Source organism: Balaenoptera physalus (genome assembly GCF_965194825.1).
Source record: "Balaenoptera physalus genome assembly, chromosome: 3".
Taxonomy (NCBI): domain Eukaryota; kingdom Metazoa; phylum Chordata; class Mammalia; order Artiodactyla; family Balaenopteridae; genus Balaenoptera; species Balaenoptera physalus.
The window spans coordinates 154,559,624-154,631,712 of NC_138890.1; positions in this window are offsets into that span (position 1 = coordinate 154,559,624).

Sequence of the window (72,089 nt, forward strand, 5' to 3'; positions counted from 1 at the left end):
CCAGATTGGGCTTCTGGTCATAAAATTCAATAGTTTTGCTATATTCCTAATCAGGCTAAAGCAGCTGGCCTGGAGGAATGGTGGAACGGTCTTTAACGATTCCATTATAGCATCAGAATGAGGGTAATGTTTTATCCTACTGAGAAAAATCCTTTTTCAATGTGTTATGTGCTCAGAATCAGCGACCAACATAGAGTGTTGTCTCTACCAAAGCCAGGATTCACAGGACACCAGAAATCAAAGGGTGGAAATGGGATGATTCCTGTCACTATTACCCTTTATGATACACCAGTGAAATGTCTGCTTGGCTACTTGGCCACTTTGAACTCCTTATGCCAGTCAACAAACAGGCAAAGAAGGGTGTTATTACACTGGCCAAGGGAAATGTCTGACTACCAAGGGGAAATTATATTCCTACTACCCATCAGGGATAAGAAAAAAATTTTGTTTGGAATGCAGGGTGTATCTATTATTTGTATTCACAGGTTATAATACTTAATGGAAAACTACTGTTGTAAGCAGTCTTGCCAATGACCAAGACCCATCAGGAAGGAATATTTAGGTCACCCAATTAGGCAACAAAACAGGACAAACTAGGTTCACAGTTCAGGACAAAGGGTATAAGAATGAGCAGTTATGATCATAAATATCATAAATAAGTGGTAACCATGTGACCAGTTACAGAAATTGGGACTTTATTAGTTTTAAGTATTTCTGCATTAATATGGATTTAATTATAAATATATTAACCAGTTCTTTCCTTTTTTATTTCTCCTCACCCATACATTTACCATCTAAAATAAAAATAATTCATAGTAGTTAACTTATATTTGTTTCAATAATCCAAAGATAAGGGTGTCTCGTCTACAAGCAAAATAAGCATCACTGTAAGAATAAATTGACCTTTGGGACATTGTTTCATCTTTTGGCGAAATGATTAGTATATTTGTGATTTTATTAAAGATAATTGCATCATGAAGAGATTCATTTAGATTAGGACGGTGATGACAAGTTTTGAAGAATTGAGAATATGGGTTTCACATTGTATGAAGATACATTTATAAGAATAAATTGTCCACCTTATACATTTATGATATTGAAAATTATTCTATTTGGATGCAATTATTTTTCCGTTTATTATAATTTACTGATATTCAATGAAATAGTTTCATTATTATGGCGATAGATTTCCTCAAATTTAGAATTTTTCTCTTTCTTGGACTTTCTTTAAAAAAATGGTCAAGCTCTATGGTGCCTACTTGTATAGATAGGGATTTATGCCAGTTTGTCATATTTTGTTGATTTTTCTGAATTCATTTGTATTACTACATCTGCTTTTGGCTGATGCATTTTATAAGGAACACAATTACTATATAATTTAATGTGTTTGCTGGTTAGTATCGATTAGTCACTACATTGTAGTATGAACCTTGATTTACAGGGAAACTCGTTTGGTTTTGCTTCTTATTATATAACTTTATAAATTAATACCAGTAAATGTCTCTTTAACTAAACTGTCATATAAAGTTGGTTCAATATTTCAGTATATCCAAACTTACAGTATTGAAATATCTTTCAAAATTTGCATAATGAAAACTACTTAGTGTTTTTTATTGCTGGGATGCATGTTAAACAACAGCATAGCTTACACAGAAATCGTATTTTATGTATATAGTTTAGTAACAGGTAAAACTAAACTCTATTATTTATACATATCATAAACCAATAAAGAAATAAACATGATAATTTGTACAAATCAAGATTCTAATTAATTCTAAGGGTGAAGGACTAGCACAGTGGAGCTTTTGTGGATGATGGAATTTTTTTTATTATTGAACTAGGGAGTGATGACATGGGTGATAGCACCATACTTATTCATCAAAGTGCTTTTTATGAATTTCTTTGCATCTATGTCATATTGCACAATACATCTAAGAAGAAAAATTATACATAAGAAAGCACACAATTACCTCAAGAATATTTAACACCAAGAGTTATTTCTATTACTATTAAAGATAGGTTGCAATTTTACATTTTAAACTTATTTGTATTTGGATTATATAACTTATATCTCTGAGAATGTGTCATCATATCAATATTTTCTTCTTGAATTTAAAAAAACTAATTTAAAATATAATACAAATACATAATTTATATTGAATTTATAACTGTTCTCACATGTATACTAATGTTATAAATATAGAATGCTATTTTATATTGCTTGATATATATTTTATACATAATACTCCACATTTTATACCCATTGAGTTATTTTCTCTAACTTATTAATAAATTAACAATTAAAATCAGGAAATTCTTGTGCAGAATGAGCTTATCTTAGAATGGATCGTTTCCTTCTTTTAATATTTTAATTTATTTTAAATTTCTTAATAAAGCTTTCTAAGGCTATAGCTATCTAATCATCTAACACGACATACTGAGTCATTTTCCCATAACACATTTGAAAGGATTTCTTTGCTGTTTCAGCACTTCAATAAGGCAGCTTAGAAAACTTGAAAACTCTACTTAAGAAAAACATGGGGATCATTATTTTAGAGCAGATTTATAGTCTTTTTATTTAAATTAATGCTTAGAGATAGTTCATTTTAAGAGCTAGAAGTAGAATATCGGACTCTTTCTTTTATAAAGTCATAGATATTACAGCTAGAACCTGTTTTAGAGATTGTCTCAATCAGTGCCCTCAGTTTAATGATGAGGAAAGGAAGACCCAAAGAGAGGAAGTGATTTTCATAAAGTCAAGTGAAGAGACCTGATCCTAATGAATAAAATTTTCTTAAAATGATGTCTTGTTAAGTGACCCTTGATGTTTCCTGATTCTACAGTAACATTCAATTCCTTGAATTCAATGTTTTAAAATAAATTCTCTAAGAAGTAACAGAAATACGATTTTGATGTTCATTAACCTCTCAGACCCAGTCTTATCTAACTTCTAATTATTAGGCTAAATGCAAGAAAATCGTATTTTAGGTTGGTAATAATTTTTATGCATTAGATATCATCTAGCAGATGAGAATTTTGGAACACTTTTTATTCTTCTTTGATTAAGCCTCAAGCGTTCTCAAATAGTAGAGAGCAGTGTTCCCTCAGACATCCCAATGCACACCTCACCTAAAAGTTACCAGTTTAATGAGCTGTCAGCAGTAAACCTATTTCACACCTTCTCCGGGACACTATTTTAATGGAAAAAAAGGTTGGTGAATCCATAGGGAGGTTGCCGTGACAATACCTTCAAAACATAGCCAATGGAATAGAACACTAACAGTTAACCTAGGAAAACTATTAGCCAACTTCCTTAAGTCACTGAGAAACAAGATTAAGACTAAAGGATTCAGAAACATAAGCAAATTAAATATTTTCTTTCAATTTTTGTATAGATATATGTTGTTCATTACATTTCATTTGCCTAGATTTCAAACTATGCCTAAAATCTAGCAGTTTTATGAAAACAGGGTTTTTTTGGGGGGGGGGGTTAATTCTTCAATGCCTCTTGTTTTCTCTGTCAATTGACATTTTTAAAAGAGATAAATTATGTACCTGGCTAAATCTGAATAATCTAATTATGTAATAAATGTTAAAGAAATGAAACACGAAATACTTATTTTCAGTTAGGAATAGTAAAAGATATTTAAATGATTGAAATAGTAGATTATGCCAATTTATATCACTTTGAGTTATATATAGAAACACTCTTAAGTAGGCATTCAAATAGATTTTGAAAGTCTTGATACCAGTAGATACTGGAAGGAAGCTTCAATTTTTACTGTGTCAGAGAGAAAAATTAACCACAAAGTGAATACTCTCTCCATTTCAAAAAATTCTACTTAGAATTCAAATATATCTCCTTCTTGATATTACTAATTTTTGATTGATAGATGCACAGTATATTGATAAGAAATATCTCTGCTTAGATTCTCATTTAATAAATACATTTATTTTACCTTACTTAACAAATAGCAGTTGAAATCTATCAAATTATGTGTCATCAATTTTAAAAATTAAGTGAAATACTGAAACATGATCTAAAATTATATGAAAATTATACTAGGTAATGAACTTTTGATTTAGCCTCTAAATGTCCATTTTTACAATTAGAACATATATAGTCAACATGTTCTCTGTCATAAGACATAGCATTTACTCCATGTTAAAATTTTAAATCTTGAGGAATAAAGACTCCACTGCAATGAATATTTTAATTAGTGATTGAAGTAAATATGGATAATGTTATATATATTTTTCTGTGTTTTGGCTCATGATATTTTTCAAAATGTCCCCTTGGTTTGTGTCACAATTTTCATATCTTAGAATAATTATATATATATATATATATATATATATATATATATATAAAGGGTTGGCTTTATATATAAAGGGTTGGCTGCAATTATTTGACTGTGTTCTTGAAGACTGTGTGATTTAGGGAGAGAAGTCTGCCCTATTCATTTTTAAATCCTTGATAGTGTGGTAGAATTCTGGTCACAGTGATGATTTATTAAACGTGATAATGGATTTCATTGTTTAAACACAAATTAACCTGGGAAATATGAAATAAAAGAAAGCATGCTCTACATTCTGACAACTAGGTATTGAGGCAAACATATCTAGATTCTAGATTATATATGGCACATAGATTATAATATGAAATAAAGATTGAATTTTTTATTAGAGTTCTTTTACCCCTTTAAGATGTTGAACTCCTTTATGGAAGTAAGGTATGGCATTTATCTATTCAGTTGATTGATTCACTCATCTATCTATCTATCTATCATCTATTCTCTCTCTCCATCCTTTCCTCCCTCCCATCCATCCTTCCATCTATCCAAACATCCAACCATCCAACCATCCATCTCCAGGCATATTTCCTGGCCTGAGTTCTATGCTAAATAAATATTTTATGGAATGAAAAACCAATGAATAAATAAATTATGAATGAATACATGAAGTATCAAATTAAATTAATATATTTTTAATATTCTTAAGATTTTTCTTAAAAAAAAAAAACTGAAATCCTAAACATTTACCACCACAACTTTAAGTTTGAAATATAAAATTTTGTAATGACAAAAGCTTTCTTTAGACTGTAAAGACTGAACAAAATTAGTAGAGAAAAGAGCTTGTAAATATGTGTGTGTGTAAAAGAGTGGAGAGAAGGAGAGAGAGAATAAAAAGGGAAAATCTGCACAGACATATGTTTGGCATTTCCTATATAAAATTAACTGAATTGAACTGTGGATATTTGTCACAAAGAATCTCCTATGGTAATTAAATTATCTTTTAAAAGTTGTTTTACTAGACTTCTTTTCTACATTCTTTTATATATAAGGGTTGCCCTGCATTGTAGGCAGTTATTAAACTTTTCTCCTTAAAAAAATAAACTCTTTCCTGCTTTATGGTACTAAATTTTTATATTTTCTTATATTTTCAGATAAATCTCTTACTTTATTTCAACATATTTCTAGATGGTTATGATACTAAGTTTTCTAAATTTTAAAGTGAACAGAAGGATTTCAAGCAATCCTGAAGCATATCCAACATCTTGAGAACAAGGGATAATACCATTTTCAACGTGATATCATAAATACCTACCATAGTGCTGGAAATCAGTAACTATTCAATGTATGATTTCTGAATGGATTAATATTAATCTATTTTCTTTTCCTACACCTGAATATCTTCCCTAGGAGTTAGTAATGTAGTAGACATGGAAGTGCTTTGAGCTTCTAAAACGTAATGTAATGTATTTCTTTTTCAGAGATCATTGTGGGTGGAATCTAAATATTAAAGTAGCTCAGCAGTAACTGTTTCTCACCTTAAAAAAAAAAGTATTGAAATTGTGAAATGGGGGATGAAGGGGTCCCATTATTTACATATCCTGTAAATAATCAAAACAGATTGCAATATTCTATAGGTGAAAAAAAAAGACCAATTAGTTACAGCACCCCAAATGTTTACCTTCCTTATTTAATGTGATAAAAGAAGCTTAGAAAATACGCACTATGTGGGCCTGCCTTACTAGTTGTACTTTTGTATAATGTTCTTAGGGAATTGATAGTTTTAGATATAATCATGAATTGATCAGTGTTGATGGAAATATAACTATCCATTGCTTAGGCAAACCTTCACATGCACTGTTGGGGTAATATATCCAAGTGCCCTTTTATAAGACAAATGGAATTAGGATAAAAACTTAATTTAGTTTTATAGATATAATTTCTCTGGAAAAAAAAAAAAGTGTTTCCACTAGTAAAGATTAAAGAGCGTTTAAAATATCACCAATTTGGGGATTCACTTCTTAGAGATCTTTACCTGGATTTAACAAACTGACTTCCTCTGTTTTGGAAGAGTTCCGATTCCAAGGCAAGAGGTTATCTAATTCCTACAGATATAGTAGTTTAGTCTTTGTTTCCTTCCACAAGCCGGGGAAAACAAAGCGCACGTCAACACTATAGATCCCATTCTACCATATCACTTATATTTGTATGAAATAAAAATTAAATTAAATTAAATTCTTCCAACTCTTACTCAGGATTAAGCTTAAGGGAAAAAGGGAGGATAGAAAAAAGGAATAGGAGTCAGTTATATGATAGCAGTGTGTCAAAAAAAGAAGTGTACTTCTTTCTGCTTGCTTAAAGTGCCTAGATGTTAAAAAAAGAATAATTTTACTGAGCTTATGCTTTGAACAGGCTAAGAATAAAATAAAGGTTGCAAGTTTTAAATTTTCTTCAAATTAATAAAATTATCAAATGTGGGGGGTTTTTTCTGTAATTACATTTCTGTCACTTTACTTTTGTCCACATTGGAAAAAGGAAAACTCAGATTCATGAAAAAAAACTTAAAACTTGGTAAGTTCTTTGGCTCTGTTTTTTTCTTTTCAGAGAAGTCTAAAACAATTCAGACAATAAATTATTCCCTTTACTTTTGAAGGCACTAAGACATCAAAGTTCACAAGTTCCCCTGATTACATATTTCATGATTACACCATTGATATCATGAAGAAAGCCATTTGTGCAGCCAAAAAAAAAAAATCCTGTTTCAATAAAGCATATTTTAGCCCTTTTCTACTCACACAAACTAGTCAATATTCTCCTCTAAATTATTAAATATGCACTAAGTCAAAAATAATTCTATTTTCAAAATTAAATATACGGTTTTGCCAATATTTTTAGTTCACGGGACTTCCTGGGAAAAGATAGATAGTATTGTAGGGGCAAATGATTCAATCCTAAAATTATCATTTCTTAACTGAACAATGACAATTCACTTAACGTCTCTGAGTAAAGTTTATTTAATATCTATTTCTATTTTACAGGGCTATTGTAATAATTAAATGAAATCACACCTCCACATCTACAGTCTGACATTTCACATGTGTTCAATACATTATTTCTCTATGTTCACTTTACTCAAGCTTGTCTGTTAATGTCTAATTGAATCAGCATACTAAAAACTGTAGTCAAAAATTGTTTACTTAATTACTTGAATATCTCAAAGATTTATTTTTAAATAATTAAATAATGATGAGTAATCTTCTCATTGTCTTTTATGTGGTAGCTGACACCTAACTTACTGTCTCATCACATTTTGGATCCCTTTATTTTCATCAGCTATGGAACTTATTCTACAAAATCCCATTATCAGATCTAAAGGGAAAACTCAGGATATCTGATATACTTCTCTTAACATTTAAACTTTGATGTTTGTTCTACCCAAAAATGATAGTTAGGAGGCATGATATTTAAGGTAGTACAGTTCAATGTAGTGATTCTTCCTACCTAAATGTAATGGTATTATTTTATATATTTATTTTAAGTTGTGTTCAGTTTGACAATATCCCATGTACAAATGTTGCCTCTCCAAGTTAATATTTAAGCATGCTTTGAGCCACTCCTGTGCAAATGATGATTGCTAAGCGCCATTGTATATTAGGAATGCAGTAGGCTAGATAATTTAATTACAGTGTTTCAAATGAAGAGACCCTCTATAACTATTCTAACATTTACCAAGCTTTTGGGGAGGGAAAGGATAAGATCTGAAGGAATGTGATTTTAAACTTGAGGAAAATTATTTTAGAAAAAATGTGTTTGAAACTGTAGTCCCATAGTGACTCTGGGTAGAGTTTCAAGTAACTGGACATTCTTTTCATGCTAAACTCCCCTTATGCCTGTTGTTATTTCTTTGTTTTAGGAATAAATATTGGATATACTAGACTTGAGAGTTTGAAGGCATTCAATTATAATTAACTGAATGAGTGTATGAATTATTGAACTAAGATTAAATCCTTATAAGCACTACATCTATATACCTCTTGGTCAGGTTTTTCCTTTCTCAACTTCACTGTCATCTCTATATTAGGATAATGTCAACTCACAGGTTTGTGGATATTGAATGATACTATATAGGAAAAAGGACAATGTCATACACTCACTCTTACGTTCACTCATTAAACAAAAATTTATTGATTAATTACTGCATGCAAATCATTGTTCTATGTGCTTGGAATATATTAGTGAACAAAGTGAGTTTACAAGCTTTTGTGATGAGGGTGACGATGATAATGATGATGATTATAAAAACAGGTAACAATTTCATAATAATATATGCTAAGTAATGTTATAAGTTTTTTATATATAACAGTGTTTTCACAAAAACTATGAGATAGATAGGTATTTTCATTTATCCCTACTCTATAAATGAGGATTGAAATATAGTGAGATTAAGGAACTTGCTCAAGGTCATGGAATTAGTAAGTGACAGAACTGAGATCAAAGCCTGGGAATGTGGCTCCAGGACCTGTTCTTAACCATACACCATTCTACCACCTAATTATACTAAGTGACTAGTAGCTGATTCTCCCAGGCCATTATCTGAGAACTTTCCATACTACCACCTAATTATACTAAGTGACTAGTAGCTGATTCTCCCAGGCCATTATCTGAGAACTTTAACACCAGACAAATGCAAGTAAGTGGGAACACAATGCTTTACTTGTACCCAGGGGAAGGATAGAAAAATTTAGACAAAAAAAGTAAGGTTCACTTTTGGCATGAATATTAAATCTTTTAGGACTAATAAATATGGAATGCATTTTATCTAAGGGATCTGTATAATGTAAACTTGTAGAAGCGAAATCTGACCACTCTAGAGCCTAATTAATCTTCTACAATACCAGGGATATATAGTGTAAGGCTTGGGCTAGGATGCCTGGTGACAAAAGCTGTGTGTTTCAGCATTGTTCTGCCTCTATTATTATTTTTATTCAACTATAATTTACAAATGGATAGTTTATTTAAATTAATGAACACAAACATATACACAATAAGGAATATCCATTATTGCAACTGAGGTATAAAGCAAATCCAGAGTTCACAATTAACAATTCAAGCATTTGCCTTTGATGCTAATTAAATAGTGTCCTTCTTGGAAGTATTAATAACTCTATAAATATTATTATATGCAAACTATACACAGTGTCTATTCTAAAATCTGGTGGTAGATAGCAAATAAGTTGGAAAAATAATTATTGAACCAACTATACCCATGTTTAGATTGCTTTAACCACACAGTCAAAACTGTAATAAACCTAACAATATCATATATTAACAGCATAATTCTTTTGAAAAAAACTGAAACAGAATATATATATGTATAACTGAATTACTATGCTGTACACCTAAACTAACACAATACTGTAAATCAACAGTACTTCAATAAAAAGAAAAAAAAAGAAAAAAACATATGTCCCTTTTAGACTATTATATTATTATTAATTAGCTTTCTCTATACTTACAGATTATTTGCTTATTAAATATATAAATATATAATCTGATTCATCATTATGTATTAGTTATCTCTAGTACACAAAAATACATATGCCTAAAGTGGATTCTTGTTCAATTAAAACCTGATGCACGAGATGAACGTTATTTTCAAGTAAAGTTTAAATGGATGTAAAATACACATTTTTATTGCTAATCAGGTATACATTTTCCCTCAGAATGAGAATTATATTTTAATACATTATGCTAAAGAAAAATGAGTAAAACATGTTTCTTTTCAAGATAATTTATAATGTCAAGTCATGCATGAGAGTAATGAGATTAATAATAGAAAGTATATATTTATTCATTCTCTGGATGATAAATCATGACAAGTCATTAAAGTCATTTAATTCTGATTCAGTAAAACCATGTGATGGCAGAGAGAATGGATGATACTATTTAGAACAGTTTGTGTCTAGTTGATGAGTTAAAATTAAGTCACAGTTGTTAGTAGTGTTCTAAAATTGTTTTACATTAATAGAAGTCTGGTAATTTTGAATGGAATGTAAATCATGTAAGAACTGAATGCTCCCTCTGATGATTCCAATACCACACATGAAAAGAACATTCCGAGCTAGTATCTCTTACAATTTATTACTTATATTGATTGAGCTCTTTCTTATATGAAACACATGACTTGCCCCAACAATTAAGTTAAAATATAATTATAAACATAAAGGATGTGAACTTAAATTGTGTTTAAACATACAAACAACTGTTTGTATATTTATTATCCCTGGGTAAACTATTATTTTGATTATATTTTATAATTTTATTTTTATTATTATTGTTTTAAAGTTAATAAACACCTGGCTCACAGCTCAAAAATTACGAAGGGATTTCTCTTGCTTGCCTCTGTCTTTCACACATCTAATTCTTCTGAAATTGCTCAGTGTTATGAGTTTATTGGGTGGTCTTTAAGAGATACTTTACTTAAAGTATATATATTTGCTTATATATTCATTTCCCCACTGTTCTTTTCACACAGATTTTAGCATAATATGCATATTGTTCTAAAACTTTTCATTTTGTTTTATTCAGTGTTTATTTAGCAAATCTTGGAGACCATTTCATACAGCATATAAAGACCCCCTTGTTAAATGAAAAAATTATCTATTTTATATACGAAAACATTTTTCAAAATTTTTAAAAGTGAGATATAAGTAATATGTATGCTGTTCAATTAATACATTAAAATTGAGATTTAGAAATAGGTCTAATTATTACCATGATTTTGAAGTGAATTATTTTAAGTAATACTTTGTGCTAGGTATGAAAGTGTAAAGCAATAGGAAATACCAAAGACTTCTACTGTGAATTTTATTCATGACTACTGCTAATGTACTGTGCTTTGTGGACTGTGAACGTAATTTAAATAAATGCTCAATATTGCAGCTTAATGTGAATAAAGCTTTTGTTTGTCTGCTTTGATTTGTTTATAATTCAAGATCTTAGACAACTGAATGTTTTCCATGGGTCTGCAAACTCATGTTAATGCTCGCATTTACAGGAATGCTGAGTCTCTACTGTATTTTATTTTTAAGTCTGTCGTTTTAGAAAGTATACATATTGGCATTAACACTTTGAAAAAATACCAATTATTAATTTTTACAATTGCTCAAAAAATAAAACTCTTAAGGCAAATTGAAAAAAAACATATACAGGACTTGTATGCTGAAAAACCACAAAATACTGATTGAAAAAAAATAAAGGTCTAAATAAATGGAGGGACATACCTATCTGTCCTACCAGATAGGACAACTTAATATAATGTGTCAGTTTTTCCCAAATTGATACACAGATTTAACCCAATTCCTATCAAAATCCCAACAAAGTTTTTGTAGATATAAACAAGATTATTATAAAATTTATAAGTAAAGGCAAAGGAACTGGAGTAGCTAAAATGAAAGTTTGTTGTGTTTATGTTAATTAGCTTGTTTTATTATTTTAAAGAGTTGGAATTTTATGGTGTCAAATATCAATATTTTTCCTCGTGTGTCTTACTTTGATGTCATGCTCTATGGGTTGTTGTTTTTTTTTTCTATTGAAGTATAGTTGATTTACAATATTGTGTTAGTTTCAGGTATACAGCAAAGTGATTCAGTTATCCATATATTTTTTTCAGATTACTTTGAAAGACCTGTATGCAGAAAGCTATAAAACATTGATAAAAGAAACTGAAGATAATTTCAGTTAGAAATGGAAAGATATCTCATGCTCTTGGATTGGAAGAATTACTAATGTTAAAATAGCCAAAATACCCAAAGCAATCTACAGACTTAATGTGATCCCTATCAAAATACCCATGATACTTTTCACAGAACTAGAATAAAATTTCTAAGGTATTTTTTTACATTGTAAATATATATCTATAAATAAATATATATATATGTGTGTGTGTTATATATGTGTGTATATATATAAATAATATATAAAACGTGTATGTTATATATATATGTATACATGCAATATTTTATTAGGATGATGATATTTAAGTCCTAAATCCACATGGGACTTATTTTGGTGTTTTGTATGCTATACAGATTTAACTCATTTTTTTCTATTAACCTTCTTTTAGAAAACATTTTTTACCTACCTATTTTGGAATCATTCTTAATCATATAAAGGTTATTTAGATTCCTTTTTTAACTTATAAAACATTATTTCAGTTCTCAGAATAACAAGGTTGTTTAGAAAAGTAAGATTAAGTAATTAATAATAAACCCTCTACATATGAAATTATTTCCTATTCAAGCATTCCTTATTCATATTTAATTCTACTAATCCAATCAAATCTTTAAAGGACACATAGTGATATGTGGATGTAATACAAAGACAACAGAAAAGTAAAATACGTAGGATTTACAAAAAAGTGTGCCTATAAATGATTGAATTTAGAAGTCAAATACAAAGATCAAAAGGAAAAGATAGAGTTCAGCTTGTGCTCATAATCAGTTAACTATGTCACCTCCGCTAAGGAAGCTCAAACAACACGCATAAATTATGTTATAGATTAGTAGGAAACAACTTGAATTAATTTATCCCTCTATGGAATTATATAGAGTATATAGAATTTTCCCCAGGAATTTTATGTCCATAAATATTAGTACTTTAGTTGTGAATATGTAAAATCAGTCATACTTTATTTATTTAATGTGCTTGCTTTCTGATTAGCAAGTGGCATCAGTTGCCTATTAGGAACAGAAGATGAGCACTTCTGCCCACTGCATCTTGGTATCTGAGTCATCAAGGAAAACGTCAACGCTGGAGGGAACAACGCTTTACTCGCAAGGAGAAGAGAGGAACAAGATCAGCCTCAATAGTGGGCTTCAGTCTCCCACAGCTAGCGGGTTCCTACACGTAGCCAACCCCGAGCAGCTGACCTGTACTCACCACCTCTTGTGCTGCAGCAGAAGGACCTTATCCCCTCCCTGCAGGGGACAGATACAGCAGTGGGCTGGCCAAGTGCCATATGACACACTGTCTTAAGTGGAACAAAAGAGTACACACTGAGTCTGAAACAGGGAAAGACTTACCCACACAAGGTGATAAGTCAGGCACAAGCTATGAGGACTCTTTCTCTCTTGGTAAGGAAGTGTTCCAGACCCAATGCCCATTCTTACGTGGCTAAGAGAAAGTTAAAAGACTCGATGATGAGACTGCGTGTCCCAGTTTCATGGGAAATTTTGCCTGTTTCACAGTTTTACCTTAGCACTAAATATAGAATATAACGCCCAAGGACAACTCCACAGACAAGCCGTCAGAAAATGAAAGGATGATTCATTTATAGCCATTTAAAATGCAGCTAAAAGGCCGGAAAACAAAACAGAGCAGAACAAAACAAAAACCTAAAACAGCAGAGAGAAGTCAACTCATTTCAATTTGTTTTATACTGAATACATTCTTGTTACGAAATACTTTGTAACCAGATTTACATATCTTGTTTTTGCTCTTCACAAAAACCCTGAATGTCAGAAATCAGGTATTTTTGTTAGCACTTTATTGGAATGAAAATTGGACTTTAGATCTATTCATACAATGTGTCAGAAACATTTTAATCATAAATTGCCTCTCATAGTTACTTGCTTTCAATTTCTAACATTTTTGTATTCTACTTTCCTAGTATATAGTCTTTAAAAAGTAAGGATGGCTTCTTAAAGTCAAGTACACTGTTTAGTAAAGAGAAGAACATCAGGATGACAAAAATTAGAAATTTGTGTGACCCAATCTGGAATGTATAACAGGAGAATTTCATTACTCAAAAAAAGTTCAGGAGGGGGAGAGAAGATGGCAGAAGAGTAAGACGCGGAGATCACCTTCCTTCCCACAGATACAGTAGAAATACATCCACACGTGGAACTGCTCCTACAGAACACCCACTGAACACTGGCAGAAAACGTCCGACCTCCAAAAAGGCAAGAAACTCCCCCCGTACTTGGGTAGGGCAAAAGAAAAAAGAAATAACAGAGACAAAAGAATAGGGACGGGACCTGCACCAGGGGGAGGGAGCCGTGAAGGAGGAAAGTTGTCCACACACTAGGAGCCCCTTCGCGGACAGAGACTGTGGGTGGCAGAGGGGGAAGCTTCGGAGCCACGGAGGAGAGCGCAGCCACAGGGGTGCGGAGGGCAAAGCGGAGAGGTTCCCGCACGGAGGCTCGGCGCCGAGCAGCACTCACCAGCCCGAGAGGCTTGTCTGCTCCCCCGCCGGGGCGGGTGGGGCTGGGAGCTGAGGCTCGGGCTTCCGTCGGATCGCAGGGAGAGGACTGGGGTTGGCGGCGTGAACACAGCCTGAAGGGGTTAGTGCACCACAGCTGGCTGGTAGGGAGTCCGGGAAAAAGTCTGCAGCTGCCGAAGAGGCAAGATACTTTTTCTTGCCTCTGTTTCACGGCGCGCAGGGAGAGGGGATTCAGAGCGCCGCCTAAACAAGCTTCACAGACTGGCGCGAGCCGCAGCGATCAGCGCGGGCCCCAGAGACGGGCGTGAGACGCTGCGGCTGCTGCTGCCGCCTCCAAAAAGCCTGTGTGTGAGCACAGGTCACTCTCCACAACGCCCCTCCCAGTAGCCTGTGCAGCCCGCCACCGCCAGGGTCCTGTGATCCGGGGACAACTTCCCCGGCAGAACGCACTGCACGCCTCAGGCTGGTGCAACGTCACGCCGGCCTCGGCCGCCTCAGGCTCGCCCCGCCTCCTCTGTACTCCTCCCTCCCAGCAGCCTGGGTGAGCCAGAGCCCCCGAAGCAGCTACTCCTTTAACCCCGTCCTGTCTGGGCAGGGAATAGACGCCCTCAGGCGACCTACACGCAGAGGCGGGTCCAAATCCAAAGCTGAACCCCAGGATCTGTGCGAACAGAGAAGAGAAGGGGAAATCTCTCCCAGCAGCCTCAGAAGCAGCGGATTAAAACTCCACAAACAACTTGATGTGCCTGCATCTGCTGAATACCTGAATAGACAACAAATCATCCCAAATTCAGGAGGTGGACTTTGGGAGCAGGATATATTAATTTTTCCCCTTTTCCTTTTTTTTGTGAGTGTATATGTATATGCTTCTGGGTAAGATTTTGTCTGTATAGCTTTGCTTTATAATAGCTTTATTTTACTTCACTATATTATAGCCTCTTTCTTTCTTTCTATTTTTTCTCCCTTTTACTCTGAGCCGTGTGGAAAAAGGCTCTTGGTGCTCCAGCCAGGCATCAGGGTCGTGCCTCTGAGGTGGGAGAGCCAACTTCAGGACACTGGACCACAAGAGACCTCCCAGCTCCACGTAATACCAAACGGCAAAAATCTCTAAGAGATCTCCATCTCAACATCAAGACCCAGCTTCACTCAACGACCAGCAAGCTACAGTGCTGGACACCCTATGCCAAACAACTAGCAAGACAGGAACACAGCCCAATGCATTAGCAGAGAGGCTGCCTAAAATAATAATAAGGCCACAGACACCCCAAAATACACCACCAGACATGGACGTGCCCACCAGAAAGACAAGATCCAGCCTCATCCACCAGAACTCAGGCGCTAGTTCCCTCCACCAGGAAGCCTACACAACCCACTGAACCAACCTTAGCCACTGGGGACAGATACCAAAAACAACGGGAACTACGAACCTGCAGCCTGTGAAAAGGAGACCCCAAACACAGTAAGAGAAGCAAAATGAGATGACAGAAAAACACACAGCAGATGAAGGAGCAGGGTCAAAACACACCAGACTTAACAAATGAAGAGGAAATAGGTAGTCTACCTGAAAAAGAATTCAGAATAATGATAGTAAGGATGATCCAAAATCTGGGAAACAGAATAGACAAAATGCAAGAAACATTTAACAAGGACGTAGAAGAACTAAAGAGGAACCAAGCAATGATGAAAACCACAATAAATGAAATTAAAAATACTCTAGAAGGGATCAATAGCAGAATAACTGAGGCAGAAGAAAGGATAAGTGACCTGGAAGATAAAATGGTGGAAATAACTACTGCAGAGCAGGATAAAGAAAAACGAATGAAAAGAACTGAGGACAGTCTCAGAGACCTCTGGGACAACATTAAACGCACCAACATTCGAATTATAGGGGTCCCAGAAGAAGAAGAGAAAAAGAAAGGGACTGAGAAAATATTTGAAGAGATTATAGTTGAAAACTTCCCTAATATGGGAAAGGAAATAGTTAATCAAGTCCTGGAAGCACAGAGAGTCCCATACAGGATAAACCCAAGGAGAAACACACCAAGACACATATTAATCAAACTGTCAAAAATTAAATATAAGGAAAACATATTAAAAGCAGCAAGGGAAAAACAACAAATAACACACAAGGGAATCCCCATAAGGTTAACATCTGATCTTTCAGCAGAAACTCTGCAAGCCAGAAGGGAGTGGCAGGATATACTTAAAGTGATGAAGGAGAAAAACCTACAACCAAGATTACTCTACCCAGCAAGGATCTCATTCAGATGTGATGGAGAAATTAAAACCTTTACAGACAAGCAAAAGCTGAGAGAGTTCAGCACCACCAAACCAGCTTTACAACAAATGCTAAAGGAACTTCTCTAGGCAAGAAACACAAGAGAAGGAAAACACCTACAATAACAAACCCAAAACATTTAAGAAAATGGGAATAGGAACATACATATTGATAATTACCTTGAATGTAAATGGATTAAATGCTCCCACCAAAAGACACAGGCTGGCTGAATGGATACAAAAACAAGACCCATATATATGCTGTCTACAAGAGACCCACTTCAGACCTAGAGACACATACAGACTGAAAGTGAGGGGATGGAAAAAGATATTCCATGCAAATGGAAATCAAAAGAAAGCTGGAGTAGCAATTCTCATATCAGACAAAATAGACTTTAAAATAAAGACTATTACAAGAGACAAAGAAGGACATTATATAATGATCAAGGGATCGATCCAAGAGGAAGGTATAACAATTGTAAATATTTATGCACCTAACATAGGAGCACCTCAATACATAAGGCAAATACTAACAGCCATAAAAGGGGAAATCGACAGCAACACAATCATAGTAGGGGACTTTAACACCCCACTTTCACCAATGGACAGATCATCCAAAATGAAAATAAATAAGGAAACACAAGCTTTAAATGATACATTAATCAAGATGGACTTAATTGATATTTATAGGACATTCCACCCAAAAACAACAGAATACACATTTTTCTCAAGTGCTCATGGAACATTCTCCAGGATAGATCATATCTTGGGTCACAAATCAAGCCTTGGTAAATTTAAGAAAATTGAAATCATATCAAGTATCTTTTCCGACCACAACGCTATGAGACTAGATATCAATTACAGGAAAAGATCTGTAAAAAATACAAACACATGGAGGCTACACAATACACTACTTAATAACGAAGAGATCACTGAAGAAATCAAAGGGGAAATCAAAAAATACCTAGAAACAAATGACAATGGAGATACGACGACCCAAAACCTATGGGACGCAGCAAAAGCAGTGCTAAGAGGGAAGTATATAGCAATACAAGCCTACCTCAAGAAACAGGAAACATCTCGAATAAACAACCTAACCTTGCACCTAAAGCAATTAGAGAAAGAAGAACAAAAAAACCCCAAAGCCAGCAGAAGGAAAGAAATTATAAAGATCAGGTCGGAAATAAATGAAAAAGAAATGAAGGAAACAATAGCAAAAATCAATGAAACTGAAAGCTGGTTCTTTGAGAAGATAAACAAAATTGATAAACCATTAGCCAGACTCATCAAGAGAAAAAGGGAGAAGACTCAAATCAATAGAATTAGAAATGAAAAAGGAGAAGTAACCACTGACACTGCAGAAATACAAAAGATCATGAGAGATTACTACAAGCAACTCTATGCCAATAAAATGGACAACCTGGAAGAAATGGACAGATTCTTAGAAATGCACAAACTGCTGAGACTGAACCAGGAAGAAATAGAAAATATGAACAGACCAATCACAAGCACTGAAATTGAAACTGTGATTAAAAACCTTCCAACAAACAAAAGCCCAGGACCAGATGGCTTCACAGGTGAATTCTATCAAACATTTAGAGAAGAGCTAACACCTATCCTTCTCAAACTCTTCCAAAATATTGCAGAGGGAGGAACACTCCCCAACTCATTCTACGAGGCCACCATCACCCTGATACCAAAACCAGACAAAGATGTCACAGAGAAAGAAAACTACAGGCCAATATCACTAATGAACATAGATGCAAAAATCCTCAACAAAATACTAGCAAACAGAATCCAACAGCACATTAAAAGGATCATACACCATGATCAAGTGGGGTTTATCCCAGGAATGCAAGGATTCTTCAATATATGCAAATCAATCAATGTGATACACCATATTAACAAATTGAAGGAGGAAAAACCATATGATCATCTCAATAGATGCAGAGAAAGCTTTAGACAAAATTCAACACCCATTTATGATAAAAGCCCTGCAGCAAGTAGGCATAGAGGGAACTTTCCTCAACATAATAAAGGCCATATATGACAAACCCACAGCCAACATTGTCCTCAATGGTGAAAAACTGAAACCATTTCCACTAAGATCAGGAACAAGACAAGGTTGCCCACTCTCACCACTATTATTCAACATAGTTTTGGAAGTGTTAGCCACAGCAATCAGAGAAGACAAAGAAATAAAATGAATCCAAATCGGAAAAGAAGAAGTAAAGCTGTCACTATTTGCAGATGACATGATACTGTACATAGAGAATCCTAAAGATGCTACCAGAAAACTCCTAGAGCTAATCAATGAATTTGGTAAAGTAGCAGGATACAAAATTAATGCACAGAAATCTCTTGCATTTCTATACACTAATGACGAAAAATCTGAAAGTGAAATTAAGAAAACACTCCCGTTTACCATTGCAACAAAAAGAATAAAATATCTAGGAATAAACCTACCTAAGGAGACAAAAGACCTGTATGCAGAAAATTATAAGACACTGATGAAAGAAATTAAAGATGATACAAATAGATGGAGAGATATACCATGTTCCTGGATTGGAAGAATCAACATTGTGAAAATGACTCTACTACCCAAAGCAATCTACAGATTCAATGCAATCCCTATCAAACTACCACTGGCATTTTTCACAGAACTAGAACAAAGAATTTCACAATTTGTATGGAAACACAAAAGACCCCGAATAGCCAAAGCAATCTTGAGAACGAAAAATGGAGCTGGGGGAATCAGGCTCCCTGACTTCAGACTATATTACAAAGCTACAGTCATCAAGACAGTTTGGTACTGGCACAAAAACAGAAATATAGATCAATGGAACAGGATAGAAAGCCCAGAGATAAACCCACACACATATGGTCACCTTATCTTTGATAAAGGAGGCAAGCATATACAGTGGAGAAAAGACAGCCTCTTCAACAAGTGGTGCTGGGAAAATTGGACAGATACATGTAAAAGTATGAAATTAGAACACTCCCTGACACCATGCACAAAAATAAACTCAAAATGGATTAAAGACCTAAGTGTAAGGCCAGACACTATCAAACTCTTAGAGGAAAACATAGGCAGAACACTCTATGACATACATCACAGCAAGATTCTTTTTGACCCAGCTCCCAGAGAAATGGAAATAAGAACACAAATAAACAAATGGGACCTAATGAAACTTAAAAGCTTTTGCACAGCAAAGGAAACCATAAACAAGACCAAAAGACAACCATCAGAATGGGAGAAAATATTTGCAAATGAAGCAACTGACAAAGGATTAATCTCCAAGATCTACAAGCAGCTCATGCAGCTCAATAACAAAAAAACGAACAACCCAATCCAAAAATGGGCAGAAGACCTAAATAGACATTTCTCCAAAGAAGATATACAGATTGCCAACAGACACATGAAAGAATGCTCAACATCATTAATCATTAGATAAGTGCAAATCAAAACTACAATGAGATATCATCTCACACCGATCAGAATGGCCATCATCAAAAAATCCAGAAACAATAAATGCTGGAGAGGGTGTGGAGGAAAGGGAACACTCTTGCACTGTTGGTGGGAATGTAAATTGATACAGCCACTATGGAGAACAGTATGGAGGTTCCTTAGAAAACTACAAATAGAACTACCATACGACCCAGCAATCCCACTACTGGGCATATACCCTGAGAAAACCATAGTTCAAAAAGAGTCATGTACCAAAATGTTCATTGCAGCTCTATTTACAATAGCCAGGACATGGAAGCAACCTAAATGTTCATCGACAGATGAATGGATAAAGAAGATGTGGCACATATATACAATGGAATATTACTCAGCCATAAAAAGAAAGGAAATGGAGGTATTTGTAATGAGGTGGATGGAGTTAGAGTCTGTCATACAGAGTGAAGTAAGTCAGAAAGAGAAAAACAAATACAGTATGCTAACACGTATATACGGAATCTAAGGAAAAAAAAAAAAAAGGCCATGAAGAACCTAGTGGCAAGACAGGAATAAAGACACAGACCTACTAGAGAATGGACTTGAGGATATGGGGAGGAGGTGGGGTGAGATGTGACAGGGTAAGAGAGTGTCATGGACATATATACACTACCAAATGTAAAATAGATAGCTAGTGGGAAGCAGCCACATAGCACAGGGAGATCAGCTCGGTGCTTTGTGACCACCTAGAGGGGTGGGATGGGGAGGGTGGGAGGGAGGGAGATGCAAAAGGGAAGAGATATGGGAACATATTGTATGTGTATAACTGATTCACTTTGTTATAAAGCAGAGGCTAACACACCATTGTAAGGCAATTATACTTCAATAAAGATTTAAAAAAAAAAAGTTCAAACAGATGAGGACCTACTTAATATATTCAATTTAATATTTCCTAAAATTAACATTGTATTATGGCAGACTAAGTTAATAATATATTGTGATGGAAAATGGATTATATTCAATAATGTTAAGTGATAACGAAAATTGTTAAAAATTTTATCTGATATTCACGTAAAAAACGTTGGCCTTCATAGAACAAGCTACGGTTTTACAATAATTCCACTTAAATAGAAGTGACAAATATTTATATCTCTATCTCCAAGTGACAAATACTTATATCAAACATTTATTTCACGCAAAAATGTAAAACTAAATGTGTGCATATCTGTATGCAGACTACAACTTGTCTATAGTTTGGATTTTAAAATCTACTAGTAAATTTGTTGATTAAAACTTGAAACAGAGTTTCCCTGAGGATGAAAATCAAATAAGAGTTCACTGTAAGTGTATAAGCGTTTGCTCTTGTACAAGAAAATAATTTAGACTCTTTTACAAGAAATAGCTTTATTTCTTTCCTAAATAATGTTTAATATTGTAATCTGCTATCTTTATTTCAAGAATGTTCTGTGTATCATTATATCTATAATTTCAAATTCACTCTCTCACAATTAATACAAACCATTGTACATGTTATACTAACCCTAGTAACTACCATTTTATTGGGAGATGTGAAAATTTGTTTTCTTGAACAAAATTTATTATTCCTTGCTATATACTAGGAAAGAAACCTTAATATTTACAAATTTAAAATGTACTTCTCTTACCCATTGATATGTAAATTATATGCAAAAAACTACTGCCTAAGGTTTAATACAAATACATAAATGTATTAACTGTTGCCTCATTGATTAGTAGAATTTCTTCGTCATTAATTGCATAGCAATTATTTTTCTTAATATTTTCATTCAGGTCTATATGAATATTTACACAGACATCTGCAATAAAGGTGCAAAATACTGTCTATTTATCTGGTATTTTGAAACAATGAGAAATAATGTCAATGGCTTAAAAGTTCATCTTTTCTGCAGCAAAAATGTATTAATATTTTTGCTAGGAACACAGCAGTTAATAAGCATTATAATGAGTTACCCTCATGAGTTTAAATAAGGAATAAATAGATTAGCAGCCTAAATAAATGGGCAGGGTTTTGTTGCTTAGCAATGGACTAATATGTACCAATGAACACAATTAACATGTTAAATATGTTGTAGGGTAAACTTAAAATAGAATGAAATTCATCCTTTTTAAATGTGTTTCTCTTGAGGATAGACAAGCTTTTTTCCCTTTCCTTGGAAGCAGATGTTAATTTCATCACTCCTCTGTCCCCTTGTCATTTACCCACTGACAATTTCCACTAGCCCAACATACAAGGCTAGTACGCACTTTTTAACTACGCTAAAAAGTCTATATAGTTGTTAATCATCTAGAGAAATAAATGTACTTCCCCCCCAGATACCATTTAACAATTATTCGAGCAAGGATAAGCTATGACCCTGGAGACTGTAATCTTGCTCACCATCTGCTTTTCCTTTGAATGGTGTAAGAGATAATCACAGAACAGATCGTCTAAAGAAACATACCTACTTTTTTGGAATTTTTCACATATAGTTTAAATAAGAATTGACTAATATAATTCTTAGGTACAAATTATGTTGGTCATTCATTCATTCATTCATTCATTTAATAAATATAACTGTAACACTCATCTAGGTTCTCGTCGTGCAAAGAAAAAACGTGACATGGTTCCTGTGAATGCCAATTTTTGTTTTAAAAAATTTAAATTATTTTAAATACTGTATTTTCATGATGTTTTAAACTATAATTTAAATATGAAACACTTCGTTCATTTATTCATTCATGCATTCATCCAAAAAATGCTTAGAAAACCTATTTGCCAGGAACTGTGACAAACACTGGTGATACAGAAATGCATTAAAGCAAAACCAAAAACAAACCAAAAAAACCCTTTGCTCTGAGAACTTAGGATACAGTATAGACAGAGGTATACGATAAATAAATTAAAATTTCATATAAATGTAGGAAAGCTATGAATTCCACTGAGAAAAATAATGCATATTAATGAAAATACCTTGACCTGAAATCCAACTCTAGATCCCCTCTAAGAGTTCTGTCCCTCCACAGGCACCATTTTAAAGCTCCTGATTCATTTTTTTTTTTGGCGTTATACTTTTAGTGAAATGGTTTTCCTTAGAGAAAAACTTAGATGTTTCTCCTACACAATTAATATGCCTTGCCCACAGCATACCTTCTCTTTATTCCTATTAATTGAAGAATATGTCAGGATATGGAAGACAGTAAAAAGCTCTGTTTTGTTTATTTTTACTCATCATACCTTCTTGAGATTAGTTTTGTAAATCAATATATCCATGCCAGAAAATGTATCTGTTTTTATTGTAAATCAATACAATGAACAAATGTATGTTGTTTAAATGCTGATATCATATGCCTCAATACATCTGCCTATTTTGAAATATTAGGATATTATGAGTATGATAAAAATTAATGCATTAATGTAAAGTGAAACCAAGAGGAAATATTGATTTTTTTTTAAGTTTAGGTTTATTAAATAGCCTTGGGGAAATATGAGATCCAATAATACAATCATTTAATGAATTAAAGTATAATGAAAATACACTTTTACTAAATTTTGATATTGTGGTTATATCCATTTTATAATGTAAGTGTTTACAACATGGTCAATAAAACAAAGACAATGACTGCATGGAAAAGTCAGAATTACTTATATACATGAGGGACTCAATTGTCCTTGGTCATTATATTTTCTTTCACTGAGAATATTGGGAAAGAAAAAAAAATACGTATTTTTAATTCTTTAAATGTAAGCATTCACATTACATTTGTTCTTGTCGTTAAAAACAAGGGGATTCAGGGCTTCCCTGGTGGCACAGTGGTTAAGAAGCCGTCTGACAAAGCTGGGGACACGGGTTCGAGCCCGGGTCCGGGAAGATCCCACATGCCGCGGAGCAACTAAGCCCATGCGCCACAACTACTGAGCCTGCGCTCTAGCGCCCGCAAGCCACAACTACTGAGCCCATGTGCCACAACTACTGAAGCCCACATGCCTAGAGCCCGTGCTCAGCAACAAGAGAAGCCACCGCAACGAGAAGCCCACGCACCGCAACGAAGAGTAGCCCCCGCTCACCACAGCTAGAGAAAGCCCGTGCACAGCAATGAAGACCTAACACAGCCAAAAATAAATAAATAAAGTAACTTAAAAAAAAACAAAAACAAGGGGATTCAGCCAAACATTTCACAACATTGAAAAACATTATGCCCCCCAAAATAACATGCAGTTGTTACATAAATATATATATATATATACATATATATATATATACACACACACACACATATATATATATAGACACAACTCACTCACAGCTTTTGGCTGATAATACTTGAAACCTTTTTAAAAGACCAAAGAAAATGGAAACACACACACACTTTTGTGTGTGTGTGTGTGCTTGTACTCAGATTTCTATGAATATCTATCAACTTTACAGGCAAGATTTTTAAGTTTGCATCATGACTTTGAAAAATTACCAGATGAACCCCTTCATGGAGCTGATTTTCGATGATCTCACAAGGACAAAGTTTAGTCATTTGAAATTCATCAGAAGCACTTTCTTGAAGATACATCAATAATGCAGTGAAGCACTGAATTCATTTAGAATGGACTAAGTCATACCATGAGGAAATGCATGTTACAAAAGGCATAGCCACGCTTATTTTAAACCAAACTTGGTCAACTAGAGTCACTAAAGATGTTTAGTTTCTGAAATAAAAATCAGATTTAAATCTAAACATCCTTATTTACACCAATGATTTGAATATAATGATAATAACATTAATTGATAAATAATTACACATTTTAAAGTCAAATAAAAAGCTAAGAAAAAGAAGTTTGAGAATATTAAAAAGAATAAGGCAAGGAAATTTTCCTACAAGATAGCAACAATTATGATGAAACTATGGTAGGATGTTGGTAAAATAGTAGATAAAGAGTCAAAGGGAATAGAAAAAAATAAGAGACCAAGTCATTTTAACCTGTAAATTTGCTATTACTAGAGAAGCATTACAAATCCATGAGGAAATTCACTCAGTAAATGTTACTAGAAAGTTGGCTATCCATAGGGAAAAAAATAAAGTTTGATCCAATCATACCTCATGAAGTATAATTCCCAGACACATTAATGACATAAACGTCTAAACAAAAATTCCCAAGTGATATCTAGAAAATAGGATACTACCTTTATGATATCAAGTAGAATAGAATTTGTTTTAAAAAATAAAAGCAAAAGGATTAAAATAAATTAGATATTTGGTTGTATTTTAAATATTTTTTTCCCAAACAACAAAAGATAAAATTAATAACATTAAAGTATAGGCCACAAACTGAGGGAAGATATTTCAAAATATGTAACTAACCAAAGATCATTATCCAAAATATATACAGAATTTCTGCAAAGCAATAATAATTTTAAAAATCTAATTAAAAATATACAGAGGATACAATAAAACACAAAGGTGAAGAATTCTGAATTCTCAATAACTACGTGAAAAGAGGTTGAATCTTACACATAATCTAGACAGTAGATAATGAAACAACAACGAGACATCATTTCACTGACATCAGATTGATAAATATAAAATGCCTGACAATTACAAGAATTTCATTGATGTAAACATCAACATAACATTTATGCACTAACTAGCAAAACTAGCAAAAGTATGAATTACTACAATCACTTTGGAGACCAACTGTTAATAAAGTTGAATGCTGTATACTCAGAAATTCTACTTCTAATCACATACACACAAAAACACAAACCACATCTAAACATAAACACAGTATTCCAGAGGAAAGGGCAAAGAGGAGATTATACCCAACTCATACCCTTATGCTTATAACCTTGATACCAAAAAATAAGAAGCACAATATAAGAATAAACAGCTGTAGGTCAGGCTCTTCATGAAGAACATGGAAAAATCTTATTCTTAGCAAAACAATATCAGCAAAGTATAAAATGGGTAACAGAATTACCATGTGAGTTACTCCAAGAATGCAAGGCTGCTTAAACATTAGAAAACTTCATTAATGCAATCTGCCATATAAACAGAATAAATAGAAAAACATATGTTCACTAGATATTTAAAAAATGAGCACAGCAAATTTGCCGTATATAAAATCAACATAAAAGTTCCATTTCTATATACAATGAAACGTATTTTAAAAATTAGCTTAAAAGGATGCCATTTTACAACAGCATCCACAATAGGAAGTACATGTGAATAAAAAAACAACAATAAAAACATAAACAAGACCTCTAGGAGACATAAAATCCCTCCTAAACAAATGAAAACATCTTCCAAGTTCTTAGCTGGAAATACTTAATACTGGAAAGATGTCAATTCTCTGCCAACTGAACTATGGATTCAACAAAATTCAAATCAACATTGAAACATGCTTTTTAAGGACCTTGGTATAAGGGGTCTCAAAAACTTATATGCCCTGGCAAAGGGCCAGGACACACAAGAACCTATGTATAAGAATTACAAAGTGAAAGAATCTGCCGTACCCAGTACCGCCTCACTTAAAATCTATAGTAATTAAAAGGGTATGTTTTTGACATTCTGATAGACACAATCAATTTAACATAGAGACCTCAGAAGCAAATACACAAATCTATTAAAAGCTTGATGTATTACACAGATGAATTGCTGATGGGATGAAAATGACTGATTTATAAGCAAACTTTATTTTTTAGAACAGTTTTAAATTTATGAAAAAATTACAAATATAGTTGTTTCCTTGCAGCCCACACCCAGTTTCCCCTGTTACTAATACCTTACATTAGAAAGGTACATTTTTCACAATGAATGAATCAATATTTATACATTATTTTTACATAACATCCATCTATTATTTCGATTTCTATAGTTAACCTAATTTTCTTTTTCTAATCCAGGATCCACCTCTCTCCCCAAGAAATCTCATGACCTTTAGTCAGTAGGTCTCCTTATTCTCCTCTTGGTTTTGAGAATTCCTTAAACTTTTCTTGTTTTAACGACCTTGACAATTTTGAGAAGTAATGATCATGTGTTTATAGAAGGTCCCTCAAATTAGATTTGTTTGTTATTTTTCTCATGGTTATACTTCTGGTTTTAGGGAGGAGGATCACAGACGTAAAGTGAATTTCTATTACAACATATCAAGGATACACGCTATCAACATGGCGTCACTGTTGATGTTGACCTCTTGAACAAGTAGTATTTGTCAGGTTTCTCCATTCTAAAGGTAATATTATGCCCTTTCCATACTGTCCTCATTTGGAGAAACTCAATATGCACAGCTGACACAAGTAGTGTGGAGTTAAGCCCTATTTCTTTTAGGATAGAGTATCCACATAAATTATTTGGAATTCTTCTGCATCTAATATATTTTTTTAAATCATTTTTTTATATCAGTATGGACCAAGGAATATTTATTTTATGCTCTGGGTTAAATCCAATTATACACTATGTGGTTTTTTGCACAAATTGTTCTAGAATTAGCCATTAGGAGCTCTTTCATTTGGTTCCTGAGTTCCTTTGGCACACCTTATCATCGTTGTTTTTTGTTTTTGTTTTTAATAAATCCTTACTCTCTGGCACTACAAATTACTGCAGGATCATCTTGTCTATTTCCTGCCCTGGTCCCAGAATCAGCCACTTCTCCAAGGGCCCTTGATCTCCTTTTTTTATTTTTCCAGAATGGTTTGTCAACATTTTTTGTAAAGTTCAAAATTGGAAAAATCTCCAAGATTTATTAATATTGGAATGAGTAACTATATTGTGGATTATTCATACAATGGGAAATCATACAGTAATGAATATGAATAATCTGTAGCCTCAAGCACTATTGATGCCTGATGGTTGAATCTCACAAAATTGTTGAGCTTAAGTTTCAAATCATAGTAGAATGGATATAATGCGATTCTATTTATAGTAAGCATGCACATTTCATTATAATTGATCATTTGATTAGATTTCTATTGCTATTGTAACAAATTACCATAAACTTTGTTTCTTAGTACAAATTTATCTTACAGTTTTGAAGGTGAAGTTCTAAATGGGTCTCAGTGGGCTAAAACTAAAATGTCGGCAGGGCTGCATTCCTCCTAGAGGCTCTAGAGGAGAATTCCTTTCTTTGACATTTCCATTTTCTTAAGGTCACCCACATTCCTTAGCTCATGGGCCCCTTCTTCCATCCTAGTGCTAGCTATGTCAAGCTGCATTCTTCTTATGCTGCCATCTCTAATTTTCCCTCTTCTGCCTCCAACTTCCACTTTTATGGCACTTATGATTTCAGGGGTTCCACCTTGATAATCCAGGTTGAAATCCTGCTGTAAGGTTGGTTGATTAGCAAACTTAACTCCATCTGCAACTTTATTTCCGCTCTGCCATGTAATACAACATGTTCACAGGTTCCAGGGATTCGGATGTGGATATCTTTTAGGGGGCCATCTTTCTGCCTACTAGAATTATCATTCAAAAATTAACTACATTTTGAGTGCATATATCACTATAAAACAATAAAGAAAGTGGGGCAATGATTCTCACTAAAGATAGAAGAATGGTACAAGAGGAGATAAGGAGATATAAACAGAGAGGAGGAAAATGGTACAAGCTTCTCATTTGGCAATGACTGATTTCTTAAACCAAAATTTCAAGTGGACTCATGTTATCATTGTTCTTTATCCTGCATCAGCGGGTACAATGTTGAGGTACTATGTGTTCTACAATTTACAATTATTTGGATTTTTTCCCTTATAATTTTAAAGGTCATTAAGTGTTTTTCAAAACCTATTTAAGATGACTCCAAATAAGAAAGCATACGAACACACAAACAGAAGTTATATATTATTTATGTATACAAAGGTATATACTTCAATTAAAATGAAAATCTTTGAGGCAAAAACACTGAATTAATTCCATTTTGTCATCATGCTTCGACCTGGTCTGTGCCATAGGAGCCTGGCTTGTATCAACTTGGTTCCTTTGCCATCAGGCTTCAGGTAAGGTTTAGTGAACGGGACGCAATGAACAGGAGATTGGGAATTCAGTAATTAGAGAGAGAAAAGCATATTTATAATATTTTTACAAAATATTTGAAAACAACATAGAGTTATAATCCATTTTGTTACATGTGAAAAGCTCAGTGAATGTCTGATTAAACATAAAAAATCATTTTTGTTGTTATTGTTATTGACACTCCTCCTTTCTCCTCCTATTCCTTCTTTTTCTTCCTTTCCTTTTCCCTCTTGTTTCTTCTCCTCCCCCTCCTTTTTCTCCTTCTCCTCCTCCTCTTCCCTCTTCTCCTTCTCCTTCTGCTTCTCCTTCTTCTTCATCTTCTTTAGTTTGTTTCCTTCCTAGTGTTGTTGTCTCTGTCTTTCAGGGGGATTTGATTACCTTATTGATCTTCCTTTGAGTCAAGAATAAAAGACTAGATGACAACACAATTACGTAAAATAATCTTACCATTGCTTATACAAAAATATTATACAAAGAAGTGGTTTCTAGAAGCCACTATGACTACAAATATTTTCCATTGTTACCTCCTCTGCATCCTTTGCTTTAGTAATGTCAAGACAATTATCTAATGTATAAAATAAAATAATAGGGAAAAAAAGCAACCATAGCTTGAAACTGAACAGTTAATGGTTTTCTTTTTCATTCTGGCATAAGCAAAAATAAATTCACTACCAGCATGTGAATTTTTAGGTAAAGTTTTATGAAAATGCAAAGGAAGAAAGGACTTAAAAGAGTATTTGATTGTGATATAGCATCATATATAAATATCTGATTGTGATACAGCATCATATATAAATATCTGATTGTGATACAGCATCATATATGAATACAACATCATATCTTGAATCTGAATTGAGCTATTGAGTACTTTCTCTTTTCTCCTCATTATTATTTAAAAAGAATTACCTTTTATCCTAATCATCTGTCAGAATTGAGGGAGAAAGTAAGAGAAGCTAAGTTTACAGATTGCATGCAGTTATTAGATTCTGACAAAAGTATTTTGCCTTTCTCACATAGGTACAATACAGAAATCTAGAAACAGATTACTAAATAAACAAGTATGTATGTGCATGTGAGTGTATGTTAATGTAACAATTATTACTGTACTATTTCCATGAAAGACTATACATATGGGAAGCTTTATAGTATAAAGCATGCTGTCTCTGAGGTCAAACTTCCTGATTTCAGAAAGTAAATAAATTAGTGACCATGTGATCATTTATAAGTAACCAAACCTCTATCATCTTAGGCCAGTCATCCATAAATTTGGAATAATAATAATGAGTTCAAATATTTTTATAAACCTTAAATTATATACATAGACAATCTTTTAAAAATATCTAGAATATATTAGGTATTTATACATAATAGTTATTACTTTATGACAGAAGCTTACTCTATGAAATTTCAATGTATATAATACATACCTACAGTTATTTATCTTAATATCAAACAAATGTGTATTTGTATTTGATTTACTCATTTACTCTTTAGCTTTTCTAAAAATAATAGGAGTCTGATAATAATGAAAGACACATGAAACATTTAAAATCAAGATAAAAGTCTATGGTTCTTTAGTGTCACCGTAGGTACTACTGAAGTTATTGAAATAATTGGAGATAATGGATTGTTAATGGTCATAATCACATGATCATGATCATAGAAACCAATCAGAATTTAATTTTTAAATGTAGCTTAGAAAGTTTCTAATGATTTTAATATAATTTCACTCTTTTGAGTCTATTGTACAGCAATATTTGTGTGTGTGTTTTATATTTGCATTGACATGGCCAGTAGGTATTTGGATATATGGAATGGAATTTCATGAGCGAGGTTGACGAGAGAAATTTTTCAAGTTCTGTCCTTAACTCTTTACTTTTCTCTTTCTATAAACTTTCTGTTGAAAACCTCATGGACTGCTGTCATTTTAACATTCCCAGTTATGAGGCTGTCCCAGTTCTGTATCTGGCACTCTGACTTCTCTAATTAGATTCTGCATTTTCAACAGTTGCTGGTTATTTCTACATGTGAAATCCTTCCATTCACAACATTTTCTGGAAAAGGAGAACCAACTAATAGATGTATATCACTGACATTTTATAGATAAGAAAACGGGGTCTCTTAGAATTTATCTGATATACTTTAAACCACAGATTTAGTAACTAGAAAAGTAGAGGCTAAAATAGATCACTGGAGTTCAAATCTATCACTCTTTCTATATGGCACCCTTAAATGTAAATATATTCTAATGCATAACAATGTTACGATAATTCAGTTTTATTATATCACTGTACTTATATCATCCATCATAATCTGTGGTCAGCTCCAGGTTAATTTATTTCAATTGCTTTATCCAGCATTGTATATATAGAAAAGGCCCCTTACATTAAGTTATCTGAATGAACTGCTCCACATTATGCTTTGATGATACCATTATTGCTTTGTGTCTCTTCCGGGTACTGCAGATTCAAAAATATAAAGCTCATTAACATGAAACAGCTCCCTGAGGAGATGTGTTATGTGGAATCCAATGTTTACAAACATTTATAGCTTTATTCATCTAAAAGTTGTCCATTAGTTGGCAGTAAATCAGCGGGATTTGCATTGAAATACACTATTTACCTTTAGTAGCTATGCAGCTACAATTATGCAATATCATTTTTTAAGTTAAAGAAATCCATCAACAAATCTAAAGGAAGATACGTTGTTTATTTTCATGCACAAACCATTGACAATTTATGAGTTTTATTTTCAATAGTGGTTCATAGCTCAGATTTCTTCAAACTTAACTTTATAGGTATTACTTTGAATTCTGAGAAAGACTTAAAATAACATAATCATTTTAATCCTGAATGGTAATATTTCCTATACTGAATTGCAATGAATTGGTCTCAGCTATAACATAGGAAGATAAGTCAGGATTTTATACTAATGTATTCATTACATGTATGTAAATATATACAATGTGGTCTGGTTTTACTACGTTATTCACTTATTTAATAAATATTCATTGAGCTCTTAAAATGTGTCAGGATCTTTGTAGTAGACACAGATGTGAAGGAAAGAAATGTCTTTATTTTTATTATATACATTAAAAGGCACAAAAATAAAACCTAAGTCAGAAATTAGAGGACAGATAGGGTATCTTTTGAAAAGAGAAGACTAAAACCACACAAGAACCACAACAGGTAAGGGCATAAGTTATTATCTCAGTAACTTTCCTGTATACCAAAATAAAGAGGCACTGCATTTAGAAAATACTACTCACCAAAGTGGAGAGAAATGTAGTATAAAGAAAAGGGAATTCCAGGGCTTCCCTGGTGGCGCAGTGGTTGAGAATCTGCCTGCTAATGCAGGGGACGTGGGTTCGAGCCGTGGTCTGGAAATATCCCACATGCCGCGGAGCAACTAGGCCCGTGAGCCACAATTACTGAGCCTGCGCGTCTGGAGCCTGTGCTCCGCAACAAGAGAGGCCACGATGGTGAGAGGCCCGCACACCGCGACGAAGAGTGGCCCCCACTTGCCGCAACTAGAGAAAGCCCTCGCACAGAAACGAAGACCCAACACAGCCAAAAATAAATAAATAAATAAATAAAATTTAAAAAAAAAAGAAAAGGGAATTCCAGACTGCTGATGGTGCCTGGTTGAGGCAGAAAGCCCTACAGCAACAACTGTGACCTAACAAATGTGATCATGTTTAGGAAAAACAAGAGTGAACGTGTTGCATATTTTATACATGGATAATGACAAGTGTATCAGAATCAACTTGACTACATGAAGAAGCTGCAATGTTCTTTGATTAGAAGATTTTCCAATGTAAATGAATGATTCTTCTCAAATGATTTTATAAATGTAATCATATTTAAATTAAAATCTCAATAAAATTACCAACCAAGGTCAACCTTATTCCAAAGCACATGGTCTGGGGGGTTATATGAATTTAGGTTAAAATATCACATCACTTGTTGATAAGCTATGTGCCCTTGGGCTTTTGACTAACTTCTCTGGTCCAATTTCCTACATGAGGAAAATAATATTATCTCTTATAGTAATTAAGGAGAGTAAATAAGATCACATATAAAATATTTTGTATAGTTTCTGACACTTAGAAAGTGCTTCCTGAATGTCAACTTCTCCTTTCTCCTTTATACGGTCTGTGACTGCAAAACCTATTTGACCACCAAAATCTGCACTTCCTCCTCACAGAGAAAGTATCTGCCCAACCAGGGACTATATGCTCCAGACCCATCTGTACCTAGGTAGGATCATGTTAGTAGTTCTTGTAAAGGAAATATGAATAAAGTGATGGGCCTCTTTGAGGAGATGAAATATTAAAAATCAGTGTTCTAGACTTCCAGTTTCAGCTCTGACATGTAAAGAGACTGGATATCATTACTTAAATTATACAACAAACAACAACACCAAAAACTGAATGCATTGAAAATCTATTATTTGAGTTGGACCTATAAGAGAATTGAGGTGCAGGACAGACGGCCATCCTAAAATGTGGAGAGAAAGGTGACTAGATAAAATCACAGCAAAGATCTGTGTATGAAAGTTCTGGAGCCATAAACTGTAAGGTACGTTTAAATGGTAATGTTGTGAAATTGCTGGGGCTGATTACAGACTGACAGGAACTTGAGAAACTCCACAGAGCCACAGTCTTGTGGTCGAGTGGGGATGCTTTTCTTTGGTTTTATCTGCAGCAACCCCACCAGGTTCTCACTTGGTAAAGTTAGGAAAGACTCGGTGGCACTGGTAGGTAAGAGAAAATAAAGAACCATTATGAAAGATTTACAGAGAGTTCTGTGTAACAAAGTCCTACTCACCATGGGAAAAGACTTTGGTAGAGCCTTATTCCTCCTAGGCGGTAGCGTATGCACCAAATTCCTGTGCTCCCTAGCTTCCCGGGCTCATATCTGGTGAAAATATACTTATATCATGTTAAAACTTATCAAAAGAAATCTTGAAAAGCTGTACTAATATCAGAAAAGCAGATAACACCATTATAATGGAGATTTTTCAGTTAAAGTTGGGTTAGGATGTTAAAACAAAATATACTGGTTTTATTACTGTTGTTACTGTAGTCACAAATAATAGCGGTCGAAACACACCAGCGGTATCTATTTCATATAACAAGTCCAACGGTAGGCAGTGCAGGACTAATGCGTCCTCAGGCTCCAAACTCATGCCATCTTCCTACCCCAAAAACTCATCACATGGGCCTTTGTCACCAGCGTGTGTTTCACTTTCCAGAATAAGAGTGCTTGTGTGGCTTCAATTGCAATATCTATTGCTAAGCAGGCGGGAAAAGGATGAAGGAAGGCAAGTTCAGGTAACAGAAACAGGCTATTGGTCCTGGAGTTAGTAAACAGAGGAAATCCTAGCATTAGATTAAGATGAAGATACAGTCAGAAGCAAAATGAAGAACTGTCTTGTAGTTGATGGCGGATTTGATGATAAGTAAGATTATTCTTAGTACACCGTGAAGCCATCTAATACTTTTAAAATGGGGAGTGACTTTACCTCAGTTATAGTTCAAAAATATCACTCTGGCTTCCTATGTGGGCAATGAATTGATAGCAATAAATGGAAAAAGGAAAGATGGAATTAGATGACATTAGAAATGACTAAGGACTGTTACTTAATTTTTTTAATTAATTAATTATTATTATTATTTTTTTGCTGCACTGGGTCTTTGTTGCTACATGCGGGCTTTCTCTAGTTGCGGTGAGTGGGGGCTACTCTTCGCTGTGGTGCGTGGGCTTCTCACTGCAGTGGCTTCTCTTGTTGCGGAGCACGGGCTCTAGGCACGCAGGCTTCAGTAGTTGTGGCTCCTGGACCAGTAGTTGTGGTGCATGGGCTTAGTTGCTCCGTGGCATGTGGGATCTTCCTGGACCAGGGCTCGAACCCGTGTCCCCTGCATTGGCAGGCAGATTCTCAACCACTGCACCACCAGGGAAGTCCCAGGACTGTTACTTTAATTTGAGTGGCAGAGATAAAGAAGATGGGATGACCTGGGTACATTTCAGATGCAGATCTTTTAGGATTTGTTGAAGGTTGGATGTAGGCAATGAAGAAAGAGGAGGAACAAAATGACTCCTAACTTTTAGTATTAACTGGTTGGTTAATTAATTGAGGGGGTTGAGGGGAGGGGCAGATATGGAGAGAAATTCTATTTTGCATATGTTAAATTCAAGATGGCTTTAGACTTCTGAGTGGCTATATACTGTCATGAATTAGAGATTTGTTTGAAACTTGGTAGTGATCTAGAATGGAGTTATAAGCTTGGGGCATTATCATCATATACATGGTCTTCACAATTTTGAGCATATATGCAGTCATGGTGGGTGGGGGATAGGTATAGAAGAGAAAAGGGCCTGGGATCAAACCCTGGGAGACAGCACTGTTCAGAATACACATAATAAAGGAGAAGCTCATAGAAGTGGACTGACAAGGTGTAGCCATTGAGCTACAGTAAAACCAGGAAACTGTCACAGGACCTATGTGAGGAGAATGATGAATGAAGCAATAAACGAAGAGCTCCAGGAGATGCAGATTTAGCCCTGTATTTTGGACCTGGACCTGGTAGAGTTCTGTCAACCTTTACAAGAGCAGTATCTTTGCCTCCCCACCCCGCTACCCCTGCCCAATTCACACAGTCACCTCCCGTTCCAGGATAAGGCATTTAGTACTGATGAGTCGCAGTCCCTGTGGGAAGCAAAGAGCCCACTCAAACTAGGGTAAGGTGAGGTGGGTTCATCTGTTCACGAAGAAAGTAGTTACAAATATGCAAGTGGGGCTTAGGAAAACCCCAGCAGATGCTACGTGAACCTGGGGCTAACAGCAGCAGAGCTTTTACTACCACTAAGCCAAGAGGACAACAGACAGAGAGTGACTGCCAGAAGCAAAGGAGAGGAATCCACAGATGGGTGCTGCTCCAGTAGCTCTTTTCTAGGTGAGCTAGGTATAGAAATTGTGAGCTAGGAAACTGTGAGTAAGCATTTTCAAATTCCAATAGCAATTGGATAGAATTACTGTATGTTTGTTGTATCTAATAATAACAATGGTTTGGTTTATCTAAAAAAAAGTATTTTTGAGAGGGATGTATAGTAAATGGGATTACAGAAAGTTGAAGTGCCAAGAGTTAACAGATCTTTATAGAAATTTTACCGTGAAAAAGAAGCATAAAATCATAAACTAATAACAGAGGGTGGTGGTATCCAGAGAGTAACTGAGTTTTATAGTTTCAGTGGTTACTGTTACTGTTGTCATTGCTATTACTGTTTTTGTTGTTTTAAGATGGAAAGACTGGAGCAGATTTTTATGATACTGGATTGTTCCAGTAGCTAAGGAAAAACTGATTGATAATACATAAGAGAAAAGTGTCACTTGTGAGGTCAACGGAGTCACAGATTCTACATAAAAGGGCAATGGTCAAAAGAGTTATATAGAAAACACACATTTAGCCTAGGATCAAACTAGTGAAAAGGTATAATGATTAAGGTATTTGGAATAAACATTAATTAAGAATTTTAATAGAACACAGAGTGTATTATGATGCATGGGGTAATGCAGGTTGTGGGACAAGATCAGGCAGAATTTCATATACTGTGTTAAAGACTCTTGACCTTATGCTGTGGGGAAACAATTCTACCTTCACCTCTTGCATTCCACCACATCCTGCAAACAGAGGCACAGATCACTTCTGTTCTGCACTACCTTCCAAACATGTGGGCAGGGAAAGAGTGGCCACTAGAAAAACAGGAGCACAAAAAAGAAGGAGCAATCAGAGAGGACTAAAGTACAGGAGATATGGCAGGAAAGAAAAAAACAAAGAAATCTACAAATATAATCCCTTAAATTATAAATAAAGCCAAATGTTTCCTAGATCAAGTAAGATGGCAACTAAGTGAGCCAATCAATCCAAGTAATTAGGAAGTGACTAGCGGTCAGAGTCATTTTAATAGTAAGTAGATTCAAGCGGATTGAGGAGTGAGTTTGGAATAAAGAAGGGAGGCAAAGATTTGTAGCAACGCTTTAGCGGATTTAAACAGCCTAGTCATTTAAAAAGGAATGCATATTTAAGGAAGATTTCATTGTTTTAAGATGGAAATAATAGAGCATTCTATTATGCTACTGAAAAGCACCCCTTAGAACTTTTGAAAAGATAAAGAACAGTACTTTATAAAGATATAGAATCTTTTGAAGTTGGAAGGAAGGAAAAGTAGAAATAAATACAAAATAGCTTATGGGTGTTGTCATAGAAAACTAAGGAATTCTAGATGTAGAAACAAGGTTCATCTAATGAGACAGTTAAGATGATTCTGCGATAGGGAACTTGAGGATGCAGTTGGGAATTGTGGATTTTTCTTGAAGCTAAGTCACAGTGATCCATGGCAACAGTTAAAAGCATTTTGCCGTTTGCATTCCAAGAATACCTCAACCGATAATAACATTTGAGCAGGGGAGGAATAATATAAAATATTCAAAAAGGACTACTAAAGAATATTCTTGGGCAAGGAAAATAGACATCAACAATAAGACATTATTTCCTTAATCTCTTATGTAACCCTACTATTTTATAAATTCATGAAAACCTTATAGAAATGGAAACCACTTCTGAGAAAGTGACCCCTGGAGGCACACATCTTTGATAAACCCAATATTCATTCTTTTCCTTAGCCCAGAAGCCTTCTCTATTTCCTTATACAAAACATATGTTCAACGCTTAAAGCATAGACATATTGGGAAAAAAAAGTGTTTGGTAAAGAAACAAAAATGTATTTTCATAAGAAGAAAGTAACCAAATAATATCGAATAGGCATTATTTCTGCTTGAGGACTGAAAAGACAAAATTCCACTGAAGTGTGAGATTTAATGTGTGTCCTGCAGTAGGTGAAGCACTTTCAGAAATATTTGAGGTGAATCCAGAAGAGAGAGATTAAAGTGGCCCAGAAGGATTTTGCAGACTTGCCCTCCTAACATTAAAATGATTTTATATTGGATATACTATGTAGAATTTGTATAGATTTCAGTATTTCTTTGACATACACGCACCTCTCATCTGAAATAAACAATAAAACAGTTGAGACATAGTTCTCATGAGATATCAATGATCCTCACCTGTAGAGCTACTATAAGCAACAAGAATATACTGTATAGCACAGGGAATTATATAGCCATTATCTTATAATATCCTATAATGGAGTCTAATCTGCATAAATACTGAATCACTATGCTGTACACCTGAAACTAATGTAATACTGTAAATCAACTCTACTTCAATTAAAATAAAAGAATCAATGAAATTAACTCTGTGAAATGCTTTGTACAGATTTTGGCAGAAGATGAGCACGTAATAAATATTGCCTTTTATATTAGCTTGCTAGGGCTACCATGACAAAATACCAGAGGGGATTGCTTAAACAACAGAAGTTTATTTCTCACAGTCCTGGTAGCTAGACGTCTAAGACCACAGTGTCAGCAGGTTCCCCCCTCCTTGCCTGGCAGAAGGCTGCCTCTGCTTGTGTTCTCACGTGGACTTTTCATGGTGCACATCCCTACTGCCTCTCTCTTTTAATAGCCAGGTAGGAAACTCAGTGGTTTTTAAATTGCAAGTAGTTTTTTTTTTCTTTAGATATTCTTGGGTAAGAAACCACCTCAAAGCATAGTGGCTTTAACACTGTAAATCAGGTATAGTACAATAAAAAAAATTAGTGCCTTAAAACAAAAAGTTTTCTTCACAATTTCGTGGGCCAGAAATGTGGGAAGGGATTGGCTGAACATGTAGACACTGCATCAACTGGGGTGGCCTGGGCCAGGGAGTTAGTTTTTAGAACAGCCGTACACTCATAACTGGCCCCTTTGGTCTCTCTAAACCTCTCCACACGAAGTTTCATCCTCCAAAGCTTTCCACGTGACTTGGGCTCCTCACAAAATGGTGATCACAGAGTAGGTGGCCTTCTTACATGGTAGCTGGCTTACAGGCACAGGAAGTGAAAGTTGCCAGACTAGTTAAGGGCTATGTCCCAAACTAGCAGAATCTCACTTCTGCCCCGTACTAATGACCTAGGCAATCACAGAACCTCTGTAAAGTCAAGGGAGTTAAGAAAGAGGCTGCACTCCTCCATAAGAGAGTGAGAAAGTCAAATGGTAGAAGAGTTTGTGGGATGGAAATATTTTTGAGGCCCTTTTTGGAAAACTGCACGGGCACTAAGTGCAACTTGAGATGATTCATTGGACTCAGATTAAAAAGGGAGAAATACTTCCACAAGTGTCAACTGACTCTACAAGGCAAGGTTACAAGACCAAAATGAAATAAAATAGGCTTATTGTAGAATAATTAAATCAGTCTTACCTGAAACCCTATCAGTTGCTAATCTTTTGCTACTGCTGTTTCCTCAGGTTTGAATTTGTCTACCCCTCCTATACACACAACACACACACAAACACATAGACAACATGCACATACACATTGACACAAACATTAAACACACACTCAGACTATCGTTTCCCTGGCAACTTCAATTTACCCTTCATGTGTCAGCTTTAAAAACCTCTCCTGTCTTACTAAGAAAAGGTTAATTGCCTCTTTTCACAACATTGTCGCACTGCATTTTAATAGAAAATTATTTGTTTGAGTTTCCCACTGGACTGGTCTGGAAAAAGTTCTCTATTACTCATCATTTTCTCATCATTTTTCCCAAAGTTACTGGCATATAGTAGATGTTCAATATATATTTTTTAAATAATTGAAAAAATAAATGCATAAAAGTACTACTGCACAAACTGATTTTTCCCAAAGGTTTGTAATAATGGCAGGTAATGGAAGATGGAGACTTTATTCCATAGCAATTTGCTTTTGTATAGAAAGAAATTATTATTCATTTATTCTGACTTTGGAAAATAATACTTATTTACATTATCATAATTATTCTTGAAAGTGAGTGGATGAGTTAGTCTCAGGCTAGTTATCTGCCAAAATAGAACAATTTCTCTAGTTTCTGGAAGTGTTAAGTTTCTGAAACTCCAGGATATAACTTGAAATATTTTAGGAGCTTCATTTTTTTTATTGAAATAGTTTCAGCCAATAATTCCACATATTTTATCCTTGAAAGAATGTATATAAAATAAAATAAACATTTTGGAGGCTATAAATAAGAACCAACTGTCTGATAAGATAAACAGCAGATAGAATAATTTAAATTCCAATATTTATATCACACTTTTCTTTTAAAATCACTGTTTTAGAAATAATATACTTATTTTCACTGGAGAAAAATGAAGGAATACGGGTGAGAAAGAGGAAAACAAAAATTATGAATAATCTTCTCAAACATTATTTACTTTATCAACAAAATTTAATTATAAATTCTTGTGTGCAGAATATCTCACATGATGTTACACAAAGTAATTTATATAGACATGGCCCCTGACTTCTGGATTCTTACAATATAGAGCAGAGAACAGACTGCCACAAAGAAATTAAAATAAAAACCAAAGTATTAAATGTGTACATTCCGTGCAAGAAAATTGAGTTATTTGTAGCTTTATTATAGTTGCTGAAACTTTTACAGACAAATACTAATACTGATTAATCTCAGTTTTAACTCTTCAACATATCTTTTATTCATCTTTGTAATACAAGAACTTAACAATCTATAAGATGCTCAGATACTCTACAAAAAGTGAGAGGAAGTCATAGGCTAGATATTAATTAAAATTGAGTATTGGCCTTATATGGCTAAAATTCCAATGTATAATTTCTTTAGAGATTAAAATGTTATCGAAATGTCAATATAGGCATTGAAAAGTTGGAAAAGGTGCCCATATTCTACATTGTGTGATTCGAGAGTATGTTTTTTGGAAGAAAATATGTTTTGCACATAGTTATTTTTTCTTAGATAATATTCAAAGAAAGTATTCTTTAAAATTTCATGGGAGATGTCACCTATAATCTTCCAATATCTGCAGATCAAGATAGTCTTTGAATTTCTGTACTTGACTTAATTGACAACACATTTCACATAATACAAACCTCAATTATTATTCAACAATGATAAAGCTAGACGGAAGGCCATAATTAACCATGGCCATATGAAAGAAACATTTGAGGATTCAGTAACAGTACAAACATACTGAAACATAGTATTCCTTTGATTTTATAAATAACTCTGATGTTACAAAGTTTCCCTCTATACCACATTTTGATTGATGTTTTTCATGAAAAGAAAGTGAGAGCTTTATTTCCTAGAACAATTTATTTTACTTCCTTAACTTAATTTTGTTCACGTTCAAAATACCTCCATTAATGTAGTAAGTTGACCACAAGTGTTAGTCATTTTCAGTTCACAATATTGTGCATCCCATTTGATATTAATAAAAACATCTCCATTTTAAATAAGTTATTATCTAGAGATATCTGTTGAAAAGTCAAGTTGCAACACAATACAAGGATTGTGTGGCTTTAAATTATCTTGTCATACAAAGACAAGTTAGACAACTTAGTATCCCCTCCTCCTTGACGCCCCCACCTTTGGGTTAATAAATACTCTTCATTACTCTCTTTCAATTAGTAGATTTTACTTTTTGGAGCAGTTTTATGTTTACAGCAAAAAATGAGTGGAAAGTACAGAGAATTCCCATATACTTCACCTCCCACCTGGTTTCCCAGATTATTTAACATCTTGCATTAGTGTAATACATTTGTTACACTAGATGAGCCAATACTGATACACTGTTATTAAGTAAAGCCCATAATTTACATTAGGGTTTTACTCTTTGTGCTGTACATTCTATGACTTTTGATGAATGTATAATAACATGTCTCCACTATTATAGTATCATACACAATAGTAGTTTCACTACCTTAAAAATCCCCTATCCTCCAGGGGATCACCCCCTGCCCCACCCAGCCCCTAAAACCCCTGTTCTCTTTATTGTCTTCATGGTTTTGTCTTTTCAGAATGTCATATAATTGAAATCATACAGTATGTAGCATTTTAAAACCAATTACTTTCACTTAGAAATATACATTTAAGGTACCTCCATATTGGCTTGTGGTTTGATAACTTATTTCTTTTTTTATCTCTAAATTGTAATATTCATTATATGGCTATACCACAGTTTGTTCATACATTCACCTATTGAAGTATATCTAGGTTGCTTCTAAGTTTTGGCAATTATGAATAAGTCTGCTTGAAACATTCATGTTCAGGCTTTTCTGTGGACATAAATGTTCAACACATTTGGAGTGCCATCGGTGGGTTTTATGGTAACACAAAGTTTACCTCTGTAAGGAACTGCCAAACTGTCCTCCAAAGTGGCTGTACTATTCTGCATTCCTACTAGCAATGAATGAGGGTTCCTGTTGCTCCACAAGCTCAACAGCATTTAGTGTTGTCAGTGTTTTGATTTTAGCCATTCTAATAGTTGAATGGGTAAAGAAGATGTGGTATAATTATATACAATGGAATATTACTCAGCTATAAAAAAAAGAATGAAATAATGCCATTTGCAGTGACATGGATGGACCTAGAGATTATCATATTAAGTGAAGTAAGTCAGACAAAGACAAATATCATATGATATCACTTACATGTGGGATCTAAAAAATGATACAAATGAATTTAATTTACAAAACAGAAATAGACTCATAGATATGGAAAACAAACTTATGGTTACCAAAGAGGAAAGGGGGGAGGAGGGATAAATAAGGAGTTTAGGATTAATGGATACACACTACTATACATAAATTAGATAAACAACAAGGACCTATTGTACAGCACAGGGAACTATATTCAATATCTTGTAATAACCTATAATGGAAAAGAATCTGAAAAAGGATATATATATGTGTGTCTGTGTGTGTGTGTGTACATATATATGACTGAATCCCTTTGCTGTACACCTGAAACTAACACAACACTGTAAATCAACTATACTTCAATAAAAAACAAACAAAAAGTGAAAAAAAAGCTGACTAATAGGCATGTAGTGGTATCTTGCTTTAATTTGGAATTCCCTAATGACACGTGATGTTGAGCTTCTTTTCCTATGCTTACTTGCCTTCTGTATATCTTATTTGGTGAGATGTGTCTTTAGATATTTTGTCCATTTTTAAAATTTATTGTGTGCTTTCTTAATGTTCAGCTTTAAGAATTCTTTGTATATTTTGGATATCAGTCCTGAATCAGATATGTGTTTTGAAAATTCTTCCTAGTGTGTGGCTTCTTTTTTCGTTCTCATAAACATATTTTTTTATTTAAACTTAACTATGGAAGGAACTTTCTTTTAAGGTAAGATACTTATTTCCTTTACCCAAAATCTTTCATAGTTTAGAGAAACAGCTAGCTTTGATGTTGAAGCAAAGTTTGCTTTATGAAGACCAAATGTGGTCTTAGCACGTATATATTATGAATATAACATACCTCTTTATTGGTTTCATGTACAACTCAGAAAAATTTTGAATCCCATTGCCAAAAATAATGCATACATACAAATATTTATGTATCACATCAGGTGGTTGATAGTCCCTTCTCTGCCACGAAGCACGGTTAAGAATATTTTCCTTATGTAACATGCCCATAGGATGACAGAACATCAGAATTGGAAAAAAAATGCTGAGCACGCATATGCAAGTTTGGTGTCTCAAAAAGGAAATCAATTGGGTAACTCCATATTGCTTGCTTTGACATCAAGTAGACAAGATCCTATTTTTCATCTGAGGGTTTTAAATTAATTAAAATTGTTTTTCTGTGGAGAGGTCAACCCCTCTTACTATTCATTCTGTGCTTGAGTATTGTCATGCCATTTTGGTTTGTCAGAGTGACATCTAATTTAATAGAAATAAGGTGATCAGTACCAAAATTGCTTTTAGGAAAAGTAGATGTGTAATAAAAATATGAAAAATTTTTCATAGACAATAGAAAAAGTTCTATTGGCTTAATTACATAGTTGAAGTAAAAGTGTGTACTGTTTTGAAAATATCTTTAAGGTTCTTTTTCACAATTAAATATTAAACAACAGGGATAATAGCTAAAGATGATGCAAATGAACATTTGAGCGTATAGGTTAGAAACTGGCCATTGCAGTCCAGCCGGTATGGTAGGACTTTCCATTTTTCCTTTCTTTTTAAACTTTTTTATTTGGGAAATTTTAGACATGCAAAAATTAGAAAAAATAGTATAATGAAAATTCACATACCCAAGAGTTATCAATTCACAGCAAACTTCCTCTATGCACAAACACACCCCTACAAACATTTCTCATTGTCCCCATTTTAGCACCAGATTTTTTTGAAGCAAATTACAGATATCATATCTATACTAAGTATTTCTGAATGCCTATTAAAGATAAATTTATGTCCCCTTTTAAAACATATAGGCAATTTTTTCAAATCTTTGATACCACTGAACAGCCAGCGTTCATATTCCTTGAATGTCAGGTAAATTTTTTTAAGCTTCCTATTCTGTTCTGTTCTCAAAGTCATAAACATATGGTTTCTTGCTTTATGACATCTCCCAAGTTTCATTTGAACCTGGCTTTTTCATTTCCTCTATTGTCCCTGTCTTGCCAGTTTCCACTCTTAGCAGTTTCTCCTTAGTGCCAGACTTTATCCTTGATTGATGCTTAGGTTTGTTAATTAGATTCTGAAATTGCTCAAACCCCAAGAGATCTTCCCACACTCCCCAGACACTCCCTGTAAATTTTAACTAGTGGTGCCTCTCTCTAATTTCTCCTGATGCTCTTAGAAATTTCTGGAGTACATGATGGTAACACATAGGCTCTCTGGAACCAGGACTGTGAAAGGTTCCTTTACCATTCCTCTTTTCTTCCAGCTCAGATTCTGATACCATGAGATTCTTGCAGCTGTGGCTGGTCCTTTCTCATTCGTATTTTGAGGTTTGGTGGGATATATTGTTATGGAATGCATTAGCTTCCTATGATGTTGTAGTCAATTATTATAAACTTGTGGCTTAAAACAACACATTAATATCTTAAGTCTGGAGTCTAGAAGCCCCAAATCAGTTTAACTGGGCTAATATAAAGGAGTCAAGAGTCTTGGTTCCTTTGGGAATCTCTAGGCGAGAAACTGTTTCCTTGCCTTTCCTGGCCTCCTTGGCTTTCTGGAGACGGTTTACGTTCACTGGCTCATGACACCTTCCTCCTACCATGCTTGCTTCCATCGTCACATCTCCTACTTCTGTGGTAAGGAGACATCCTGATTCTAGTGGGAAATAATCCAATCTTTCACCATTAAGTATGATGTTAGCTATGGAATCTTACTAGATGGCCTTCATCAGATTGAGGAAATTCTTTTTTCTTCCTAGTTTGTTAAGTGTTTTTTTATCATGTAAGGATACTGAATTTTATCAAATGCTTTTACTGCATCTACTGAGATAGCCATATCAATTTTTGTCCTGATTATACTAATATGGCATAATTCATCAGTTGATTTTTCCTATTTTAAAGTAACCTTAAATTCCTGGGGTAAATTTCACATGGCTGTAGCGTATAATCCCCTTTATATGTTTCTAGTTTTGGTTTGCTAAAATGTGGTAAGAATTTTTCTGTCTATAGTTGTAAGTTATATTGGTTTGTAGTTTTCTTGTAATGTCTTTATCTTGTTTAAATAGTAGCGTAATAGTGGCCTCGTGGAATGAGTTTGGAATATTCCTTCTCCTCTAATTTTGGAAGAGGTTTTGTGCTAATTTTTCCATCAAACACTTGATAAAAATTACCAACGAAACCATCTAAACCTGGATTTTTCTTTGTAGGAAGGTTCACGATTAATAATTAGTTTTCCTAGTTATAGATTTATTGAGACAGTCTATTTCATTTTGAATCAGTCTTGGTAATGTCTTTCTAGGAATTTGTCCACTTTGCATAGAGCATATTAATTTGTTTGCATACAATTTTCATAGTATTCCCTTATATTCCGTTTTATTTCTGTAAGGTCAAAAATAATATCACCTCTTTCACTCCTGATTTAAGTAACTTAATGTCTTTTTCTTTTTTGTTACTAGTTATTTTTTTCACCACTATGGATTTTCTACTGATTATCCCTTTAAATGAAGATATAATTCTCTTTATTGATGACATTAACATTAAAAAAGCAAATATCATTTAGCATTGTTACTGATCAGTATAAATAATATTGGCCTCACTATTGAGCAGCAGTAGTTTAGATGCTCCCTTTTGTACCAGATTCTAATCTTCTATTTCTGAACCATGGAGAGGTCCGAAGAGACTCACAAAAGGTTAGGAAGCAACCCACTTGGAGCAGAGGTTGGCACCATCTGGTACAAAGGCATTTCAAAATTTTAATAACTGGTACTGCTGTACTGGTATTTACCTATAAACAGCAGTCTTATTTATAATTCTCAAGAATGCTTCTTGATACAACTTTCTTTTGGCGTGAGTTCTGGAATTAGACAATGGTAATGCTGGTACAGTTCTATGAATAGAATTTAAAAAACACTGAATTGTATACTTTAAAAAGGATGTAATTTTATTGAATTACATCTCAATAAAGTTATAAAATTTGTCAAAATAATAAATCAATGCATTTTACATGAATTTTAAATTGAGAGTATTAATTTATACATTTTATGAACTTAGAGCATTTTGGTTTGAAGGGTGATCTACAATTATTAGGTTTATAATTAGATTGATCTGTTTCTCAGAGAGGTAAAGTTAGGGACAATTTTTAAAAATTGTTTTATTTTATATGTCTCCAAACTCTTTTTGCAAATTTTTAATACATGAATGTACCTATAAAATGTACACTATGCATTTGGTTTGACTCCTTAAAAACTGTAGAGGTCTTGGCAGTAAATCATGTTTAAGAAGCTCTAAGCTGTCTTCCAAAACTGTGAATGATTTACTTACAAAAGGATAACATTTAACTATGTACCTTTCAAGGGTCCCCAGTGTAAAATGAAACAAAATGTTCTTTGTTGATCTTACTTGGTACCCCTATGGAGATTAGTGAAAAATTATTATCTTTCTTGACTTAAAGAGCTATTTCTTATGTTAATGGTAAAGTGAAAGTAACATACTTCATACGGGATATAAAAAATGTTAACCTTTTTTTTTTTACTCTCAAGGAATTGCAATCAGTCATAAACTCAGTAAAAAGGATGAGATCATTACTTAGGTTGAGACCATTTCAAGATGAGAGAAGACATGAAAACTTGCATATGTCAAGATTTTTGGAAAAGTTAACATTAAATTACATACTTTTAAAAAGTAACTGTTAAGAAGTCAATTTTAAGTTTAATCAAATAAAATACATAAAAGCTGAATAATATTCTATATTTGTCCTCATGAGTAGAAATAGAAAAATCATAAAAATATATATTTAGGCTATAGTACCATTATAGTTAAAGACAAGCATATATGACTTAGGTATTCATTGAGTTAAATGAAATTATAAATTATAGGCAAATATCCAAATTTTAAACTTGAAATCATTTCAGTCTATATAGAATCCAAATTAATTTTGATTTCTCAATGACAACCTAGAGCCATAAATTAATAATTTGTCATTCTTTTATGAATAACAATAAAGAGATTATCATATGAATGATGTTTACTTTTTTCCTGTATATCTAAAATCAAAGTTCCATAGAATCACTATTATCATTATCATCATCATTGCTAATGTTTATTAACTCCTATATACCAGACGCAATTATAAATGATTTACTTTAGTATCATCTGATATAATCCATGCCACAATTTTATGAAGCAAAGCTATTCTGCCCTAACTTTAGAGATGAGAAAAACCAATGTATAGAAATTGTGAGTAATTTGTATAATTCCACCCAGAGAGAATATGTTGGAGTCAAGACTTAGGCTTCAAATACATTAATCTTATAAGGAGACTTGTCTCTTCACCATTTAATTTCTTTTAAAGGAAATTTCCTTCTTTTTAAAAAAACCAGTGACCTGGAAAAGAAAATCAGAAACTCTGGATTTTAATCCCAGCTCTCACTGTTTCTAGTTTATGGCATAGTACAATCAGTTCATCACCTACAAATACATAAATAACATTGTATATTTTATACATTTCCTTCAGTCCACAAATTATGACTATGTCTCATTTCCTACAAAAAGATTTCCAATATGTTGACTCCTACCATCCAACTGATTTGTCACATAGCGTATTATATAAGTGCCATAGACAAATCTAAGTATGAGACAAAATTAATGAACGTTGTTTATTCATAAACTTGCAGCAAGAGAAGAGAAGCCACCTATATCACTTTTGTTTCAGTGGGGTTCAAAGGTGTTAGAAAGGAGAGTAGATCTTACAGAGTAAGAATAGGAATTACTGAGATAGTCTTTGATTGGCAAGCATTCTAGCAATATTTGCAAATGGGGAGATTTTCTAATTTATCTTCAGATGTACTTGACAGTCCTTGTTTGGCTGTAAGGGGGCGCGTCTGCTGGCATTTCAAAAGAGGAAAGATTGTTCAATGTTAGGGCCTGAGTGTTTCTGTAGCTAGTCATTTCTTGGAATAAGTAGGGATTAATAGAGCTTTTTTGTGAACCTTAATTAGAGGGAGGAGGCTACCATGATAGGCAGCTCTCAACAGAAAGATTCTGACTACAAATTTATAAAATCAGAATCATGAATAAGGCAATTATCTTAATAGCACATTTTAAAGTGAAAATAAAAATTAAATTAGCAGATGATAGTTTTAAATTACCAAAAAAAAAAGAAAGAAAAGAAAAAAAACACTAAATTTCGGAATTCCTAGAACCTGGGATGAATTATACTGTGGAAGTAGAAAGTTCTATTTTTTTTTCCAGCCACATGAATATAAACCAAACCTATATTTACTATAAAAAATATTCCTAGCAACATTTTTATATTTTTCTAATATCACTTGCATAAAGAACTCTCAGCTTAAGTTGATGGGCTGTTTGTTGGTTGGTTTGCTTGGTTTATTTTACCTTGCTTTAACATTTTCTAAATATTATTCCAATTTTGTTTCTGGTCTCCATAAATGGTAAGTGAATTTACTGTATAAAATATTTTTGTTATTTTCTCAATAATAAATCACAAATCTATGTCTTGCTGATGCTGTCATCGCCCTAAAAATATATCATAATTTAATACTAGTGTATGTGCACACATGAGCACATGAATCTACAGCTAAGCCCATGAACAAGACCTCTCCCATGCCAGAGTACTAACACTCACAAGTATCATTTCAGTTTCCTTCCACTCGACTTTCATCAGGTTTCTTATCACATCACTTATAGAAATGAAAATATTTTGCAGGGATAGATATTTCAGAAAATAGTGAATTTTTGCCCTCTTTGGAACTCTTAAAAGAGCCAAAGAAACATAGTTGTTAAAAGCAAATCATTAGACGAATATAGTTTTTCATGTTTTTAAACAATATTTTGTATTTTCAAGTATTGTTGCCAAGATTTCTTTTGCCTAATTTAACATATCCATGTGTAATTTTCACCTTCAAAAATATACATTCCAGAGACTGTTGTTGGATTAAATCCTAGACTTTTTGATGAAGCGGTTGCCTTTAGGAATGAAATCCTATGAATACATTAATCCATGATGCCCTAATAGCTATATTGGAACTTTCCTACTTTACAAAAATAAGTGAATGAAAGGGAAATGGTCATTTCCAATAATTTAGCTTGCTTTCCACTTGGCAGGATTATCAATAATTACGGATGCAATTTTAGAAAATAAATTGTTAGTACATTTAATATCTTATCAGAAGCATGGTCAAAATTACAACAAAAACTACTAAATTTGGTTATTTGAGCTAAATATACTCGGCTGACTTGTACTTCATATTTATTCTATCATTGGTTGAAGGAGTTTGTATAATGTTCTAACACTGAAAATCTTAATAAAGTTATGAAAATATTAATCAAAGAATATTTCCAAGAACTTCTGTATTTCCACTCCAAAAATATGATTTTGAAAAATATACTTTTAAACTATTATGATTATTATAAGTTCATAGAATTATAATGTTTATATATTCTAATTATAAAATTTATTTAAAGGCTACTGAAGAGCTGAAGTGTAGGAGCTGTTGCATGGATTTCACATTATTTATCCACCCACTATTTCAGGAATATGAGACAATCACTGTTTTCGTTACAGTCCATCACAAATACTATGCATATTTCTATCCAAACTGTACATGCAAATTTGGTAAATTAATATATTTATCATAGAAAATAATATTTAAAATGGCAATATGAGATTAATATGCATTTTAGGTAGAGGAAATACTCTATATCAGAATATGATATTTTAAAGTAAAAAATTGAATATAAAAAAAATTGAAATTACCAACTGGACCAGAAATTCTGGGTGAGATTCAGAGGTAATACAAAGCAGCAAAAGAGAAGTAAAATTTTTTTCAGTATAATATAGTTTGTAGACAAAGTTACTGAAACTATATTATAATTACTAAGATTTATAGAGCATATAATCTTTTAGATAAAAACTCTTTGAATCACCCATATTAAAAGAAAGAAACTACAGCACAGAGACTAATGTAACTTACCAAATTCACATAAGAGATTGGTGGAAGAGCAGATACTGAATATTGGCAAACTGGCTGCAATGCCAACTCCTAGACTTTTTGAGTTAGAAAGAGTTAGGTGAGCCTTTGGGATATTGAGATGATGTTATAATTTGCCTGCTCTTAGTAGTCTGTGTTTATGGCATAACATTGTAGGAGAGGTTCTGATATGACTAGAAAACTTTGGCTACATAACCTTGTTTAGAGATTCATAAGAGACACATAGAATAAAAACGCTGTGATGCACTGAGGTTAGGAAATTATTTATGCCAGCAATTCCCAAACTAACTTTAACATGGAAAACTATTTTCATGGAATACATGAGAGAGCAATCATGGAATATTAATAATTAATTTTAAATGGTTTGCACTTGTTTTACCTTATAAAAACACAGAACTAGAATATACAGAAAAAATGGGTTTTTACTAATAAACGTAAAAGGCATAAGAATCTCAGTATTGAGAAGAGATCACCCATATAAACTAGCAGATAGATTAGATAGATAGATTCATAAGCATAGAAAATCATGAATATGAGTAAATGAAGTAGAATGGTATAGTGCTTAACATTACACACAGGGGTAGAAATCTGTTCAAAGGGAATTTAGCTTATTTAAAAATGTATCTGTCTTCTTCCATTATATTAGATAGTCAGGTTAGCATTTATTATATAAAAAGATGAGCATTATACATTCATTATAATCATTGTATTTGTAAAACACTGCATTCTCTATAATAACTCTCACTTTGATAAAATTAGGTGATATTATAGGGTACAAAACTGTTTAAAATATTGTTTTATTTGGGGACTTTAGAACAACTATTACTATGGAACATCCAACCTAATGGCAAACAATGCTTAAGGAAATTGTAAAACCCTATTCATGAACAGGGATATGTGGGTTGGAGAAGTAGAAGTTCATGTCTCATTTCTGCACAGCACAAAAAAATGAATCTTCAAAATTGCTTAACGAAGTGAACATGTAGGTAGAATAATTTCTAGCATCCATAATTTGTTTGTTACAGTTTGACTGTATGACTAAATTATAATAGCACAAAATGACCCTGGAAACGATACAGAAATGTATTAAAGATGTAGAAGCAAAGCACTGCAAGCCTCATATCTCAGTTGTTAGAAATTCTTTTCTGCCCTTTTCGTGATTCTGTATTCTTAGTATTAAGCTCTTCTGGTTGGGTTTTCTTTCAAAGCTAACAAATGAAATTCCAGTGCTTAGGCCTGAGAAAGCTGCTAGGGCAAAAGAAAAATCAGAAAGATAAAAAAGAAAAAGTGTTTCCTTCTCCCTTATGGCTGTGGAAATGCAGAGACTATTCTACATCAAAGAGCTAGTTTTGATAAAGTGATGAACAGAATATTAACAAAAGTGTCAATCTTACTTGCCTTTTAAATGTGAAGATTTGCATGAATATGTATATCCCTGTTCAGTTTAGTGTTTAATAAACACATATTTTAAGGCAAATGTTCCACTGAGAATGTTACTATGTTCTCAAAAATGTAATCTTTAATCCCGAAATGTCTGCACTTCTTTTGGTTCTTTTTCTTAATTTATAGTTGTGACATTAATAACATTAAAAATGCTTTTTATGTTTTTTATAAACACTTAAATACTCGTAAACACCTTTGTAAAACCAGAGAATAAATGGATTTATCATCCTCTCCCTCGTGAATGAAAGCATAAACTATGACTTTGATAGATTCCTTATTAAAACAAGGAATTTAAGAGTCTCACACTTAAGTTTACAAAATAAAGGACTCTATATAAATGGGGCTCTGAAAAATGGATAAAATCAATGGGTTGTGCATTCGCTGTTGGCTATCTGGCATCCACAAATGTCTCTCCCTTTTCAATGTATTTAGATTTGCTTTGAGATATCCATGTAACCACGCCAGCTAAAATACACACTCTATTAAGGATAAAACATTCTGCTTGAGTCCATCACTTTATCCCCAAACACATTACAGTTCCTGACACACAGAAATCATTTACTAAACATTTATTTTTAAAAACTGAGTTATGTAATGGGTAAATGATGACTTCATTGAGGACTTGGAATTTGAAGTGATAGTCCATATATGGTGTGTACATGGAAAACACGAAGTGTTTAAAATACACAACTAGACTACAGTACTTATCAAGCTTATACTGGCTCCTTAGGTTTGAAATTAAAGTCAGAAAAAAATATTTTGGAGATCCTTGATTTCCAAACTAAAACAGTTTGAACTTTGGTGTATATGAGCAAAACACTTCAATTTCTATTTTAGAAAGCAACAACTGTTAAATAATATAGAAGAATCAGGGACTAGAGGCAAGCAGCTCCATTAAAATGATGAGCAAAATTAAAATGAATTAAGTTAATTTTTAAAAGCTAAAATGATTTCTAAAATATATTGTGATAACATGTACAATAGTAATGATTCAAATCTGAAATATGAAAATGTATAAACACAAGTCTTACAGAATCAGAGTAAGAAAAAGTTGTAACAATAACTCACTACTTAGGAAATTTTTTGGACATAGCTAAAATTCCAAGGCACTCAACGTTGTCTTAAAATCTGAAGTATAAAAGCCAGATGATAGAATTTGCCTTGTTTAGAAATGCTTTATCTCCAGCTATTAGCTCATACTAAATGTGGAGCAGTTATTTATTAAATAAGCAAACAATTCCTACAAAATTTAAATATTTCTTACTTGTTACAGGGGTTTCTAGTGACCTTTTACTGAAAAATCAAACATCTTGATTTACAAGGACAAATACAGGTAATCTACGAAATCCAGAATCAAACTCTTCAAAATCTAATTCTAAACTCATTAATGAGGCATACACATTAAAAAGACAACATACAGAACACCTTGCTTTCATTAATTTAATCTATTTTGTGTTAGGCCAGTAGGCCCAACTTAGTACTACTTCTTCTGTTTGTCCCACAGGCATGTATCTCTTCTAATCCTTTTTTAAATGTTTAGAGGTTTCTGGGGGGAAGAGAAGCTTATTAGCATGAATAATATTTAATTAGAGGGTGGTTTAGGCTTTGTAGTTATTCTCCTACGTATGAGTGTCAGGGGTGGATAACAATGTACTGCAGAGAGTATGTGTCAACGACGAAAATGAGTATAGACACTGATAAGTTAGAAAGTGGGATGTATTTTGGTAGATCTACCTTCTCAACTTAACTGCCCAAAATGGCAAAATAAATATTGCCTATGCAGAAGAGTTGGGTTCACAAATGGACCAGTTCCTGCTGCAGTGACACCACCAGCACTATCATAAACCAGTTACGTTCTTGAGCTGGTGACCACAACTAGAATTAACTTCTGTCAGGGAACCCTAAGAAGTCTGTAACAAGCAAGAACCCAGATCGGCAGCTGAAAACCTCATGTCTCAGAAAAGAAAGCCTCCTGGTCCAGGAAAACCTTCTGATCCAGCCTGAACACTACAAGTCACTCACTAAATTTAAAATCATATAAGAGGGAAAGGTTACACATTTAAGTGATTACACTATTAAGTCTTACATGAATTTGATTTTTTTTTAATATAGAGCTCCACATCAGACTGAAGCAAATGGAAATTTAGTAAATATCATTACTAAGCTCCAAGGAAATGGCATTTAATGTTTCACAAATACACTAAAACTCAGAGAAAGGCAATGGGTTAAAACTAGGAGGATATGTACAAATTAAAAAAGAACATCTATAAGTGTGAGTGAGGCAGTGAAAAATCAGGATATTCGATATCTATAAAATCAGGGCAAAGCAGAGAGTTGAGTAACCAGACATAAAAGCTTAGTGCAGGGTTTCTCAATCTTGGCACTACTAACATTTGGGGCCAGATAATTCTATGTTATGAAAAGCTGTCCTGTGCAATCATCAATATCTCCAGACACTGCCGAATGTTCCATGGGTGTCAAAATCACCCCTGGTTGAGAATCAATGGCTTAGAGAAAGGAGTTAGGCAGTAGATAAAAAATTCATCCCTTTTTTACGCATAAGAGCCAGGAATGAATCAATATCAAGCCAGGCAATGGATACAGAACACTAGTAATCCTTATATTCTGCCTCAGCAACCAATAATTATAAAACAATGCTTATTGTCAGTTATATTTTATTTTAACTGCACAAGACATAACATAAATATGATTTTTGCCCTTATTTTACAGAGGTGAAAAATAAGGTTAATAGATAGTAAATAATTCCCCAGTCATATAGGTAGTACAGATCATTATTCAAGTCTGTCTGAATTCAGAATCTATGAATAAGGATTAGATTAGGCTGCCTTAAATTTCTTTTATGTTTCCTACTTGGAAAAGAAGCAGTGTTTGAACACCTTAGATCTAAAAGGTAAGAGTTGGTAAGCGTTACTCTGTTGTAAAGTATTGTAAAGAGTAGTAGTCTCTTTAAGACTCACAGGAAGAATAATCAGTCTTCTCCTGATGAACTAGTTTGGTTTTTACTGTAGAGTAAATACTATGCATCAGCTACATTAGCATGTAGAAAACTCAAACAAAATTGAAGATAATAATTTAGTATTTCATTTTTTGTGTTCACATCAACTCTGGCTTCATTGTGTTGTCATCATAATTCTGATCTGTCTCTATCACTACAGTCTTATTTTACTGTATATATTTTTATATGTATTTTTGTAAGCAACCTCAAAGTCACTCTAGGAATCTCTTCCTAGAAGAGAAGGGTTATTTGTAAATATTTAAGAAGTTCAACAGCGTGGGTTGTGGTGCCACATAACCCATGTAAAAAGTCAAACTCACTGTGAATTTAAATAGTCTTTACAACTTCTGTTTAAATACACTTAACAGTCTCCTTGCGTGCAATGCCATGTTTTTTGGCAGATTTATAACATACTTAAAACACAGAGCTTAGTTCCAACCACACAGAAGATCTTCAAAAGTTAAATGATTCACCTCCACTGATTTTATGGCTGTCAGAAATTAAAAAATCATAAAGTATCTCTTTCGTGCTTAGATGCAGATTAAAAGAAAAACATCTATATTGAGGCCATTTTTTTATGTGAATTCATTTCTGTTGATGGGATTGTGCCTTATATCTGTATGTGTGATAAACATGATGAAAAAAGCTTACAAAATTTTGCCTGCTCCTTTTCCTTTCCTCAAAGTGAAATGGTTATCAGCCTGACTCATTCTCTTAAGTTGCTTCTATATGATGACTACTTTATTCACTCAGAGAACTGGCTAACCAGATACACAATATCCAGATGTTTGTTCACTTAACAGAAATAGTGCCTACAGGCACACAGCAGCTTGATGTGTCAAAAAGAAAATTGTACATTTAAAAAAGTTTTCTAGTCTCAAATTACTAATCAGTTCACTCCATCAGTAAATAAGTTAACAGATTTTTACAGAGCATGCCAAACATGGTGGGAGAAACTGGCCTGGGAGAGAGTATGTTCTTAATAAATATTTATTACAAAAATCAACAGAACCTGTCTTGTTGTTGAAATGGATAAGGAAGTTTGAGATGTGTAGTTATCTCAAGATGTTTATGTAAAATAAGATTACTATGAGATAACCACATGACTACAGCCTAAAAAATGTCCTTAAAAACTGTTACAAACTATAAATATTCTAGGAGTTTTGCTTTATAGGTTTTCCAGTTAAAACACTTCCAAGAAGGTGAGGTTTTACTTAGATTTTGAGAAGTGAATGCATATATAGAGTGAGAGAATGGATAATGTGTGTTCTAATAAGGGCTAAAATGAAGGCTGGGAAAAAAACAAAGGAGAAAGCGGAGGACAAATATTCTAGGAAGACAGAGGGGTAAAAAGGATAATCTGGTGGCATTTTGCCAGATGACTATGAGTGTACATTTTAGAATAGAGGGAGCAAGTTCAGAGGCAAGAAGAACACATGAAATTTATTGCAATTATCCAAACATGAAGTAATAAGAGGCTGAGCTAACCAAATGGCAGTAGAATAGAAATGACAGATATATGAGATATTGCACATGATGAATCAACTCTCGTCTTTTCAATCTCCAAAATAGCCTGGATAGTTAAATCTGCTGATAATACAAATTTATGGGAGTGGTAAACACAAGGCAACATAAATGAGAAATTGATAGGACTGGAATGTTTTGATAAACAAGCTAGTTGGCAAGCACATTTAAATGACAGCTCCTGTAAAGAAAAATATGTTCAATAATAATTAAGAACCATCAAGAATTAATGGTTTGATTCATGCAGGAACAGTGCTTGTCTTACAGGCAATAGAACCCATAGTTACATTTATCATTCACAGAAAATAATACTTATCACATTTTAAAATTTAAAAAACATTTTCATGTACATTAATTCATTTGATATTAAAAGGCCACTGTAAGGAAGAAACAGCTTAGATTGTGATGTGCATTTTGTAATTGCAGTTACTTGCTGCTTTCATCATGTGGCCATGCCATTGCATGGGGGTGCATTTGAGGCTGTGTGAAGGGGATATTATTAGGCAGATGTATATTTGCATTTACATGCTTAAGAAGGTGTATCAGTCATGGCCTGGCAGGAAAAAGATGTCATTGTGGAGAGTTTAAGATTTAAAAATATGGGCAATCATTTCAGGCTAATAAAAGCAAAGAGCTGCTGTCTCAAAGGCAGAAGGAAAGGGAAATTACATGATCTCCACAAGGATTGTGTCGTTTGGTGGAGAAATGCAACTAACCTGTGGAAAACTGGAAGGGAATGAGCTAGAAAATAAACTCCACTCTTAGCCATCTCCTATACTCTGATCTTCTCTTGATACCTGTTAATGGCCAAACCCAACCATAAGCCAGAGGGAAGGGAACCTGTTTACCAAGCCTATATGAGTAAGTCTCTCAGGGGCAAGAGAAGGGTAGAACCACATGGCAAGTGGCTCTGGAGGGCGAAAGGAAAATATCCAGCAAAGAATTTGTGGCATGTCTTTCAGACAAGGAAGGAAAATAACTGGAATGAATTATAGGAGAGTATATGCATCTTCCTCATCCATAGCTTCACTCTAGGCAAATGATCAAAAACAGTTTTTTCTGCAGAAGATTGCTCTGACTCATAGCATGTTTGTCAAGCGAAAATATCCTGGCCTAAATTAGTTGCACCAGGAACATCAATCTTTTTTTTTTAACTTTTTATTTTAGATTGGAGTATAGCCAATTAACAATGTTGTGATAGTTTCAAGTGCACATAAAAGGGACTCAGCCATACGTATGCATGTATCCATTCTCCCCCAAACTCCCCTCCCATCCAGGCTGCCACGTAACATTGAGCAGAGTTCCCTGTGTTATACAGTAGGTCTTTGTTGGTTATGCATTTTAAATATAGCAGTGTGTACATGCTGATTCCAAACTCTCTGACTATCCCTTCCCCTATTGTTCCCCCACCCCGGTAACCGTAAGTTCGTTTTCTAAGTCTGTGAGTTTGTTTCTGTTGTGTAAATAGGTTCATTTGTACCATTTCTTTTTAGATTCTGCATATAAGGGATATCATACGCTATCTGTGTTTCTCTGTCTGACTTACTTCACTCAGCATGACAATCTCTAGGTCCATCCATGTTGCTGCAAACGGCATTATTTCATTTTTTTTAATGGCTGAGTAATATTCCATTGTATATATATACCACATCTTCTTTATCCATTCCTCTGTCAATGGACATTTAGGTTGCTTCCACGTCTTGGCTATTGTACACAGTGCTGCAATGAACACTGGGGTGCATGTATCCTTTCGGGCTATGTTTTTCTCCAGATATATGGCCAGGAGTGGGATTGCAGGGTCATATGGTAGCTTTATTTTTAGTTTGTTAAGGAACTTCCATACTATTCTCCACAGTAACTGTACCAGTTTACATTCCCACCAAGAGTGTAGGAGGGTTCCCTTCTCTCCACACCCTCTGCAGCATTTACTGTTTGTGGATTTTTTGATGATAGCCATTTTGACTGGTGTGAGGTGATATCTCATTGTAGTTTTGATTTGCATTTCTCTAATAATTAGCAGTGTTGAACATCTTTTCATGTGCCTCTTGGCCATCTGTATGTCTTCTTTGGAGAAATGTCTATTTAGGTCTTCTGCCCATTTTTTTTGACTGGGTTGTATGTTTTGACGATATTAAGCCTCATGAGCTGTTTGTAAATTCTGGAGACTAATCCCTAGGTTAACATTCCTTCCAAAGTAGATTAAAGGAACGTTAACCTTTGAAATACGTGTGGGGCTGGGCATGAGTGAAACCGACCATTTCTTAAGTGACTACGTGCTCCACATGCCCCAAAGAGATCTGTAATAAAAACACTACATGTTTAAACAGAAAGCAGTTTTCTCAAGTTCTGGATAAATCCTGTATAAAAGTGACTGTTCAATTTTCCTGGCTCCCAGAGTCTTTCTAAATAGCACTGTACAAATTGGGATGCCATTTCACCTTCCTTTATATATCTGCAGCAGAGTTCAATTTCCAGAGATGATCTAGGTATGATTCATTCTTTCACCATTTATGAAATCAATTAAAACATAGGACTTCAGTGGAGTAGTTAAGTTCATCAAGTTATTCCTTTAGCCATTTCATAAATAAATAGTTTAAATATTCAAAATGTCAATACCATGATAAGATTCACCGATATGATTGGCTTTGGCCATTTAATCATGAGGATAGTGATGTGTGTCACTTCTGCCAGGCTCCACTTAAGAGCCAGTGTACAATTCTCCACATTATTCTCCCTTATCGTGGTTCACTGAAGTCCAGTACCAATAAGGCTCTAGCGTGATATGGTAGAGTCTGCATCAGCTTTGATACTTGTTTTGATTACAATGAGCAGACTTCGCCAGTTGACCAGCATTAGACAAGTAGAAAAAGTGAGAATTAACTTTTGTTGTTTTAAGACCCTGAATTTTGGGGGACTGTTTTGCACTGCAGTATAAGCTAGTCAATTGTCTTAATCAGCTTGGGCTACCATAACAAAATACCATAAACTAGGTAGCTTATAAACAATGGAACTTTATTTCTCACAGTTCTGGAGGATGGAAGTCTGAGATCAGGGTGTCAGCATCATCTAGGTCCTGGTTAGTCTCTTTTAGGGTTATGGATTGTCCACTTCTCATTGTATGGCAGAAAAAAGTCTACAGAGCTCTTCAACTTTTTCTTATAGGGGCACCTATCCCATTCATGAGGGCTCTACCCGCATGACCTAATTTTCTCCCAAAGCCCCCACCTTGAAATATCATCGCATTGGGATTTGGCTTCAACATTTGAATTTGGGGTGGGGGGGGGAAACACAAACTTTCAGTCCGTAACACCAATCTTGCAAGATACATTCTCTTTAATGATTTACCCACTTCCTACTTCATGTAATTTACCAAAAGAACACCACTCTTCACGTACACAGAACTACGTTAAGTCCATCAACCGTGTCGTGCTTCTCTCTCTAAGCATGTTTACATTCATGTATGGTCCTTCTACTGAAATGCATTTCTTACCATTCCTTGACTCACTGACTCTACACAGTCCCACCAGATCACCTTATTCACACAAAAGCAGTGCTGAGCTAGGGCCAGTCCATATCCACCCATGAGAGCCAGGTGTTATATTTTCAGCAACTGTGCAATCCAGTTTTTAAAGGGCTTAAGAATTAAATTATATAACTTATAATTAAATAAATTACATTATAAACAAAATACATACTCAAAACTTTTTTTTCTCATTTTATTATTTTCTATGTTCCTTTTTAAAAAATTTTTATTGGAGTCTAGTTGATTTACAATGTTGTGTTAGTTTCAGGTGTACAGCAAAGTCAATCAGTTATACATATACATATATCCACTCTTTTTTAGATTCTTTTCCCATATAGGCCATTACAGAGTATTGAGTAGAGTTCCCTGTGCTATACAGTAGGTCCTTATTAGTTATCTATTTTATATATAGTAGTGTGTATATGTCAATCCCAATCTCCCAATTTACCTCTCAATTTTTTCTCATTTTACTATTTTCTATGTTCTTGTGGCTATTTATGTCTATTTTGTATGTATGTTGAAAATAACAGTAAGTTGTACTACTATGCATCTCAGCTCTGAGTTCAACGATAGCTTGGTAGCTTGAAATCAGTCACGGTGGGAATATTTAAAACACAGATATCAAACAAATACTACCAGACATGGCTGGATTGATTCTTTTATGTATTGTCTAGGCTTAGGAAAGTGCTGGAGAAAATGTTAATAAAGTAGATTAAACTTAAAAATAAACACAAATACACACAAAAATGTTGAAGAAATATTTTTCTGGTATTCAAAACCCATTACCTAACTTAGCAAAGAAGTTACTCACATTCTTGATGAACAAGCACAGTTCTAACATACATTTTCATTGTTTTGCTATTATCTTATTCACCGACATAAATGAAAGTATAATCAACATTCACAGCAGAAACAGAACTTGACAGCCAGTTGTTAAACATAAACTAGCACACCACTGCACAAAAGTTGCCTCATTCAGGAAGTTTTTTTCCATAATCTTCTTTCAGCAAGTTCTTCATGATAATCTAACTACTGTAGACTGAATGTTTGTGTCTACCCAAAATTCATGTGTTAAAGTCCTAACCCCCAAAATGATTGTACTTGAACACTGAGTCTGTAAGGAGGTGACACAAATGAGACCATAAGGGTGGGCCCCTAATCTAATAGGCCTGGTGTCTTATGAGAAAAGGAAGAAGCACCAGAGCCCTCTCTCTCACCACCATGGAAGAACACAGTGAAAATCAGTCAGGAAGAAAGGGCTCAGCAGGAACCTTATTTGCCAACATCTTGATCGTGGACCTCCCAGCCTCCAGACTGTGAAAAGTAAATGTCTGTTGTTGAAGTCACCCAGTCAGTGGTGTTTTTTATGGTAGCCTGTGCAGACTAAGACACCAACCCAATCTGAGTAATGCTCTTCCTAACTGCTCTAACTGTTCCCTTAACATAATATTATCAGAGTACCTATTATTCTCCAGTATAAATGTTTCTATTAGTCACAACCAGTACAAATAGTTATTAATTATATACTGTGTAGGAAGTACTTTCTAAATGCTGGGGAAGTAGCTTTGAACAAGTCAAAAAGTTCTTTGCTCTTATGGAGAATATACTCTAGTGTAGGGAGACAAAATAAATGAGTAAGGAATACCAATAAAAATAAGATCACTTATGGGAGTCATAAGAAAATAAAGTAAAAGTAGGCAATGTTAAAGAAAGTGATTGTGAAGAGAGGGAATTTTGTACATCAGATGGTGATGATTTGCTCTTTGAAATGAACACCATGGTTTGCTCTCAAGATTCCCAACTTTCTGCTTTCAGGAATGAAACATTCCCTCTCTCCCAGCTATTGAGAGTGTTAGGGCCTGCCTTTTCACAGCTGAGTCCCCCTTAAAATAATGACCTTAGTTGAAGTGAGTTGCCTCTGTAAAGAAGGACTCCCTTCCTTGTGGGTAACATACATCCAGTGACAGGACCATAAATGGTTAAAGGGTCCTGGCCTCCCTGTCTCAATCCGGGCAACTCTGCATGGTTATCCTGGATCCTGAGCTCCCCATAAGATTGACTGAAGCTTTTGTTTCACTGCATCAGCAACCAGCTTTTTCTGTATGACAGCAACTGACTTCTCTTCCTCTGCCCAATCTTGGTTCCTTAACTCCCTACTGCTGTTAGTCCTGAAATTATTTTCCACCAATATTTACACATGCAAATATCTCTGTGTTGGAGCCTGTTTCATGGGCAGTACAACTAGGAATAGTTGGAAATAGGAGTGGTACAAAAAAACAGATGCTAAAATGTAATATTTGACCTGGATTATGCATTGACCAGTTGGCAAAGAGGCTTCCTTCAGTGGTGGTAGGTGAACCGTGGATAGTCCTTGATATGGGGGCAGTGTTGCAAATGTGCAATTATTGAAACTTCCACTGGTGATGAACTAAGATGGTTCACTAGTGGAAGAAAATGCACTGGCTCAAGTAAAGTAGAAGATGTCTTGAAATACAAGGAAAATAGTAATCATGAGGACAGCAGAATTGGATGGCTGTTGCTGGGGACAATTGATGCACTAGAGAAAGATATTAAGAGACTGAGAGTGACTGATCCACAATCAAATACTAAGTGTGAATATCAGAAGCAGTCCTGGTGGCATACAAGTAGATTCTCATGAAGCCAGAGTGCAAGAAAAAGCTGAGAATCATGCCCACAGCTTAGTTATAACCTTAGAAAATTCCTGAGAAGTTTGAATTTTCACTCTGGAAATATCTGGCTACAAAAAGATTAAGGCATTCATTGGGAAAGAATGGGGAATTGCGATTTTAGATGAACACACATTTCAAACAATTCAAAATCACAAATCTAAAAGATACATCTGACCTCCTGAGCCTGCTGAGTGGCCCAAATCCTATCAGTTAAATACCAGAAGACAGAATATAACTTACAGGAAGAGAGTGCCTTATATGAAAACACACTCCCTGCCCAGGGCCTAACCCTACTTCCCCTCCTGATCATCTGAACAAAACTAGGATGAAGGTACAACATAATCCTGTTTGAGAGGTGCTGAGTATGCCAAGGGAGAAAAGGCATTACCTCCCCCAAATAGAGCAATAACAAGTCGGCATGTATCACCAAGAAGTGAGAGACTACAGTTGGAATTAGATTCTGAGGGTGCTGCATCAAGGGGAACAAAAACATCAAGATGGATAAGGAAACACTTATCATTTTAGGAGCACTCTCCCAGGACACAATAGTTAGTACTTTGGCTAATACTCTGAGAGACAGTATTAACTCATTACTAGGATTGATCTTAAAAATTTGGAGAAAGAAAGTGAAGTAGGAATTCCAGAACTGCTATGGCAGATATTATGAGTACAATTTGAAATACTTGGAGATATTGTTAAAGGGTATAAATTTGCAACTAGAAGATGAATAAGTTCTGGAGATCTAATGCGCATATAGTGATTATAGTCAACAATACTGTATTATATACTTCAAAATTGCTAGGAAACAATCAAATATCTTAATTATAAAAAAGAAATAATTATGTGACATGGTAGAGGTGTTAGTTAAAGCTATGGTGGTAATTACATTGCAATATATAAATTTATCAAATAAACACACTGTACACCTTAAACTTACACAATGTCATATGTAAATTGTATATCGTAGAACAAAATATAATGAAATGAAATAAAAGTATTTGGAGAAAGTGAGCATGCTAAAGCGATATATTGCACAAAGCCAACAAATCCACAGGAGGATTATGTTTCATGGGCAAACCTCAAAGGACATTCCATTTACCAAAGTAATCAGAAATGTGATGGTGAAGCTCAGAGGTTTCTGTCTTCTATAGTTTAGGACTGAGAGTAGAAACTGTTGATACACAACTCTGTTTTGTGATAGCAATGAGAATGACAGAGTCCTGATATCTTGGAGGCCAAATGACAGCATTTGAACATCAGAAGTAAGGTGAGTACAATTATCAAAATTAGAAAGGGAGGATGGAGAGAAAAAAGGTGACACACAGATAATTATGAAGATAGTTAACACAATACAATGTCCATAGGGGCAAAAATGATGGTCCCAGTCAAAAAAAGAATTGCTCAATCTACCGAAATTTTTTAAAATAAAATACTAAAAAATGGAAAGATCAGGAGGTTGAAAATAGCAACTCCAATTAAAAGCCATATTACCTTGCCCAGTTCTTCAACCATATTGTAGACTCAGAAATCACTAATTGAAAGAGAGGCCAGGTCCCCCAGAGAAAGAGCCCTGTAATACTATGTTGAGTGTGTACGGTAATAATTATCTTAGTCCTTCCTGATAGGGGCCTACAGTTACTCATTCAGGTAACCAGCACTGGAGAAAGGGGAGTGTCCAAAACTTTTGAGAATGGTTCATTTATCAAAGGGCCCAGTAGACACTGATAACAAGAGATCCTCCTGTTAGAATGTAGCTAATGGGATTCCAAGTAATAAATAGTGTCTTGGCACAGGTTGGGCTCACAATGGACTGTTATTTCCTTTTCCCACACAAACTGTATAATTTGCATGGACATTGGTGGTAGCTGAAAGAAAGCCCACATTGGTTCTGTGGCTAGTAGTGTAAGATCTATAGCAGTGCAGAAGGGCAAGTAAAAGCACCAATAAATGCTGCTTCCTAGCCAAGATAGTATATCAAAAGTAAGGTAGTACTGTAGACTAGGAGAAATATCAGAGATCAAGGGTATGCTTAAAGAAGTTAAATGACACAATGTTCCTCATTAAATACTCCTTTTAATTTGCCAGTCTGGCCCTTAGATAAAAGCATTCTGAAGAATGAAAGCAGATGATTTTAAACTCAAATCATAGATCCAATTACAGCTGCTATTCCAATGTAGTATATTTGCTAAAGTAGTTGACACTACCTCAGAAATGTGGTAGATAGACACTGATCTGGGGACAGAATTTCCCCCCCCCCATGAGAAAACTGAGGCTTAAAAGGTTATATTCCTGTGGAATAGGTAACAGTATGAATTTAGGTTAACTCTAATGCTTTCTGCCATAAAATAATCTGGAGATCTGCATCAATGATATATGACATAGAATATCACATTGTCCCACTATATTGTTGAGATCATCTTAATTAGATCAAATCAGAAAGTAGCCAGTATGTTGGCAAAGAGGTTGTGGAAAAAAAAAAAAAAAAAAAACTATTTCAGGAGACATGGAGCATGTCTGCACTGCCCTCCAAAATAAAGGACAAATTGTTGCACTTAGTTCCATTTACCATAAAGAAGGAAACACTAGTTAAACTGAAAAATCAGTATTTCCTTACTAATATTTCGGAGTGAATCTTTCTGTATTTTGGGGCAAATGGATTGTAAAATACAATAGTGGAAACTTAGAGATCAATTATTATATAATTCCATTTTAGAAATTATGGGGAGGGGCTTCCCTGGTGGCGCAGTGGTTGAGAATCTGCCTGCCAATGCAGGGGACGCGGGTTCGAGCCCTGGTCTGGGAAGATCCCACATGCCGCGGAGCAACTAGGCCCGTGAGCCACAATAACTGAGCCTGCGCGTCTGGAGCTTGTGCTCCGCAACAAGAGAGGCCCAAGAGAGGCCGTGACAGTGAGAGGCCCGCGCACTATGATGAGGAGTGGCCCCCCCTTGCCGCAATTAGAGAAAGCCCTCGCATAGAAACGAAGACCCAACACAGTCATAGATAAATAAATTAAATTAAAAAAAAAATTACGGGGCGGTTTCTAGGATGGCAACAATGAAAATGTAGTGAAATGGAAAATGTATGATATATTTTAGAGGTTTAACTGAAACGTCTTCTATTATATTTGATGTAGCAGATCAGATAAACAAGAGATCTAGGATGCTATATAAATTCTTACATTATTCTCTTCTGTTGATAGAAGTGATACCTAATAAAACACAGACGACTTTTGGAGAAATATTTAGAGTATTTTAAGTTCAATTTACTTAAGTAAATTACTTAATCTACTTTCCAAGTGGAAATAATACGGAGGAATTAAATATCTGAATCTGACCTGGGATATACATATATACAATGTGGAATCCTAAGCACGTATTAGTACTGAAATTCAGAAGCCTGAAAACCTCACTTTAGTTTGAGAAAGAAGAGAGATCAAGAATGACTCCAGTTATTGCAACAGAGATTGGTAAAAGGAGTAGAATGAGCAAAGGATGCTAAGAAGGGATGGCCATTGTGTAAGAGAACAATCTTAGGAGTGCTGGGTTACGAAATTCAAGACAGATATATGTTTAAAGAAAAAATGGAGTAATAAACTATACTCAGCATAGTTGACAGGTGGAGTAAAATAAGAACAAAAACCTGATCATTAGATTTGACACTGGGAATGTCATTTTCAAGTTTAGTGAAATGGTGGAGGGAGAAGCCAGATTAGAGACATTTAGAGAACAGTCATTGAGGGAAGACAGCAATATCTATTCTTGGAGGCGTTTTGCTTCAGGAGGGTATTATGGGAGCTATTGATATGGGGGATGATAAATGTCAGGACAAGAAAAGCTTTCCACTTTGTTTCTTTTCAAACACGGAAAACCAGGACATGTTTATATGCTATTTGAAATACTTCTGCAAATAAAGGCAAACAAATAAGTAAGGAAATAGAGAATAATTATAAGAATCTTGTTCTTTTAAAAGGTAAATGGGATGGGATCCAGAAGAGTGGAAATATTACAGTCCTGTTATAATACTAACAAGAAACAAATCAACTACAAATAAATGTCTCTCTTTCTAGTTATACTTTTTATAAGGCATCATGGATTACTTTACTGTGATATTATGTATGTATAACTCAGTCTTATTCTCTCTGTCTTAAAAACCACGGTGAAGGAATTTAAACATTTGGTCTTAATTTTACTTTCATAGATTCTATTTGTTTACATTTCCTCTAAACAAACAATAGTAGTCACCTACATAATATCAATACATCAACTCACCTCATGTCACCAACAAAACTATATTAATTTTTATTCTCAAAAATGTATAAGGTATTTTTTCTACTGTCTTTTTTCCTATTTGTTGTAGTGTTTTATTGCTTCCAATTGTTCCTCCAGATATTTGAATATTTATTCTGCCTGCTTGTGTCATATCCAATTCCACAGTACCTCTCTACTCCCAAATATAATGTAGTCACTATAGAAGACTGTCCCATACAAGTGATTTGTAATGAGCAAGGCCTTCACATTCATGTACTATTTTCCAGAATCTCACTGTGGAAAGCCTTTCACTTGCCATTCAATTTTGCTCAGGACATATCGATGCCAAAGAATAATGTTTTCTAAGGAGTTAGACTGTCAAAGTTGTGAGACATTCAATCTCAAACAAGAATGGATAGGCAACAGTTTGAATGTGTGGCTTAGTCTAAAATGTAATCTTAGAGATTTGTACTACAACTATAAAACGATATATGAAGACTCTGGGTTTCTTTATTTGCTCTTCTAGCAATGTAACTGCACTAGCTCTCAAACATGGTAAACTCTCCAAAAAATAACTGACTTCATCTTTGTGCACAGAGAAAACTGCTTCTTCCTCACAGCATATTTCTAACCATTCCTAAATCAGTCAGTAAAAAACTAATTTTGCAAACAAACAGAAACCACAATACTTCTTCCCTAAATAGGTATTTTATAGAAATAATTTTAAATAGTATATTATATATTTTTATTAAATTTTCTGCATTTATGATTATTCAAAAACTTTTATGGAAATATGGTTTATTATACTTCAATAATTTGATAATGTTGAACATGACAAATTAGTAGACCTTTTAGTTATTTGGAACTACCACAAAATATGTGTGGTTTAAATAAATCATTATCTGGAGCCTTTCTAATTTTATTTGTACATTTATAGTGGTCCAATACAAATATTAACATTAATTTCACAGTGAAATTTTGAAATTTCAAATAAGACCTATAATTCTAAAGATATTTGAGGTTGTAATGTTACATTGATGACTGATTTTAGCTACATGTTCTGACAAAATTATACCAACTATCCCAAATATTATCTAAAATCAAATAAGATAATGTTATTCTAAAATATCTGCAATACTCTTCTGTTTAAGTAGAGATATTTGAATAAATCAATATAAAAAATGGCCATCAAAAATCTGAGTTTTATACTCAGAGAAAATGTTCTGGATCACTGAACTGTCATTAGGTTTACAATAGATAAAAAGGACATTTATGGCATAATACATTGTTATTGTGTAAATTCAGATTACAGTTAAGATGTTCATTGACTTTCTCTTCACTTCCCTGGCTTTATCTTTTCCCTCTTTTTTTTGTCACACCTTACTTATCTCTAGTTAAAATCCCAATGAACATGGTAGTCCTTAAATTTTAAGGAATTTAATTCCTTAAATTCCTTAAAGTGAAGTAGTATTCTCTTCACTACTCTGAGCCGTGAAAATCTGAATCATAACAAAACTTAATGATTTTAAGTTTTTGACAAACATTGCATTCAACTTCAATTCCAGAGAACCAAAATGAGCCCTGTTATAATACTACATTACAAACAAGTAAAGGGGCAAATATTAATATATTTGAAAGTGAATTATTATATATTTCTAAGTTTAATTGGTATTGGTGTGTCCACACACATGTGTTTAAATTTGCCTTTCAAATGCTAAGAATAACACATTACCTGCCATCTATGTATGATAAATAATATAATTTTAGTGGTTGCTTTGAGAACATTTCTCACATAATCCTTTCAGGAGCTTTGCTACAACACTAAAAAAAAAACAGATTTGCTAGCATCATAACACAAATCCTGGAAATTTTTTAAGGTGGTGTTTCCTGGATTAAAATCACAGCTGAATGCATGAGACCGTATAACATATGAGAGGAAAATAAATGTTTAATATACTCATACTCTTGGTATATTAAATAAGATAAGGTTTATCTCTTCCTTCCTAACCATAATATTTAAAATGCATTAGTCTTTAAAATTATACATTTTTAAAAAACTTTTTTCTTTTTAAAGGAATTCCTTTATTTTTATGGCTGTGCTGGGTCTTCGTTTCTGTGCGAGGGCTTTCTCTAATTGTGGCAAGCGGGGGCCACTCTTCATCGCGGTGCGTGGGCCTCTCACTATCGCGGCCTCTCTTGTTGCAGAGCACAGGCTCCAGACGCGCAGGCTCAGTAGTTGTGGCTCACGGGCCTAGTTGCTCCGCGGCATGTGGGATCTTCCCAGACCAGGGCTCGAACCCGTGTTCCCTGCATTGGCAGGCAGATTCTCAACCACTGCGCCACCAGGGAAGCCCAAAAAACTTTTTCCTTAAATTGCTATGGATAGTGGGTTTGATTTCAGTTTAATAATTTATTGACCATTTTGTCTGAGGTTACATAACTGCAATAATAAGGATGTTTTTAACATTCTCTCCCAATTTCCAATAAACTAGAATTCCAATTGGTGTGGGAGATGAATAAAACAAATACTATAATAAAAAATTCTGTGGAAAATTACTTGCTAGGTTAAAATAAGAATGAACTGGATATCTTTGATGCTTCAGACTTCAGCAAAATATAATAATCTGGCCACATATGTATGTGCAAAGGCCATTTTTGCAGCCCAGTTTTCTTTTGAAATTGATACATAATTCAATGTAATACTACTGAAATGGTCAAGGGTAATTTCTATAAATCAAATCACTTTTTAAAAATAATTTATTAATTTAACTAATATGTATTACTATATCCCAGTATGAAACCATAGCTGAATATGAACAATTTAATTCAGTGTCAGATCTTTCCTCTTTTACTGTCATCTTCTTTCTCCCTCTTTTCCCTTCTTCCTCTTTCCCATTCTCTCTCTCTTTAGTTCTTTCTATTTTTAAAAAGAGATATTTTAGAATTCTCTGGCAGCAAAGAGGATTGGCTGCCAAGCCAAAAACGCATGGAATATGAAGAGAAAATATTGACACTGAAATAAACCCTAAACAGCATTGTAAGTTAAGCCATCATTAACTAGATGGAATGTGACTAGGACATGGGCCTGTGAAAATGCATGGGAGTGAAGGAACAGGGCAAAATCAAATAATGTAATGAATTAGCACTGATGGAGCATAGTTTGCATTTGGAGAAGTGTCATGAAAGAAGGTCACGGATGAAGTGAGGGTATAAATTATTACGAATCCTGAGTGCATTACAAGGAATTTTGCTTTTGATATGAAAAGAACATGGGAAAACATAAGGATTATAAGAAGGAAAAATGGCAGAATTATAATTGGTTTTTTTGAGACAATCTTCTCTGGCTCTGTAGTTTAGTAAATTATAAGGTCAAGTGCCTGTGAAAGAGTCTCTATAAACTGTTATAGAAGTAGGTTTTGGTGAGTAAAAAAACACAGAGTAACAACAGTAATATAAGTAAAAACATAAAAGCTCAATTAAAAATAGCATCACACATATATGTATACAAATATACATCACTATATTTCTTGTATAAGTAAATAAAATTACTTATCTTCTAATAAGTAAATTATATCAAATTTTAATTTTTAAATTGAACAAGAATATTTGTCTCCATTAACTTAGCTTAAGATAACATATATATCATTCTGAAGTCTATTCGTCCAGTACAGACTTTTCCACTAAGCAACAATTTTCCAGTTGCATAAAGGTATTTTCACCTGCATTTATCACAAGTATTTCAAAAACAATTTGTTCCAAAGAGGATTCTCCTTTATGACATCCACAAAAAGTATTTCCAGTGATTTCTTATATTACCATTTTAATATCCTCCGAGCAAGAAGTCTTACAGTATTACTCAAATTGTCCCCTCTCCTTAATTTGCTATATGTTCAATCAAGAAATCTTATTGAATATAAATATATTCTTAAGAGCTTTTAACTCCATTTCTCCTGTTCATTCACTTGGTGAATTAGAAACAGATTTATTATTCTAAAAAATAGAATAGATTTATAGTATTAATTTACTATTTTCCATAGTTTCTGTAATTACTGATGAAATTCAGCTAGTCTTTGTATTTTCAGTCCTACCACTACTTCACTCCAACCGCCATTTCACTGCCAGTCTTTTCTCCAAAACACAAACTATCACATATTTTTCCCTCTTACATACTGTCAGCTCTTCCCTATTGCCCTCAGACATAAAATTTCTCAGAATATCCACTGAAGCTTATTTTTATCTTGAGTTCTCTTACCTCTTGGCTTTGTATTGTCACTCCTTTTTCTCCCTTTCCCATACCTATGTATCTGCACTGCTAAGCTAATTGCGCTTTACCTAATTCAGTAATTGTTGGGGATTTCATTCCTTAGCTTACACTCTTCCTTTGAACAAAATCTCCCTTTACTTCCTTCTAATTCCATCTGACTAAAAGATGCTGATTCTCCAAGACTGAATTATACATATACTCCCCTCCTACAATACTTTACAAAACACTTCAGGTTAGTATATTCTCAATTTGCTCCAACAGAATCTTAGAGCTACAGGCGGAGCTGTTTAATATCTTACTAAATAAATCACAATGCAATTTCAAGGACCCTTAGGTCATGGTTTCTTATCATTTATTAATATTTTGTAGATTTCTATCACTTACATCCTTGGAAGTCTACTCTGAATCAATTATAGGGGTACCCTTTAAAGTACCTTCAAAATATCTACCTCAAAATTAATAAGACAAGCATAACTCAGTCTTTATTCCTGCTTGCACCCCTGTTTTCAAGTATTCTAACATCTTCAGAAAGTGTTTCCTGAAAAAG